At 41.2% G+C, this 64,683-nt stretch overlaps 1 protein-coding gene across 3 annotated transcripts; it reads left to right on the forward strand.

The window, feature by feature from the left end:
- The first annotated feature begins 39,633 nt into the window (after window positions 1–39,633).
- pwwp2a (PWWP domain containing 2A) lies at window positions 39,634–58,222 on the forward strand. 3 transcript variants are annotated; one of them, XM_048543486.1, is made up of 4 exons: window positions 39,927–40,042; window positions 40,921–41,031; window positions 46,571–48,247; window positions 55,844–56,564. In XM_048543486.1, exons 2-3 carry the CDS (start codon window positions 40,985–40,987, stop codon window positions 48,231–48,233), a joined length of 1,710 nt encoding a protein of 569 aa, XP_048399443.1. In that variant the 5' UTR covers window positions 39,927–40,042; window positions 40,921–40,984; the 3' UTR covers window positions 48,234–48,247; window positions 55,844–56,564. The 3 variants fall into 3 exon arrangements, with proteins under 3 accessions (XP_048399442.1, XP_048399441.1, XP_048399443.1); XM_048543485.1 differs by lacking the exons at window positions 40,921–41,031; window positions 55,844–56,564 and adding an exon at window positions 57,583–58,222 and having other exon boundaries at window positions 39,634–40,042; XM_048543484.1 differs by lacking the exon at window positions 40,921–41,031 and having other exon boundaries at window positions 39,635–40,042.
- Window positions 58,223–64,683: the final 6,461 nt, after the last annotated feature.

Here is a 64,683-nt window from a genome sequence, read left to right on the forward strand (position 1 = left end):
AGAGGCCTCATTCTCCACCCAAAAGGCAATCAACAAACATATAGAATTGGACCCCATATACAAACCCATACTGTTGAAAACCAGAAATGACACCATTCACCACTACTGACCAGACAGTATAAATTCCAAGTGAAGTGGAATAACACTGCTTCATTGGAGATTCCACTGAAGATGTCATATAGCATGGCCATGAAATGTCTGAACGAGAACAAGCCAGTTCAGTGAGCAAGTCAACTATCTCTTTTCCTTACCACCTTTCTTAAATAATGGCACCACATTAGCTGTTCTCCAGTCTTCCAGCACCTGGCGCAGCTATTGATGATACAGGTCTCATAACACGTCCAGCAATCTCTTCCCTGGATTCCCGCAAAGTTCTAGGGTACACCTGATCTGGTTCCAGGGATTTATCCACCTTTATACATTTTAAGATATTCAGGGCCTCCTTCTCCTGTAATATGGACACTTTTCAAGATATCACTGTTTATTTCTCCATGTTGTCTAGCTTCCATATCCTTCTCCACTGTAAATACTGATGCAGATACCCTTATAGTATTTCATCCATCTCCTGTGGTTCCACATATGGATGGCTTTGTTGATCTTTTCTCTTCCTGGTTATTCTTTTGTCCTGAATATATTTGCAGAATCTCTTTGGTTCTCCTTAACGGTATTTGTCAAAACTATCTTGTCCCTTTTTTTCCTGTCCTGATTTCCCTCCTGAGCGTACTCCTGCTGCCCTTGAGGGATTCACTTGATCTCAGCTGTCTATACCTGACATATACTTCCTTCTTTTTCCTGATCAGAGTCTCGATTTCTCTAGTATCCAGCATTCCCTCCACTTACCAGCCTTGCCCTTCTCACTAATAGGAACATACTGCCTTGGAACTCTTGTTATCTCAGTATTTCAGTGTCTCCCACTTCCCAACTGCCCCCTTACCTGCGAACAGCTTCTCCTGGTCAACTTTTGAAAGTTCTTGCTTAATATGTCAAAATTGAGCTTACTCCAAGTTAGAACTTAGGTCTGTCCGATTCCATAACTGTTTTAAAGATAATAGAAGTATGATTGGCCCTGAAGTGCACCCCCACTGACATCTCATTTACTTGACTTGTCTTATTTCCCATCAGATAGTCAAGGTTTGCTCCTTCTCTAAAAGGTTCATCCACATACTGAATTAAAAAAAACTTTTCTGTACACACTTAAATTCCTCTCCATCCAAGCCCTTAATGTTATGCCAGTCCCAGTCTATGCTTGGAATGGTAAAATCCCCAACTGACACAACCCTATCATTCCTACAGATTATCCAAGATCTCCATACAAATTTGCTTCTCCATTTCTCACAAACTTTACACATTTATTGTATCATTGTAATTTGTTTTTTTTTAGTAGGAAGAAAAATGTTGTCTGAATTTTTTTGACAAAGTTCACGTTTACACAGGATCATCCTAGGTTGTCTTGAAGCTCCACTTAATATGAATTTGCAGGTGGACTCCTTGCGATTCAACTTATTTTGATTTTATTTTTGTGCTTTTAACATTGAAAAACATTGCAAGGCACTTCAAAGAGGTGAAAAGGAAATGGGCCATGAGTCGAAGGATGATGTTAGAGTGGTGAGCAAAATCTTGAGTGAATAAGTGGTTTTAAAGAACTATTAACTATTTCAGATCTCATTGACGATGCAAGATGGATAATTTAGGCTTATTTTGCATAAATCAAATGGACTTGCTTATCTGTAGTTTTCTTGTGAACTAGAGGTTCATTTTTTTTCATAATTAAGAGCTACAGATCTATGTGGAAGTGTGAGACAGATTCATTTGTCAGGCCTACTGATGGTGAATTTGGCTGCAGTGGCTGTAATCTATCAAGGCAAATGATGCCCTGTTCAAATGTTAGTCTTCAGAAACTCGCATGGCAGAGCTACTGTATTAACAGGATTACAACTCCTAGTGTGTGAAATAGGGGAAGAAAATTTACATTAAAAGTGAAGGGTCTGGAAATTGCAAAGAACAAACAAATGGATTATATGTAATGTAAATCATATGTAAATTCACTGTTGCATGATAAAGAAAAGCAATGAATATCAGCCCTTACAACTATTTGAGAAAGGAAGAAAAATGTTGTCTGAATTATTGGCAAATTTTGTACAGTGATAGGCCAATTGTATCTGAAACATGTTATCTTCAATTATATCTTTCAGTAGCTGTAACAATTTTAATAAATTAATCATATGATAGTTTACATTTACAGCCAGTAAATGCGTACAGACAGACAGTACAGAAGCATTGTTCAATTTAGGTTGCATTAGAACAGCAGTAACCATCAGAATTGACATTCCGAGTCCTATGAGAAATATCATGGATAATTTCAAGATTAATTTTAATTATGAAGCAGGCAGCAGCAATAACAGTAAATGGGTGTGTAATGCACAGCTGTTTTAACAGGAATAGGTTTCCTCTATGACAGATGCAAACATAGGTTACTTGCGTAATATCGTTACACATGCCCCTGTTTGTGAGAAATGAGATTAAAAATCCCATTCGAATGGTTTCATCAACAATAAAATATGATAGCGAGAAAAGGCAATGCACATCCATCTATCCTATTCGATTTTGCCACTGTATAATAATAAATAAGCCTTGTTGCAATGTATGGGGCTTTGATAAGACCATGCCTTGACTTACTGTTGATCTCCCTTTAAAACAAGGATGGAATGCAGTGAAGGTTCACTAGATTGATTCCTGGAATAAGTGGAATGTTTTACAATATAAGTCTATGTAAATTGAGTTTTTTTTGGTTTACAAGAATGAAGGCAATTTCATCAGAGCCTTCAATATTATGAAGGGTCTTAACATAATAGATACTGAGAGGTTACTTCGTCAGGCTAGGAATCTTAAATACAGTGGTACTTAAGTACACCACACAACCAGCCCAACTCTTCCCCCCAACCCACTGCATCCCAAAACCAGTCCAACCTGTCTCTGCCTCCCTAACCGGTTCTTCCTCTCACCCATCCCTTCCTCCCACCCCAAGCCGCACCCCCAGCTACCTACTAACCTCATCCCACCTCCTTGACCTGTCCGTCTTCCCTGGACCGACCTATCCCCTCCCTATCTCCCCACCTACACTCTCTCCACCTATCTTCTTTACTCTCCATCTTCGGTCCGCCTCCCCCTCTCTCCCTATTTATTCCAGTTCCCTCTCCCCATCCCCCTCTCTGATGAAGGGTCTAGGCCCGAAACGTCAGCTTTTGTGCTCCTGAGATGCTGCTTGGCCTGCTGTGTTCATCCAGCCTCACATTTTATTATCTTGGAATTCTCCAGCATCTGCAGTTCCCATTATCTCTTAAATACAGTGGTACTGTTTTAAGATAATGAATTGGCCATTTTATTTTGAGATGATAAATTTCTTCACTTGATGTTGCCGATTATGGAACTCTTAATCCCAAAGAATTTTGGAATCATGACAGTTGAGCCTATTTAAGTCTAGATAAACAGCTATTTTCCTCTCAGTGAATTAAGGGATACAGGAGTTGGGCAGGCAAGTGAAGGGCAAGATCAAGTTCAGCCATGATCATACAACAGGCCAACTTCTTCTGCCCCTACTTCTTTTGCTCTTATTTTCTTGTGTATCATTGAAGTATTACAAGATTCCTCCACTTCCTCATGATAGATACTAAGTAAAAGCACCAGCATGCATCACAGTTCATATATTGATGACACTATGAAGACTCAGCTGTCTCATCCATTTCCAAAGTACTGCCAAGATTGAAGTGTCATTCTTCTACTATCAACACTGCCACCAATGACTTGTTTGTGAAGAATGGACTTGGTTATTCATTCTGTCATGAATATTTCCCCTTTTTTATAAAAGGTAGACCTAATTTGATATTTTCAGAATAATGTGTACTAAATATTCTTAGTTGCAAAAAAAGGGTTTAATAAAACATCACTCCATTGTTTTAACTTCCACCTCTGTTAATTTGCCTGCACCACCCCTCAACTGTCATCACTTGCTTCAAGGAATGTGGGGCAATCTGCAGCTCATCAAGAAAGATATCTAGGCTCAATTGGGTGGGAGTGTGCTATGTTTTTGTGGGTAGAAGGGTATTGCCATTAATTTTCTTTTCTTTGACTATGCCTGAAGGCCTAATTGGTTTAACTAGTAGAGGATCAACTACTACCGAGTCTTAACAAAAACAGACTCTTATCTTAATGAGATGTAGTTTATTACATGAAAGTAATCGGGTACAACTTACATTAATCTGTTGAATATTGTAACGAAGATTCATTGTTATGAAGATTCATGTAAATATGGGTCTCACTCCATAAAACCCCAATATGTTCTGCCTTATACTCATCCAAATCTTCTGTGACATAATTAGATTGGGTGCAGATTAATATAATCTCTGATATTAACCCTTTCAGGACTATTACATTATACAACTGGAAAGGCCTAAGATTCCTTTGTTGGATTCAAAGGTTTCTCTTGGTCTGATAACAGGGTTTTAAATGGCCTTACAGAAATCCCACTGTTATTGTTCAGCCTTTACTTCAAAACACTTTATATATCTGTATTAAAAGATTTCTATTGGGTGGGGTTGGTGAAATGTTATACCCTGAACTTTGCTAATCAGCTGCTCAATCTGTTAACAAAGTAACTCCTAGCCATGACTTAAAACTGCTGTCTGATGCCTTGTCCCACTGACATTTCACACATCTGAGGGCTATCAGTCATCCCAACATTAACAGTTTATTCAAGGCTTTTTTGTAGTACAGTAGTAATGTTTATGCCCCTGGACTGGGAGCCCTGGGTTCAAGTCCAGGTTGATTAGGAAATAAAAACAGCTGCTGGAAAAGCTCAACAGGTCTGGCAGCATCTGTGGAGGAGAAAACAGAGTTAAAGTTTCGGGTCCAGTGACCCTTCCTCACAACCTCAGACCTCAGGTCACCGGACCCAAACGTTAACTCTGTTTTCTCCTCTACAGATGCTGCCAGACTTGCTGACCTTCTCCAGCAACTCTGCTTTTGTCAGCAGTTCCTTTGGTTTTGATTATGAAATAGTTTAAAAAGAATTATTAGTCTTATCTTTGAACAATTTGAACAATAATTAAGGATCAGATCTGCAAGATATCTGAAATAATCATTGTTAGTCAAAAGTTTTAAAATTAAGATTATAAAAATACTTCTCATTCATCTTAAACTTTCCTCACCCATGGGTATTACTAATGATTTTAAGTCAATTGGCTTTATTCAGTTCTGAGGAAGGGTTACCAGACAGAAAACGTTAACTCTGCTTTTTCTTTCACAGATGCTGCCAGACCTGCTGAGCTTTTCCAGCAACTTTATTTTTGTTCCTGATTTATAGCATCCACAGTTCTTTCAGTTTTTAATTTGGCTTTATTCATTACTCTTGTTAAAGATTAATCAATTTGCATTTCCAAATCTGCTGGTTTAGACCTGCTGTTGAGTTTCTCAAGGACTCAGTTTGATCAGTTACGTTTCATGCAGCTGATTCATCACTGGTGCTAGTGTTGGCAATTTATTTCTCTGCCTAAGTGGCTCTAAGCTAATGATTCATTTTGCTGCAGAATACTGTATATGGGACTACATGATATGTTTGTACTCGTTGTACTTACCTTTATCCTCAGCTATCATAATAACCGATGATCTGGGAAATGTATAACTCTAGCTCTAGCTCCAATTCTGGAGTTAAGGCACAGAAAAATAAATGCAGCGGAGTTGTTAAATCCGTCTCATTGTGTACAAGTTGGGAAAAACAACAACAAAAAAAATCACACTGGAAACAGTTTACCACATGTGAAAAAAGAAGTTCAACAGGATGAATAGTAGTGAAAGGCCTCAGGTGTTTCCACTGTAATAGAGGCTGACACATAAAATCACTATGCTGGTGGTTTAAAAAAGTTACTGGGGAAAACAAGGTGGTAAAAGAGGCTAAACCAGTGGGATTAGTTGTGCTAATGAAGGGATTCCCAAGACAAGTTAAGAGTTACAGGAGCGTGCACAACTTATTCAATGGCTGGATAGTAAGATAGTGCCCGAATTCTTCAAAGACTTCACCTCTGTGGGTTAAGATTTACTCGGGTAGAATGGGAGAGAAGGTAAAGAAGTTACGATATTGAGAGATACAGGAGCTGGTCAGTCCCGAATAGTAAGAGGTGAAGTATTTGCATGCCTTCTGAAATGTTACCCGAAAGAGTTATAATCTGTGGAATAAATGGAGAGAGATTTAGTGTTTCCCTGTATAAGGTAAGGTTGGAAAATCCAATCTAGACTGGGGAAATGATGGTGGCAGTGACTGAAAGTGTGTCTATCTCAGGAATATAGTTTGTTCTTGGGAATGACCTAGCCAGATCAAAGGTGGGAGTGATGCCATTGTAATGGAGAAGCCAAAAGAAAACCAGGGAACTGAAGAGTCAAAAATAAAGCACCTTGGAATTTTTCCAGACTGTGTGATGACAAGATCCCACAGTCATAAGTTAAAGCAAGAAGGGTAAAAAAAATGAAGAAGTTGTAGTCCAGTTAGCTAACACTCTGCCTGATGAAATGGTAAAGGAAAAGCCTAAGCAGGTAGAGGATCAGGCAGAAGTGTTTAGTTCTGAAAGAATGGAGTTATGACAAAAAGGATGAGACAATTAAAGATTTATATCATAAAACTGACTCAGAGGAATCAATGTATTTCAGTGTTATTGCCTTAAGGATAAAATCTTAATGTGGAAATGGAGACCTTAGCTGGTTAGTGTAGAGGAGCAATGGGCAGAAGCTCACCTGATCCTGTTACCGGTAGTACACAGACAGGAAGTATGGCGGCACCTGAATTACCTGTAGGAGGTCGTCGAGGAGTGAGGGAGACTCGGGCTAATATACAAAAGCATTTTTATTAGCTTGGATTACATAACGATGGGGTTGAATTTTGCCATACCTGTTGTATGTGTCAATGGTAGGAAAGCCACAGGCAGTAATACATCACCAGCACCTTTGATGCCAATTCCAGCATTTGAAGAGCTTTTCATGAGTGAGTGATTGTGTAAGTCCCCTCCCTAAAACCAAAAGTGGAAACCAGTTTTTGCTAATCATAATGGATGTGTCTATCAGATTTCAGGAGGCAATTCCATTATACAATGTCAAGGGAAAAAATGTTATGGAAGAGTTATTTGCTTTCTTTACACGTTATGGACTACCCAGAAAGATTCAATCAGACCAAGGATCCAACTTTACTGCAAAACTATTTAAGGAGGTCATGGATAGTTTAGGCATCCAACACTTTAAATTAAGTGTGGATCATCCTGAATCCCAGGGAGCATTGGAAAGGTGGCATCAGAAACTAAAGATAACAAAATGTGAGGCTGGATGAACACAGCAGGCCAAGCAGCATCTCAGGAGCACAAAAGCTGACGTTTCGGGCCTAGACCCTTCATCTGATGAAGGGTCTAGGCCCGAAACGTCAGCTTTTGTGCTCCTGAGATGCTGCTTGGCCTGCTGTGTTCATCCAGCCTCACATTTTGTTATCTTGGAGTCTCCAGCGTCTGCAGTTCCCATTATATCAGAAACTAAAGACCATGTTGAAGGCTTATTGCCAGGATTACCCAAATGATTGTGATAAAAGGTATCCCATTTATATTATTTGCTATTAGATAGGCTCCAAATGAATCAACTCAGTTTACTCCCTTTGATTTGATACTTGCGCATGAAGTAAGAGGGTGATTAAAATAAATTAAGGAAAAGTTGATAGGTCTGAAGACGAGATCTCACAGTTGGATTATGTATCTGAAGTGAGAGAAAGATTAAATAGAGTAGGTGAATTAGCTAGATAATATTTGAAGGTGGTACAACATCTAATGAAGCAAAAGGCAGATAAGAAATCTAAAATTTGTACATTTGCCCATAGGGATAAAATATTGGTGCTGTTTCCAGTGGTGGAAGACCCCTTCAAAGCAAAGTGTAAGCGGTCCCCATCAAATTGAAAAGAAGTTAAGTCAAGTGAATGAACTGGAAAAAATGTCAGAAAGGAAAAAATATTCTCAGTAATGTCATGTGAACATGCTGAAATCTTACTATGACAGGAAAAGGGAACCAGACATACAGGTATTATAGTTACTGCCACTCAGATCGAGGAATGAAATCAAAGATTTGGATTTTAATGCCTCAGAATAAATTGAATAATGTGGAAGTCCTCAAAGAATGGGATATGATAGTAAGCTAGTATAAGAGATAATGGGAACTGCAGATGCTGGAGAATTCCAAGATAATAAAATGTAAGGCTGGATGAACACAGCAGGCCAAGCAGCATCTCAGGAGCACAAAAGCTGACGTTTCAGGCCTAGACCCTTCATCAGAGAGCCCGAAACGTCAGCTTTTGTGCTCCTGAGATGCTGCTTGGCCTGCTGTGTTCATCCAGCCTCACATTTTATTATCTATGATAGTAAGCTATCTGCCTCAGAAACAGAGATCTGAATTGAAAGACATGTTACAGTGCTATAAGGACATATCTGGTAATAATGGCGTTAAGATTTAGAGGGGAAAAAAGAAATAATATTTTCATAATGATGGTTTGATATTTTCTTAAGTGGAGAGATATTGCAAAGTTGGCATAGGACTTGTGGATTGGAAGGCAGGACAGTAGGATTTGATGTTTTTAAAATGATCGGGGGGATGAGTGTGTGGACCCTTTAAAAGATGATGTGTTTTTTTTCAAAGCTTGGTGATTTACAAAAAAGTCTACAAATGCAGACAGAAATGTATTGAAATTGAAACATTTGTATCAAAAACTATACAGTTAGAGGGGAAAAAAGCTGCAGTTTGTTTTGTTAGCAAGGCAACCAGTTTGCATGTCCAACAATTAATTGAAACCAGGCACTTAGAAGCTAAAAAACAATTAAATTTGAATCTGATAGTTTTGAAAACCAAGGACCAATCCAGTTGGAAGAAATCGATAGGTCATCAAGGGTATAAAGGAAGAGGTTATTTGAAAATCAGGGTGAGGGAGAACTGCCATCTGAAGAGAAACTCACTGACTCTCTCAGAAATCTCCAAGCTCTGAGTAAGCACCATCTAAATAAAACTACTGTGATACTCTTAGCTAATATTTCTGACATGAGAATTCGATGGAGGAAGGTGTTCGTGACTAGAAGACAGTGTAGAAGGCAAAGCATATTTCAGGACATTTATCCTAACTGTAATTTTGAGAGATTAAGTTTTAAATTGTTTTTATTAGTTAGGTGATACAAGTGGGACTGTAAATCTATTGGAACAGCATCTCAGTAGAATTTTGCTTTATTCAGGAATAGTAGTTAATGAAGGAGGAATTGTCTGGCTTGTTAGCTGTTCTGTTAGTTTGTTAACCGTTAAAGTTAGACAAATAAATTGGCACTTGTGGATTGTAGGGTGATTGTCAGGAGTTCATTTTATTTCACCTCTCTTTTACAACAGATTGGAAGGTGAGGAGCAGGTTACATGACTTTTTACATTTTGTTTAACAGATTATGAGGTGAGGTGAGCTTCTGGTGTTTCGGTTTTAAATATCAGAGGTATTTACCTTCCCTCTGTAACAGCAATATAAAAGAAGATGGCAAAAATATTTTCAGATATCCACCAGGTAAGAGAGAGGCAAGATTGGACATTGGATTGCTGAAACGTGAGACTGGGTAAGCAGTAATAAGAACAGAGAAATAGTGGATGAACGGAATAGATACTTTGCATCAGTTTTCACAATGGAAGACACCAGCAGCAGATCAGGACTTCAAGAGAATCAGGGGCAGAGTTAATGGTAGTGGCCACCACAAGGGAGAAATTGCTGAGGTTGTTGAAAGGTCTGAAGGCAGATAAACCGACTGGACCAAACTGACTCACCCACAGCTTTAAAGGAAATAGCTGAAATGATTGCAGAGGAAATCTTTCAAGAATTACTAAAGTGTCCCAGAGGACAGGAAAATGGCTGACATAATGCCCCTGTTAAGAAGGAATGGAGGCAGAGGACAGGAAACTATCCTGGCTAGCATGACCTCAGTCATTGGTCATATTTTATTAAGGATGAGATTACCAAACACTGGAAGTGCATGATAAAATAGGGCAGAGTCAGCACAGCTTCATCAAGGGGAGTGACACCTGATAAATCTGTTCGAATTCTTTGAGGAGGTAATGAGTAAGTTAGACAAAGGATAGCTGGTGGATAGAATCTATTTGGATTTCCAAAAAGTCTTTGACAATGTTTTTTAAAGGAGGCTACTAAATAAGATAAGAGCCCGTACTGTTAGGTGCAAGGGACTGGCATGGATCGAGGATAGGCCTTCTGGCAGAAGGCAGAGAGTAGGGATAAAAGGATTTTTTTCAGGATGGCAGCCAGTGTCTACTGGTGTTCTGCAGGGGTCAGTGTTGAAACCACAACTATTTACATTATATATTAATGATCTGGACAAAAGAACTCAGGACAGCATTGCTAAGTTTGTAGACAACTTGAAGATAGGTTGAGCGATAAGTAATGTTGAAGAATCAGGGAGGCTGCAGAGGAACTTGGCATACTAGGTGAGAGAGTAAAGAAGTAGCAGATAGAATACAATGTATGGAAGTATGAGGTTATGCACTTTTGCAGGAAGAAAGGAGGTATAGACTATTTTCTAGAAGTGGAAAGGCTTTGGAACTTTGAAGCCTAAATGGACTTGTAGGTTCTAGTTCAGGACTCTCTTAAGGTTCAGTTGGCTCTTGGGAAGTCAAATTCAATATTCATATTCATTTCAAGAAATCTAGAATACAACAGCAGTGATGTACAGCTGAGTCTCCATAAGGTCCTGTCAGACGGCATTTGGAATATTGTGAGCAGTTTTTAGGCCCTGTATTGAGGAAAGGATGTGTTGGCATTGAAGGAGGCCCAAAGCAGGTTTATAAGAATGATGTTGGGGTGAAGGGCTTGTCAAATAAGGAGCAGTTGAAGAGTGAGTCTGTACTGAATGGAGTTTAGAAGGGGGGTGTCTGATTGAAGCTTACACAATACTGAGAGGCCTGGATAGAGTGGAATGGAGAAGATGTTTCCACCAGTAGGAGAGATTAGGACCCAAGGCCACAGCTTCGGAGTAAAGGCACAACCCTATAGAACTGAGATGAGCAGCAATTTCTTCAGCCAGAGGGTAATTAATTTGTGGAACACATTGTCGTGAGGACTGTAGTGGCCAAGTTATTAAGCCTATTTAGGACAGAGATAGATAGGTTCTTGGTGAGCGAATCAATGGTTACAGGTCAAGGCAGGAGAACTGAGCTGAGAAATATATCAGACATGATCGAATGGTAGAGCAGACTCAATGGACTGAATAGCCTAATTCTATTCTTATATCTTATGGTCATATGGTCTTATTCCACATAATTATGTTCAACAATATCAGTGAAACGTGGCATGTAACTAAAATACCCTCCAGACATTGCAGACAAATTCAGAAAAAATAGTAAAACTAACCTCTCACCCATTGTTATTTACTTTGATTTTGGCTCAGAGAACACGTAAGGAAATCATTTTTAATATCCTGAAGAAAAGAATGACAATATTTTGTTCATCTCCTAACATTCAGACAGTCTGATAACACCATTTCTATTGGGTTCCTTATGGATTTGGTAGTCACTGGCAATGCATTAACAGAAAAATAGACAAGCATGTCATTTCATTGGTTAGCGTCACTAAAATCAGTCTAATCAGTAGCATTTTAGTGATGCATTGGCCACCTATCGTCCCTTTAAAATGACAAGTCATTGGAGTAGAGCTTGACATTGTGTGAAATTGTAAAATAGGCCATAATGAAGAGGCAGATGGCAGGCTGTTTACATCTCTTAATGATCAGTTACTTCAATGAAACCTCAGCTGCAGTGAAACAATTTTAAGATTAAATTATTTAGGCCACTCGCTATTCTTTTCCCACAGACATTAGTTTACATATGTGATAGGATATTTCAGACAGATTCTGTTAACAGTACAATTGACAAAAAAAGAAAAAGGGAGAAACAGTTATACAACATTAATTACCATGAGGATACTGACAAAATCTTTTTAATTACAGGAATGCTTGTAAAGTGTTTAAAGTGTCCTTGCTTTATGTGATACCTTAGAATAATGTTGTGTTTGGAAATTCCCAATAATGCATTATTATGATGTGCCTTACTTCTTAGTTACCAGTTATTCTTCCAAGACCAATACAATATTACTTAGTTTCAGTACTGAATGTTGTATTCCAGTGGGTACACTAATTTGGCAGTTTTGCAGCTAAAAATTTGTACTCCATTTACTAGTGATCCTTTGACGTAGCCACAAATTCACTCAAACATAAAATGAAGACTGGGCTCTGTGTGAGAAATACCATCAATACCATGAGTCACATTTCTTTATTCATGTAACAACTGTCAATTATCACTAAAAACCCTTCTGGTTCACTGATGTCCTTTAAGGAAGGAAATCTGTCATTCTTATCTGGTCCAGCTTACATCTGACTCCAGACACAAGACAATGCAGTTGACTCTTATCTGCCCTCTGAAGTGGCCCTACAAACCATTCAGATTAAGCTGCCATTAGGAATGGACAATAATTGCTCGCCCAGCCGGTAATGCCCATATCCCTTGAATGAATAAAAACAGACAAAAACTAAGCCATTATACAATCAAGTTTATGACTATCTTATATTTACAATGATCAATTCTCCCCACAAGTATATTACTTCACAAATTCTCGATTTCATAGATCATAGATTCTCTACAGTATGGAAGCAGGCCCTTTGGCCCAACAAGTCCACACTAACCATCAGATCACCCCACCCAGGCCCATCCCACTTAATCTACACATCTCTGAACACAAAGGGGAATTTAGCATGGCCAATCCACCTAGCCTGCACACCTTTGGACTGAGGAAACTGGAGCACCCAGAGAAAATGCATGCAGACACGGGGAGAATGTGCAAACTCCACACAGTCAGTTGCCTGAGGGTGGAATCAAACTCAAGTCCCTGTGCTGTGAGGTAGCAGCACTCACCACTGAGCCACCACTCTCTTCACTTCCACACTGATCCATAAGTAAGTATGAATGCAGGATTTTGGGACTACTAGATGTACATTTAAGGTGGAATTCATGTATGTGTGCCAGTCCCATGCTTGCAACTGAACTCGGTCTCAAATTATCTTAGCTATCCCCGCCATTGGCAAAGCTGTAGCTCCACCAGGACTGTGTGTTAGCTGGCTCATAACAGCTATCCCACATTAAAAGAACACGTACAGGAATCTTCTACCTTTCCAAAAAGAAATGTTTAGGATCCGCAAATACTGGACTCATAGTTAATACTAGAAACAATGGATCTGACATTGCCTGGCTGCCATAACTGAGGTTCACCGGTGCTATGGCACTGAATCACTTGTCTGAGTGATGTACAGTAAGCAGGTGAAGACCTTCTTGAAGAATAAGGTGTTGGGTACACCTTTTTCCAGAGAGATAACAGGATTGACTCCACCATTGAAAGAAACAGCTGACTATCTTAGTGAGCCCCCTTGTAGGCTGAATAAACCCCTCAAGACCAGTTGGCTTACCCTAACCCAGAAGCAATAGTATGAAGACTTTATCATTTGTTTTTAGTATTTTAATCAATTCTATAACTTTAAAGACATCCAATATACAGACTGCAGCTGAAAAATATGGCAAATATCATCTGTGCAACACAAATGTCAGGCACTGACCATCTCCAAAAAACAGTTCATCCAACCATTATCTACTGATATTCAGTAGTGTTACCATCATGGAATCCCTCACTATTAACATCTTGGGGGTTACCAATGGCGAGAAACTGAACTGAGCTAGCCGTATAAATATGGTGGCCACAAAAGCAGGCCTGAGGTCAGGAATCCTACAATAAGTAAATCACATCCTGACTGCCAAAAGCCTGTCCACCATCTACAAGGAACAAGTCAGATGTATATTGGAATACCCTTCACTTGCCTGGATGGGTCCATCTTCAACAACAAAAGGAAACTTGACACTAACCAGGCCAAAGCAGCTCAATTGATTAGCATCACACCCATGAACATTCACTCCCTCCACCACCAACACTCAGAAACAGCAATGTGTACCATTACAAGATGCACTCCACAAATTCACCAAGGCTATTTCGACAGCTCATTCTAAACTCATTTCCAATTGAAAGGCCAAGGGCAGCTGTTACATGGGAACACCACTACCTGCAGGTTCTCCACCAAGTCACTCACCATCCTGACTTGGAAATATATCACTTTTTCTTCAGCGCTGTTGTGTCAAAATCCTGGAATTCTCTCCCTAACACCATTGTGGGTGTGCCTACAGCAAATCGACTGCAATATTTCAAGAAGTCAGCTCAGCATTTCCTTCTCAAAGGCAATTAGGAACAGCCAGCGATACCCATGTTACACGTGTGAATAATACAGCTTCAGAATTTTTTTCAGCATAATCTTCCTAGTTTTAGGAATCAAAATGGAGAATTTCCATTGTGTTTACTTCTTAGGAAGTTTCCAACTTTTTGAAAAAATATGTTTGCAATCTTCTTTTGGAATGATTAATATTTTGTTTTTCCCCAGTAAAATTAGGTTTTACATGCTTTCCTTCAAAATATATTTGTATTTATTAAAATAACATTTTCTTCTTGCTTCCAAAATTTTTTCAAAAGCAAGGTAATGAGAGTTCAGAACCAGCATGTTCCTGTTAGTGTGGAGGGCAAAGCTGCAGGATTAGGGAACATGGATGACTAGAGATATTGAGGCTCTGATCAAGAAAAAGAAACTATAGCCAGCTGGGATCAAGTGAAGGAGTACAGGAGTACACTTAAGAGGAAAATCAGGAAGGTAAAGAGGAGACAAGAGATAGCTTTGGCAGATAAGGTAAAAGAGAATCCAAAGAGATTTTACAAGTATATTAAAGACAGAAGAGTAACTAGGGAAAGAATGGTGCCACTTAAAGATCTCTATTTGTTCAGTCACAGGAGATGGGTGAGATCCTAAATGAATATTTCTTGTCAGTATTTACCATGCAGAAAGATATGCAAGTTAAGGTACTCAGGGAAATAAATAGAGATGCCTTGAAAAGAGTCGACATTACAGGAGAGGAGATGCTGGAGATCTTAAAACGCATAAAGGTAGATAAATAGGCAGAGGAGGTGACGGCTTTGTGGTATAATCACTAGGCAGACCCAGCAGAGGTATAGGCACAGTGGTATACAGTCAGGAGGGAGGTGCCTGGGAATCCTCCACATTGACTTCAGGCCTCATGAGGACTCGTGGCTTCAAGTTAAACATGGACAAGGAAACCTCCTGCTGATTATTACATACAGTCCCCACTCTGCTGATGAATTGGTACAAGTTGAACAACACCTAGAGGGCACAAAATGGGCTCTGGGTTGACGGATTTCAATATCCACCACCAAGAATGTCTCAGCAGCCATACTAATGATTGAGCTGGTCAGGTCATAAAGGAAATAGCTGCTCGGCTGAGTCTGTGGTAGTTGATGAGGGAACCAACAAGAGGGAAAAACATACTTGACCTTAGCCTTACCAATCTGCCAGTTGCAGATGCATCTGCGCGTGATAGTATTGGTAAGAGTGACCACCGCACAGTCCTTGTATCTCCATTGGGTTCTGTGGCACTGTCAACATGGAAATGGGAAAGACTTCAAACAGATCTAGTAACTCATGACTGGGCATCAATGAAGCATTGTGGGCCATCGACAATCGGAGAACTGTACTCCAGCTCAATCTGTAAACTCATGGCTTGGCATATCTCCAACTCAACCATTACCATTAAGCCAGGGAATCAACCCCGGTTCAATGGTAAGTGCAGGAGGGTGTGCATGGAGCAGCAGTTGTCATACCTAAAGATGAGGTGTCAACCTGGTGAAGCCACCAAACAGGACTATTTGCATGTCAGAGAGCAAAGCAGCAAATGATGGACAGAGCTACGCAATCCATAACTGACAGATCAGATCTAAGCTCTGCAGTCCTGTCACATCCATGAATGGTGGACCATTAAACAACTCACTGGAGTGGGAGTCTTTACAAATATCCCCATCCTCAATGATGGAAGAGCCAAGGACATTAGTACAAAAGGCTGATGCTTTTGCAGCAACCTTCAGCCAGAAATGGAAAAGGATTTGGAAGGTAGAGAATTGGGTCTTGAAAAATGTCCATATTACAGAGGAGGAGGGGCTGCACATCCTAACATGCATAAAGGTGGATAAATCCCCTTGAAGTGATCAGGGCTACCCTAGAGCTTTGTGGGAAGCTAGGGAAGTGATTGCTGGGCCCCTCGCTGGGATATTTGTATCATCAATAGCAACTACTGAGGTGCTAGAAGACTGGAGGTTGGCTAACACAGTGCCACTATTTAGGAAAGGTGGTAAGGAAAAGCTAAGGAACTGTATTACCGGTGAAACTGACAGCAGTGGCGACCAAGTTGTTGGAGGGGTTCCTGAAGGACAGGAGTTATATGTATTTAGAAAGGCAAGGACCGATTAAGGATAGTCAACGTAGCTTTGTGCGCGGGACATCGTGCCTCACTAACTTAACTGAGTTTAATGAAGAAGTAATGAAGAGGACTAATAAGGGCCGAGTGTTGCACATGATCTATATGGGCTTCAATAAGGCGTTCGGCAAGATTCCTCGTGGTAGACTGGTTAACAAGGTTATCTCACATAGAATACAGAGAGAACTGGCTGTTTAGATATGGAACTGGCTGAAAGGTAGAAGACAGAGGGTGATTGTGGAAGGCTGCTTTTCAGACTGAAGGCCTGTGACCAGCAACTTGCCACAAGGATCAGTGTTGGGTCTATTGCTGTTTGTCACTTATATAAATGATTTGGATGTGAATATAAGTGGTATGGTTTGTACATTTACAGCTGACACCAAAATTGGTGGTGTAGTGGACAGTGAAGAATGTTGTCTGAGTACAATGGTGTTTTGATCAGATGGTCTGATGGGCCAAAGAGTGGCAGTTGGGCTTTAATTTAGATAAATGTGAGGTGCTGCACTTTGGAAAGGGAAATCATGGCAGGGCTTATAAACTTAAAAGTAAGATCCTGGGGAGTGTTGCTGAACAAAGACACCTTGGAGTTTAGGCTCATTGCTTCTTGAAAGTACAATCGCAGTTAGACATGTTAGTGAAGAAGGCCTTTATTGATCAGTGCTTTGAATATATGAGTTGCAAGGTAATGTTGCAGCTGTACAGGACATTGGTTAGGCCACTTTTGGAATATTGTGTTCAATTCTGGTCTCCCTGCTGTAGGAAGGATGTTGTGAAACTTGTAAGAGTTCAGAAGAAATTTACAAGGATGTTGCCAGGGTTGGAGGGCTCGAGCTATAGGGAGATGCTGAATAGGCTGGGGCTACTTTCCCTGTAGTGGAGCTGAAAGATGGCCTTATAGAAGTTAACAAAATCAGGACGGGCATTGATAGGGTGAATAGTTAAGGTACTTTTCCAGGGTAGGGGAGCCTAAATTCAAGGGGGGATATGTTTAAGGTGAGGGAAAAGATATAAAAGGGACCCAAGAGCAAATTTTTCATAGAGTGTGCTGTGTGTATGGAATGAGCTGCCAGAGAAAATGGTGGAAGCTGATACAATTACCATATTTAAAAGGCATCTTAATGGAAATATCATTTGGAAGGGTTTGGAGGGATATGGACCAAATACTAGCAAAAGGGACCAGTTTAATTTGGGAAGATGGTCTGCATAGACTAGTTGGACTGAAGTCTGTTTCCATGCTGTACATCTCTCACTCGATGACTGGATGACAGGATGATCCATCTCAGCCGCCTCCAATGGTCCCCAGCATTATAGATAGCAGTCTTCAGCCAATTTGATTCACTCCACATGATCTCAAGAAACAATTGGAGACTCTGGATACTGGAATGTAAACAGGCCCTGACAACATTCCTGCAATAGCACTTAAGACTGTGTTCTAGAACTTGCCACTCCGCTAGCCAACCTGTTCCAGTACATTTACAACACTGGCATCTACCTGACAATGTGGAAAATTGCCCAGATATGTCCTGTAATTAAAAAACAGGACAAATCCAGCCTGGCCAATTACAGCCCCATAATTCTACTCTCTATCATCAGTGAAATGATGTAAGGTGTCATCAATAGTGCTATTAAACAGTACCTGCTCAGTGGCATCCAATTTGAGTTCTGACAGGGCCAGACAGATCCTGACCTCATTACAGTCTCAGTTCAAACATGGATAAAAGAACTGAATTCCAGAAGTGAGGTGAAAGTGGCATTAGGCTGCATTCGACCAAGTATGACATCAAGGACCACTATCAAGACTAGACTAAATGGGTATCAGATGCAAACTGTCTGGTGGTTGGAGTCATACCTGACATATACAAAAATGGTCGTTGACGGTCAGTCACTTCAGCTTCAGGATAACTCTGCAGGAGTACCTCAGGGTAGTGTCCCAGGCCCAAACATCTTCAACTGCTTCATCAATGACCTTGCCTCCATCATAAGGTCAGAAGTGGGGATGTTCGTCAATGATTGCATAATGTTCAATACCATTTCTCAAATACTGAAGCAGTCCATGTTCAAATGCAACAAGATGTGGACAATATCCAGGCTTGGTAGAAATCACACTTTGTCCACCCCAGTCAAACACTGGCACTTCCCCATCAGGCTTGGTTGACTCATGGCAAGTAACATTCCCATCACACAAATGCCAAGGTATGACGATCAGCAATAAGAGACAATCTAACCACTGCACCTTGCCTTGACATTCAATGGTGTTACCATCACTGAATCCTGGGGTTATCATTGACAGAAACTCAACTGGACTCACCAGATGAACACAGTGGTTCCAACAGCAGAGCAAAGTCTAGGAATACTGTAGGAATACTCATCTCCACACTTCCTAAATCCTGTCCACCATCTCCAAGGCACAAGTCAAGAGTGTAATGGAATATTCCCCACTTGCCTGGTGAGTGCAGGTCCAACAACCTCGAAGCTTGACAGCATCCAGGAAAAAGCACCCCAATTGACCAGTACTGATCCATAAGAATCCACTCCCTCCATCACCGATATTCAGTATATACTATCTGCAAGATGCACTGCAGAAATTCACCAAAGATTCTCAAACAGCACCTTCTAAACCCATGAGTACTCATATCTTGAAAGGCAAGGGCAGCAGATATATGGGAACACCACCACCTCACGTTCCCTTCCAAGCCACTAACCACCCTAACTTTGAAATATATAAATGTTCCTTAACTGTCACCAGGTCAAAATCCTGGAATTCTAATAACAGTATTGTGGGTTGACCCACAGCAGATGGATTGTAACGGTTCAAGAAGGCACCTCTTCAATGCTTTCACAAGGGCAACTAGGGATAGGCAATAAATGCAGGCCACCCAGCAATGCCAACATCCCACAAATGGATAAATAAAAAAGAAATCCCCGAGGCATGATGTATATTCAGAACATTGCGGCAAGCTAGTAAAGAAATTGTAGGGCCTTTAGCAGAGATATTTGCATCATCAACAGCCATGTGTAAGGTGCCGGAAGATTGGAGGGTGGCTAATGTTGTGCCATTGTTTAAGAAAGACTGTTGGAAAAGCCAGGGAACTACAGACCAGTAAGCCTAATATCAGTAGTGACTAAATTGTTGTAGGGAATTCTGAGAGACAGAATCTACTCGCATTTAGAAAGGCAAGGACTGATTAGGGATAGTCACAATAATTTTGTGTGTGCAAATTGTGTCTCACAAATTTAAATGAGTTTTTTAATGAGATGACCAGAGATGAAGGCATAGCAATACACGTTGTTTACATGACCTTTAGGAGGGCTTTGATGATTTTCTGCATGGTAGACGGATTAATAATGTTAGATCATTTGGGGTCCAGAGAGACCTAGCTAGTTGGCGACAAAATTAGTTTGAAAGTAGGAGACAGAGGGTGATGGTAGAATGTGTTGTTCAGACTGGAAGACTGTGACCAGCGGTGTGCCACAAGGATTAGTGCTGGGCCCACCGTCATTCATAATTGACATAATTGATTTGGATGAGAATATAGGAGGTATGGATAGTAAGTTTTAAGATGACACCAAAATTGATGGTGAAGCTGACAGTGAAGAAGGTTATCTAAGAGTAAAAATGGGATATTGATCAACTGGAGCAGTGGAATGAGGAATGGCAGATGGAATTTAATTCAGATAAATGTGAGGTGTTGCATTTTGGTAAGGCACAACAGGGCAGGGCTTGCACAGTTAATGGTAGAGGCCTGGAGAGTATTGTTGAACAGAGGGACCTAGGGTTGTAGGTACATAGTTCCTTGAAAGCAGTGTCACAGGTAGACAGGGGTGTGAAGAAGGCATTTGGCACATTTGACTTCATTGGTCAGAGCACTGCGTACAGGAGTTGGGATGTCATGTTACAGGTTGTATGGTAAGGCCACATGTGGAGTACTGCATACAGTTCTGGTCGCATTGCTGGAGGAAAGGTGTTATTAAACTGGAAAGGGTGCAAAGATGTTACCAGGATTGGAAGGTTTTAGTTATAGAGAGAGGCTGGACAGGCTGGATTTTTTTTTCTGGAGGATAGAAGGCTGAGGGGTGACCTTATAGAGGTTTATAAAATCATAAAGAGAACAGATAACATGATTAGGCAAGACCAGGGGTAAGAGTCCAAGACTAGAGGGCATCGCTTAAAGTGAGGCGGAAAAGATTTAAAAGCAACATTAGAGATAATTTTTTCAGAGTGTAGGTTGTATATGAAAGGAACTGCCAGAGGAATTGGTAGAGACAGGTATGATTACAACATTTAGAAGACATTTGCACAGGTTCATGGATAGGAAAGGTTTAGAGGGATATGGGCCAAATGCAGGCAAATCAGACTAGTTCAGTTTAGGAAACCTGGTCAGCATGGATGAATTGGGCCGAAGGGCTTGTTTCTGTACTGTATGACTCTATAGCTGCAACAATGATCATTTTATCACTGAGCACATCCATTTCATTTCTCCAGCCTCTCAGCCTGGGTTTTCTACCCTTTCCCTTAGGGATCTGATTTACTAATAGACGTCTTAATATGTATTCACACTGTAGCCAAATCCCACCTCAGGCCTGTTCCGAGATAGTAGGAACTGCAGAAAAGTCTAGGCCCGAAGCTTCAGTTTTCCTGCTTCTCTGCTTGGACTGCTGTGTTCATCCAGCTCTACATCTTGTTATCTCAGGTCTGCTCAGTTCTGCACAGGTGTGACTTTCTGTACCTAGCACTGACTTCTCTGTATTTAGCCTCAGGTCTGGCTGTCTTTTTTGCTTTGGAGTGCAACTATGAAGTGGTTACTGCTCCCACAAGCTTGCAGTGTTCAACATCTGTTTCAACGCTTTCAACTGCTGACTAACTAGCCTTTCTTATAACAACAATGCTCATAACATATTGTCTGCAAATGATTTTTTTCCCCTCTTTTTTCCTTTTTACAACACTATCTTCCACTATCAGCATTTGGTATTGGACAATGATGCATACTACTCATAGAATGAGGCATTCTGGTATAGCACCTGTATGCATTGGTACTTCTGTTTGGGGTAGAATGCTTCCACCAACTCTCCTATGCTGGCCTAAGGGCTGATCCCATCATCTGTTATGAATCATCATCATCAGAACAGGCTCTGGCCTTAGATAACAAGATTTAATTTGTTACATCTCAGTAACTGCATACAGATTCCATTAACCCTTGGGCATATTAACTACTATTACAAGAGGCAGAGTAGACATATGCATCTCCATTGGAACACTGTGCCAGTTTTCCACTGAATTTCCACCCAGATGGTGTGTGACATCACCAGACTGGGTGAACCTCAGCATTGCTGAAATATTAAAACTATCACAACTACAACATTATACAACAGATTGTATTTTATGTTTACTGCATCCATTTCTGTGGAAGTTAGTGTTTGAACCAAGCCTACAGCAGAAGGTAGAGTTGAAAAGAAGCAAGGTTAATGCCAGTTGACTAGCCAGCTGCAGGGGATCAGAGTGCATCTTTTTCAAGTCTAGAGCTTTCAAATAATTTCCTATTCCATATTGTAAATAAAAAACTGGAAAAAAGTCAACTGATTCTAAATAGTTCAGAATGTGGCATCAGTCTCTGCCTTCCCCTTCACCTAACTCTCTAATATGCAGAGAGTGTTGACAGTGTCAAATAACCCATGGCAATATGGCAAATTGTTGCCATTGCACTTTGAAGAAGGCACTGATGAAAATGGGTTGATTCAATTTCTAAAATGGTCAATTGCTTTTCTTTTATTCTGTTATCCTGAATAAAAGAAATGTCCAAAAGGCTTCTTTAATAAACTCAAACCTTTTCAACACTACATGTAACTCCAGACCCACTGCAATGTGGTTGACTCGTAACCGCCCTCTCGGCAAAAAGGGATGGGTAATGAATGCTGCTTGGCTGGCGAGACCCTCATCCCATGGATGAATATAAAAGAACATATTCTTAAAGAAGTGATAAGTATTACTTAACTTTTAAGCCATCAAACTATATTGTTTTAGTTCCATGCACAGACATGTACACAAAAAGACAAAAACAAGCCTCTATAAAGTCTGAGATAATGGGAACTGCAGATGCTGGAGAATCCAAGATAATAAAATGTGAGGCTGGATATGTGAAGCTCTATAAAGTCTTTTTTTTGAAAAGGCAAAATGGAAAAAGAGCAAACCTGTGAATCAAGGGTCTATAAACAAATGATTAAATGTAACATAAACAGAAATTGCTGGAAAAGCTCCACAAGTCAGGCAGCAACTGTCAAGAGAAGTCAGAGTTAACATTTCAGGTCCAGTGGCCCTTCCTTAGAACTGGTAAAATGTACTATCTGTTCAGGTGAAATGTAATGTCTGCTTATGTGTCCCCTGGATTTCCTGTTAATGAAACTGAATTGTTGACAGTTTTAGATGGACAAGAAATGTCCAGCTCTGATTCCAACCAACTTGGATTCCAGTTGGTGTAAATTCATCACAGTCCACATCTTCAGGTTTTACCAGGATAACTGAAATGGTGGCACTTTTAAAATCCATCAAGTTCCTAAGAAATTCTATGGTGACAGGAGTGGGAGATAGTGAGTCATGCTGCACCTGGGGTATCTTTATTCTAACTCCTGGCTCTGCTAAATTATTACCTAGTAGATGCCAAACCCATCTATAGGTAATGTCTGAATATTCCTTATTTTCTCTGTTCTGGAGATTGTCACATTGTAAATTTACTTTATGCAAAGGAGCAGGTATATCCTCTTCATAAATTCCATTGACTAAAACTTTGGCTGTCAGTGGACTCTTGCAGGACAAATTGTGTCTTACTCCAGTAATGAAGTTTGAGGAACTCCTGTATCCTTTAATAATAATTATGGGTTTTATTGTATCTAATGAGGGGTTACTTTTCATCAAATATCCTTTATATCTTTCATCCTCCTTTTATAACAGTAATAAGGGCTTCATACATTGCAGTTACTCTTAATGCCTGTACCCAACAGTCAAAATCACTTGCCTCTCAAATTAAACATAGGTCTGTCTAGGCTGTCTTCATATGTTTCAAAGCTTTTGCCTGTATGCCTCAAGAACTAACTCAAATGCATCTAGGATAGTTTTTTCTATTGCATCATAATCCATTGAGAGCTTCACAGACAATGTTGCTTCGAAAAGTAAGCACTATTGAAAAGTAGAAAAAAAATTGCAATCTATTTTTACATAACAGGGTCCCATGAACAGGAAAAAGGCAAGTGACCAGGTCTGTTTATTGATTCTGATTGTGAGATAAGTATTGGTCAGGAGACGAAGAAAACTCCCCTACCCTTTACTAATAGTATCTTGAGGTCTCTTATGTTTATCTGAACTCATCTAACCGACAGCACTACCAACATCACAGCACTACCTCAATGCTGCATGGAATGTCATCTTGAATTATCTACTCAAGCCTTTGAGGATACTTGAGTTTACGATATCCTGACACAGAGGAACTGACATGAGATCAAAGATGCAGGCAGCAAAAAAAAATCAAATATATCAGATTTTTTTTGAGCTGATTGTCTCATTACAGTGCTGTAAAATTCTATGTAAATTTTCATATTCAGTATATATTGAAACAATAAACAGCACAGTTATATAGCACCCACAGTATAACAGAATGTTCATGGTGTTTGCAGAGGTATTGTCAAGCAAAATTTGACACCCAAAGTGCATAGAGAGATTTTACGGGAAATGATCAAATGCTTGGTAGGGTATGTAAGTTTTAAGGAGGATCATAAAAGGCAAAATTAAATAGAGAGGTGATGAGGATCAGAGAGGGAATTCCAGAACTTAGAGTCTAGACAGCCAAAGACACGGCCATCAAAAGTGGAGCAACTAAAATCGGGAACAAAAGAGAATCCAAAATTAGAGGGATACAATTAATTCAGAGTACACAGCTCAGACCATCATGGAAGCTAACCTTCCATTCATAGATTCCATTTACATGGCTTGTTGCTGCAAAAGGCTGCCAGCATCATCAAAGACTCATCACACCTGGCAATGCTCTCGTACAAACTCTTCCGTCGGGCAGAAGTTACTGAAGCTTGAACATACACATCAGCTGGTTCATGACCAGCTTCTTCCTGTTCAATATTAGGCTGATGAATGGACTCTCTAACTCCAAATAATGTTGATCTTACTATTATTGATCTTGCCTAGAGTACTGCCTGTACTTCATAAACTGTATGCTTCTGTTTAATTTTTTTTATCCTATGATCCGTATGTCCTTGCTTATTATGACCTATCTCTATTGCTCGTAAACAAAGCTTTTCACTGTTCTTAGCTACTAGTGACAATAAATAAATCAAAGCAAAGCAAATCATATCAAAGTTTTTTTATATTAATTGAGGGATCTGAGTAATGTTTGCCATCAAATATCCAGGGGAAATAGTTAGATTCTGTCATGTGAGAAATGGTCATTGCCTGCCACTTGTGTCTGATGAATATTATCTGTCCCTTATTGATGCTTGGAGAAGGTTACAGAGATATGGAGGAAAGCCTTGAGGAAATTCAAAACTCAGATGAGAATTATGACGTTAATGGACAGGGAGCCAATACAGGCCAGCAAGCATAGAGGTGAACAAGCTTGGTGGTGTTTTTCCTACTTTAATGTTTATGAAGATTGCGATCTACCAGAGAAATTTTGAAATAATCAAGGCTGCAAGTATCAAAGGCATATTTAGCACTAACTATGGTGATAGATCATAACCATGTATTAATTACTGACATATTGAACTATAATTAAAACATGCGTTGATGAGAAAAATGACTGAGAATGGAAATTTTGTGCAATGTAATCCAGACGCTGTCTGAAAGGTCTGTGTGGATTTTCCTAATTTCCCAGGATACCACGAAAGGTCACAACTAACAAGAGCCAAGGAGGCTTCAAAGACAAGGATTTCAAAAGGATGAAATGCACTTCAAACTTAACTGTAATCTATGAGTTATCTCTGATTGTGAAAATGAAGAGAGCAAAGAGAGTATGTGAGTGAGAGATATCTTTGTGTACTTCCCTTTCAAGAATGCGTGAGCGTGGGTTAAAAGCCAGTTTGAACCCTGGTTTGTGTATGTTAGTGGGTGAAAGTTTGTGCTGTTAGGATCTAACTAAGAAAACATTTTGGGGATCTTTACATTGATGATGGAAAGAGAAGTCTCTCTCTTTTGCTGGGAACCTAAAGGCAAGGGAAACCACCATCAAAAGATATATACAAAAGTGTGCAAAGCTTAACATCTTGAAATCAGCTGCTCATCTACCAACATTAGTGCTACTGGGATCATACAACATAATGGCTGCAAAGTCCCAATGTCTACTTTACTTTTCATGGAAACGTATATAGTTTTTAATTTTTAACTGGTGTAATGATCAAATCCAAAGCAAGGTTTCCCAAGTTATTATGGTTCCGTATGGATGACTGGCTCCCTTTCTTTAATCACCTGCCTTCATGGTCATTCAGAACAAGATTCAATTAAAAAGCACAACTTTCTCCCAGATGAAAGGAGTCAATTTAACCCTTTTGAGTTAATGAAAATGTCAATTTATTCATTACTGAACATGAAAAGAATAATAAGGCAACACAGATACACGGAGATTAAGAACAGTAAGTGAGTCCAAAAGGTTAAAGGATATATGGATCAGTCTCTCTGGGTGTCTTGTGAAGAATAGATAGTGGAAAATAGATATCTGAAATGTCAATTTAGCAATTTTTGGCTTTTATAGTTAGTTGAGATCCTTTTGATCTGTTTTCTCTCACCATGGGTTTACTGGCAGTACAAAGGACTGGAGAGTCCTTTTATCTGCAATACAAACATGACTAAATGCGGTCCAATCACTATTAACTTCACGCACACATGCACTTGAACCCAGGTTAGTATACATGGATGCCTCAGTTCATTAGCATTCATTCTTTCAGCAGCACATGCAGACCAGGGTTACAGTCAATTTTTAAATATTTTCTGTATCTTCATAAAAGTCAAAATTCAAAAAAAATCTGCAAGTTGTGGCTTTCTGCTGAATGAGGAAGATTATCTGATCCTTAATTATGGCATCCTGTTGCATCTCTCTCTCACTGTTTGAGATTTCCCTTACATTCTACAGTCGCAACACTCTATGGGTCCCACTCAGGACTTTGCGGACAGGACTGAGTTTACATATGTAGTCTTTTGTTGTCTGTAGCAGTCCTCTTCTGAAAAACATGGTTTGGAATTAAAAGGTTAAAATGTCCAAAGTATTTTGGGGTTCTAATCCATCACCATGGCACTATATTGACACATATCCTACTTCTAATCAGCATATACCCATATTTAGTAACTAAAGAAAAAGCCATTATGTTAACTTAAGAAAGCCTGATTAAATTGGTTTGGTTGCAAACACGAATTCACTTGGTCTAAGAAAAAGATATCCACAAAGGAAAGGACCCTTTCTAAAATAAATTAATTGCGACCAACTAAGGGATCAAGTAAAAAAAGAAAGGGACCCAGTTCACCTTTTCTTGACAACTTGGTGTGTCCCATAATAAATTGGGAAACTATCCCTGGGGTCTGGTCAAAACAGTATTATTAGAGGTGAAAATCAGTGGTCAAGGTGATGGGTTAAGAAACTTCTCAGGGTCAAACTGGAATTCAATGTTGTTTTTGGTTAGACATGACCAAGGAGCAAAACTGAGTTGTGGCAAGAGAACTAAGTTCATGTTAGAGACAAAAGACATTTCAAATCTAGATGACTCTTTATCAGAGCTGATGTGATGTGGAGAGGACAGCATTTATGCTATACTTTGGGGAACATGGGTTGTGGGCATAGTGGTTGCCGGGTGCTGGCGGAGAAAAGATGTTCAGATTACGTGATTGGAATGTGAAAATGAACAATGGTATGACTCTGGCCAGACTTGAAAAGACAGTAACTGAGACTGTGGGAGAGGAGGACATGATAACAAGCTAGACTAGAGTGAAGAAATGGTTCACAATTTAAAGGTGTTCAACTCAAGAGTAAGTCCAGAAGGCTGTAAAGCCTTGTCTGAACATGAGATGTTGTTCCTCCAATTCCTTCAGTGATTTACTGCAGCATACTGACGACAGACATGTGGGCATGCAAACAGGATGCCTTTAAAATGATTGACTACAGGAAGGTCAGGGTCTTGCTTGCACACAGACCAGAAGTGTTCCTCAAAGCGGTCACCCAGCCTGTGTTTGGTTTCTCCAATATAGGGTAGGCCACAATACACAAGATTTGAGGAGGTACATGGAAAATGCTGCTTCACCTGGAAAGATTGTTTAGTTCTTTGGATGATGAGCACTTTCACCCTGCCTTCTCTCCCATCCTCTCATCCCCGCCTCCTTGACCGGACACAACTTGTCCATCTTCTTCCCCATCCATCCACACTACCCTTCCCACCAACTAAGCCCCACTACCCCCTACCTGCATCTAAACTATCATCACCCACACCTATCTTTCTCCAGCTCCACCATCCTTCCTCCCAACCCTTGGCCCAATACAACCTATCCATCTTCTCTCCCACCTTTCTGGCCCACCTATCGCACTGACCAATCCCAAGCACTTCCTTCTTGCATTCACCTCTCTCCATCCCACCTATCTTCCCCAGCCCCACCCCTCCTCTCTCTATTTATTTCCCAGCTCCCTTTCTCCTTCTTATTCCTGAAGAGGGGTCCTGACCTGAAATTTCAACTTACCTGCTCCTCTGATGCTGCTTGCCCTGCTGTTCCTCCAAATCCATGTTGTATTGTCTTTCACATCCCAAGTGACCTGGAAAAAGTGCATAAATATATACGCAAATGTTGATAAATACTTCCAGCAAAACGAAGTTCATAAAGGAAGCTAAATTTTAGACTGTTATGAGGTTATAAGAGAACAACAAATACATTTCTTGGAAATTTAAAAAAAAATTGACATTAAAATTCCTCCAACTTGAAACACATAATTTGCTTGCTCTGGAATTCTGGCTTTAGTGAAGCAAATGTTTTAGATTGCCTCAAGAGACTGAAAACTAATAAAGAACACCTAATGGATGAACTAAAGCTGAGAGAGTCAAGAGAGAAAATCTGTAAAGGACTGTTGATCATTTTGAGTGAATCAATGAGACCTGGATTAATACACACAAACAGGTTCCATATTCAGGAAGCATGTTAAAAGCCATATTTGACAGCATGATAGCCCTTAGTCTGATCTTTATAATTGTAAAGCTTATGAGACCAGTATTCAAAAGTAAATTGGAAGAGTATGCAAGTGAAAGTAGCAAAATAAATGACATTCAGTATGGTTTCATTAAGTGTAGATCACACCTCAACAGCCTAATGTCTCTTAGTCATATCCAAAATAGCTAAATGATAAATACTTCAGTTTTGGCAATTTGTTCCTTGTAGTGAATATGGTTCAGTTATATACTTTATATATATATATAAATTACATAATTATTTATCTTATAATAATTAACTGTAATAGCCTGTTCTCAGTTGGTTGGGGAAAGCATGTGGAGCGAAGAGAGGGGGAGGGAAATGTCGTGAGATGGTTTCCAAAGGCTTAAACAAAATGCTGTTTGAGACTCCATTACAAACCAAAGTCAACGTGTAAAACCTGGACATTTGTTATAAATGGCTAGAGAGACAGAGAGATAGAATAAGATATGTGGAGCAGAAACTAGGTTGAAATTGTGTTAAGCTTTTGGTTCCTATAACTTAGAAATACTACCCTTTAGATTCAAAATGTTAACATTGCACAAGTGTATTTCTTTGTGGTCTCCATGTGGTACATGCCGTGTAATAGTCAATGTGGCATCCAAGGATATATAGCCATATAATAATTGGACCCTAGCTTCGTTGAATAATATGACAAATAGGATGTGTTCAAAGAGGGCAAACATCTCAGAGGTGATGGGACATAAGAGTGAATATAAAAACTATGTTGATACAATAGAACCAAAGACAATCTTTATTAATATATTTATTTAAAAATTTTATTTCAAAAGTCATCTCATGATTATTCAAAATTGACACAGGACACAAATTGAATCTAATCTGCATGTTACCATATTTACAGTCAATGTTTGATATTTATTACATTTCAACTATACTGCCCCATTTTACCCAGTTTTCAGCCCCTCAGTGTACTATGGCTTTTGCCCATGATTCTATTATGACGGCTACTCTGTGATTTAGTCTATGCCTTGGCATGTTCTTTTGGGCCTTGGAATATGCCAGTCTGCATCATTCAGTTGCAAACAACACTTTTCAGTGGAGGTTTCAGGCAGATCAAATGGTATCTTTCATTGTTAATAAAATGTGAGGCTGGATGAACACAGCAGGCCAAGCAGCATCTCAGGAGCACAAAAGCTGACGTTTCGGGCCTAGACCCTTCATCAGAGAGGGGGATGGGGGGAGGGAACTGGAATAAATAGGGAGAGAGGGGGAGGCGGACCGAAGATGGAGAGTAAAGAAGATAGGTGGAGAGGGTGTAGGTGGGGAGGTAGGGAGGGGATAGGTCAGTCCAGGGAAGACGGACAGGTCAAGGAGGTGGGATGAGGTTAGTAGGTAGCTGGGGGTGCGGCTTGGGGTGGGAGGAAGGGATGGGTGGGAGGAAGAACCGGTTAGGGAGGCAGAGACAGGTTGGACTGGTTTTGGGATGCAGTGGGTGGGGGGGGAAGAGCTGGGCTGGTTGTGTGGTGCAGTGGGGGGAGGGGATGAACTGGGCTGGTTTAGGGATGCAGTGGGGGAAGGGGAGATTTTGAAACTGGTGAAGTCCACATTGATACCATGTGGCTGCAGGGTTCCCAGGCGGAATATGAGTTGCTGTTCCTGCAACCTTCGGGTGGCATCATTGTGGCAGTGCAGGAGGCCCATGATGGACATGTCATCAAGAGAATGGGAGGGGGAGTGGAAATGGTTTGCGACTGGGAGGTGCAGTTGTTTGTTGCGAACTGAGCGGAGGTGTTCTGCAAAGCGGTCCCCAAGCCTCCGCTTGGTTTCCCCAATGTAGAGGAAGCCGCACCGGGTACAGTGGATGCAGTATACCACATTGGCAGATGTGCAGGTGAACCTCTGCTTAATGTGGAATGTCATCTTGGGGCCTGGGATGGGGTGAGGGAGGAGGTGTGGGGACAAGTGTAGCATTTCCTGCGGTTGCAGGGGAAGGTGCCGGGTGTGGTGGGGTTGGAGGGCAGTGTGGAGCGAACAAGGGAGTCACGGAGAGAGTGGTCTCTCCGGAAAGCAGACAGGGGAGGGGATGGAAAAATGTCTTGGGTGGTGGGGTCGGATTGTAAATGGCGAAAGTGTCGGAGGATAATGCGTTGTATCCGGAGGTTGGTAGGGTGGTGTGTGAGAACGAGGGGGATCCTCTTGGGGCGGTTGTGGCGGGGGCGGGGTGTGAGGGATGTGTCGCGGGAGATGCGGGAGACGCGGTCAAGGGCGTTCTCAATCACCGTGGGGGGAAAGTTGCGGTCCTTAAAGAACTTGGACATCTGGGATGTGCGGGAGTGGAATGTCTTATCGTGGGAGCAGATGCGGCGGAGGCGGAGGAATTGGGAATAGGGGATGGAATTTTTGCAGGCGGGTGGGTGGGAGGAGGTGTATTCTAGGTAGCTGTGGGAGTCGGTGGGCTTGAAATGGACATCAGTTACAAGCTGGTTGCCTGAGATGGAGACTGAGAGGTCCAGGAAGGTGAGGGATGTGCTGGAGATGGCCCAGGTGAACTGAAGGTTGGGGTGGAAGGTGTTGGTGAAGTGGATGAACTGTTCGAGCTCCTCTGGGGAGCAAGAGGCGGCGCCGATACAGTCATCAATGTACCGGAGGAAGAGGTGGGGTTTGGGGCCTGTGTAGGTGCGGAAGATGGACTGTTCCACGTAACCTACAAAGAGGCAGGCATAGCTGGGGCCCATGCGGGTGCCCATGGCCACCCCCTTAGTCTGTAGGAAGTGGGAGGAGTCAAAAGAGAAGTTGTTGAGTGTGAGGACGAGCCAGACGCCAACTCTCCGACACCACCTCCTACCGCCTCCTCGATTTTGACCCCACACCCGAGCACCAAACCATCATCTCCAACACCATTCATGACCTCATCACCTCAGGGGACCTCCCACCCACAGCCTCCAACCTCATTGTTCCCCAACCCCGCACGGCCCGTTTCTATCTCCTTCCCAAAATCCACAAACCTGCCTGCCCCGGTCGACCCATCGTCTCAGCCTGCTCCTGCCCCACCGAACTCATCTCCACCTATCTGGACTCCATTTTCTCCCCTTTGGTCCAGGAACTCCCCACCTATGTCCGTGACACCACCCACGCCCTCCACCTCCTCCAGGACTTCCAATTCCCTGGCCCCCAACACCTCATATTCACCATGGACGTCCAGTCCCTGTACACCTGCATTCCGCATGGAGATGGCCTCAAGGCCCTCCGCTTCTTCCTGTCCCGCAGGCCCGACCAGGCCCCCTCCACCGACACTCTCATCCGCCTAGCGGAACTCGTCCTCACACTCAACAACTTCTCTTTTGACTCCTCCCACTTCCTACAGACTAAGGGAGTGGCCATGGGCACCCGCATGGGCCCCAGCTATGCCTGCCTCTTTGTAGGTTACGTGGAACAGTCCATCTTCCGCACCTACACAGGCCCCAAACCCCACCTCTTCCTCCGGTACATTGATGACTGTATCGGCGCCGCCTCTTGCTCCCCAGAGGAGCTCGAACAGTTCATCCACTTCACCAACACCTTCCACCCCAACCTTCAGTTCACCTGGGCCATCTCCAGCACATCCCTCACCTTCCTGGGCCTCTCAGTCTCCATCTCAGGCAACCAGCTTGTAACTGATGTCCATTTCAAGCCCACCAACTCCCACAGCTACCTAGAATACACCTCCTCCCACCCACCCGCCTGCAAAAATTCCATCCCCTATTCCCAATTCCTCCGCCTCCGCCGCATCTGCTCCCACGATAAGACATTCCACTCCCGCACATCCCAGATGTCCAAGTTCTTTAAGGACCGCAACTTTCCCCCCACGGTGATTGAGAACGCCCTTGACCGCGTCTCCCGCATCTCCCGCGACACATCCCTCACACCCCGCCCCCGCCACAACCGCCCCAAGAGGATCCCCCTCGTTCTCACACACCACCCTACCAACCTCCGGATACAACGCATTATCCTCCGACACTTCCGCCATCTACAATCCGACCCCACCACCCAAGACATTTTTCCATCCCCTCCCCTGTCTGCTTTCCGGAGAGACCACTCTCTCCGTGACTCCCTTGTTCGCTCCACACTGCCCTCCAACCCCACCACACCCGGCACCTTCCCCTGCAACCGCAGGAAATGCTACACTTGTCCCCACACCTCCTCCCTCACCCCCATCCCAGGCCCCAAGATGACATTCCACATTAAGCAGAGGTTCACCTGCACATCTGCCAATGTGGTATACTGCATCCACTGTACCCGGTGCGGCTTCCTCTACATTGGGGAAACCAAGCGGAGGCTTGGGGACCGCTTTGCAGAACACCTCCGCTCAGTTCGCAACAAACAACTGCACCTCCCAGTCGCAAACCATTTCCACTCCCCCTCCCATTCTCTTGATGACATGTCCATCATGGGCCTCCTGCACTGCCACAATGATGCCACCCGAAGGTTGCAGGAACAGCAACTCATATTCCGCCTGGGAACCCTGCAGCCACATGGTATCAATGTGGACTTCACCAGTTTCAAAATCTCCCCTTCCCCCACTGCATCCCTAAACCAGCCCAGTTCATCCCCTCCCCCCACTGCACCACACAACCAGCCCAGCTCTTCCCCCCCACCCACTGCATCCCAAAACCAGTCCAACCTGTCTCTGCCTCCCTAACCGGTTCTTCCTCCCACCCATCCCTTCCTCCCACCCCAAGCCGCACCCCCAGCTACCTACTAACCTCATCCCACCTCCTTGACCTGTCCGTCTTCCCTGGATTGACCTATCCCCTCCCTACCTCCCCACCTACACCCTCTCCACCTATCTTCTTTACTCTCCATCTTCGGTCCGCCTCCCCCTCTCTCCCTATTTATTCCAGTTCCCTCCCCCCATCCCCCTCTCTGATGAAGGGTCTAGGCCCGAAACGTCAGCTTTTGTGCTCCTGAGATGCTGCTTGGCCTGCTGTGTTCATCCAGCCTCACATTTTATTATCTTGGAATCTCCAGCATCTGCAGTTCCCATTATCTCTCATCCCCAGTATCTTTCATTGCATTGATTGTCTTCTAATTGATATTTATCACAGTGTGCATCCTAAGAACAACCTGTAGAGCACAAACTCCTGTATTGCAAAGCCACTTGTCAACTTCAACAGCACTGCATTTTTCTTCTTTGTAAAGCCACATTCCAGAAAGAGATGGGCTATTCTCTTCCCCATCACAGCTTCTTAAGGGCATCATGTGGACAGATGAGGTTTTGAACACGCAGGAAAGATCTGACATGGAGGACCCTTCTCACCAATACCAACCAAGCTATATCTTGATAGTTGTTTGAAAGCACTCTGCCAAATGGCTTTGACTATTCACTCATGGAACCATCCGACAAGAAGCACTGTCTCATTTTTCTGCTTCAAGGAAATTACTGAGTGCCTGACGATATGAGTGGAGGTGTTCTTCTGCTTGAACTTTTCCACAAGGGATATAGCAGTGGAATAGAGTTGCAATTTCATGGTTGTCTTGATGCTGCTCGATGATCAGTTCATGTGGATGGCGGGAAATGCAATGCTGCTTTGCCTATTCTTGTATGGACACCAATCAAAACCTCACTTCTACTGGAGATGCTTTCCCCTAGGTTGGAAAGTAATTAACATCCTCAATGTTCTGTTTCTGAACAGTGTGGTGGGTGTGCCTTGTATTCATCAAGTCATCACTGTCATGAACCTTGGCAAGACTGGTACATAGGTCTTTGATTGTTATGCATGATTCTTCAGTCAACGAGATAATCACGTCTCTGAAGTTCAGGTTTTTCAAATCATGGTGTGGCCACAGGATATCAAACTCTGTGCATATCATCACCTTCCTGACAATGAAATCAATACGTAAGAGGTGAAGGTGTACTTTTTTGCACCTCTGTGACTATATTGAAGGAATGAATAGCATGCCTGCACTTTAAATCTGTTTTCACCTACAAGATCTATGGTCTTTGACATTGCAGTGCCAGAGTCTGATTTTGTGTAAGTGCAATCTTCACAAACAAACAGTCTAACTATTGTTGGGCTTGGAAAGCCTCTCTTGCTAGTATTGTCCAGCACAGTAATATGGAGAGGATGAGAGGGGAGGTGTTAGTGGAGGGGCAGCATGTATTCAGTAAGGTTTGAGTTGACTTTGTTGAATCATTCCATCTGTTCATCCTGAGGACATTGCTAGTTTTGGTTTCACAGAGCTGGTCTACGCAAGGTAGTTCACTTTAAGTTTTGTCCCTCTGACCTCTTCACTGTTTTCACTGTTTCAGTGTTAAGATTTCATTTCTTCCGGTTCCTCATCATTTTGCTGCTTCTGCTGCACTTGACCTCCTGGTCCTTCCTTATCGCAAGGGTCATAGCCCCTGTTTTCCATGTCAGAAAAGCGATATCTCCAGTCAATGGTCCTCTTGTCTCTTTCTTTTTTCCGATCTGCTTGATCAGCTGCCACCAACCCAGCTCTCCCTCTGCTAGCTTCTCCTCCATTGATTTGATTGGAGGCTCAGAGGACTGTATTATCATTTGCCAGTTTACTGCCACATCCTTTTTCTCCATCTTGTCAAACCTGACAAGGGCTTGACATGTCAACAATTGCAAATTTCCTTTATGATAACAGTTACTGTCTTTGTCCACATGCTCTTAGTTATGAAGCAGTTGGATAGGTCTGTGGAGGTGGTCTCCCAACCACAAGACTGCAGCCCTTAGCCTGCTTGCAACCTTTTGTCTGATAGCCTTCCTGCTTGTAGTTCGTACAGATGACTGTGTAGCAATTGTCCATCATGGGGCCAAATTTGTCACAAATTTGTTATATGACAAACTCTGGGACTGCGCAGTGTAAACAAAGCAGCCTCAGATTTTTGTGATAGCAAAGCTGGAAGGAGGATTGCTCTCCTGGTGTCCACCTTCAAAGTCCCCTTGACCTGCTGTATCCTACTCCAAATCCCAAACGGGGTTTTGGCCTTGCTGCTGTATCTAAATATGTTGGTGATGAAGGTATGCACATTCAAGGTAGGAATGTGGAGGATGCAAATGATTCCAGTGCAACAGCAGCAGAAACAGTGACACTCCCTCAGCAGTGAAAGCAAGAGCTGCAGATGGAGTCAGAGACAGCATAGTGTGGTGCTGGAGGAACACAGCAGGCCAGGCAGCATCAGAGGAGCAGGAAAGTTGATGTTTCGGGGAAGGATCCTGACTCAAAATGTCAACTTTCCTGCTCCTCCGAGGTTTTTCAGCAGTGCTAGGTTTCATCTCTTTTCAAACACACTGAGAAATTTCATATGTGCTGTGGGTCCTTGAAGCCACATAGAGTATACAACACGAGAGAAGTCCTGGACAGTAAATATCCACAACTGAAAATCTACAGCTCTTCTACAAATTCACTTAATGAAGAAATCACAACTGGTGAGTGTACCTCCTTCACTATCTTTCACTGCCAAGGTAATGGCATTTCTGGTTTGGGTCTCAGCTGCTGGTTGCAATCATCAACTCTTGAATTTTTTTTTTGGATAGGCACCAAGCTCCCAACCAGAAGGGAAACTGCACTTCCAACTGCAAAGGGTAGATACCGCATTGAACTCTCCACAAAATAAACCAACACCTCCAAAAAGCTCAAAACTTACACTCATAAATGAAGAAAAGCTTAATAGCTTCATGGTTTTGATCTCTGTCCTGCCACAGAGAAGAACAGTCAGTCTGGCAAGATTTTATTAATGAACTACTTGCAGGGCACATTTCAGATAGATATCAGAATATTGATGCAATCATCTGCATTTTGAATACGTCATATCAGGCTTGAAACATTAACTCCGTTTCCTGTTCCATAGGCGCTGCCAGACTTGATGTATTTCTTCAGCACTTTTTGTGTTTGCTTCATCTACATTCTGAACAGGCGAACTAAGAAATTTGATTGTAACTACATTCCATGCATTCTGAACCAAGTGGATTAATGACAGCTTGATTGGCCAGTACATTCCAAAGAGATATGAAACAGCAAGAAAATTAGTGAGATTAGCCCCCTTTGGGCAGACTTATTTCAGGTGGTTGTAGGTTAAGGCTAGGAAAATGTAAAGCCAGAGAGATTTTCCGAATTTAAGGTGAAACGAAGGAATCTGCGTGTATGTCTGAACATGTGCGTGGGGATGTTGTGAGAGCTTGGAAACAAAGAAGAGGATTTTCATTAGGATATGGGAAGAAGTCAATGGGGACAGGTGCAATAAGTAAGTAGTTCAGTGTCGAATAGGGTTTGGAAGGCAGAGTTCCATATAAATTGAGATGTTGGGTACAGCTCATGCTGTGTAAGTGAGCACTGCAGTCAATTCTCAGGAAGAGACATCTTTTTCAAATCAAAAAATTCCCTTTGAGTCACAGCACCAGCCAAGAATGAAAGCAGGAGGAATTTATTCTCCGAGCTTGGGATAGAACAAGTCAAGGCAGAATTTAATAGATGAAGAGAGATAACAAGTATAGAGCGGATGAACACAGCAGGCCAAGCAGCATCAGAGGAGCAGGAAGGCTGATGTTTCGGGCCTAGACCCCCCTTCAGAAAATCTCTAGGCCCAAAACGTCAGCTCTCCTGCTCCTCTGATTCTGCTTGGCCTGCTGTGTTCATCCAGCTCTACACCTTGTTCTCTTTAATAGATGACCATGCTGGTTAACTAATTTATGTGTCAATACACTAATGATTAGACTTCCAGGTTACATTACCAAATGATTTGAGCCGCAAACCTCAGCAACCAAGCTGACGGTATCCAGTAGTTAAGGCTGTAGGCTGCAGAGTTTTGGACAATGTAACATAACAGGCCATGCAGAGGCTAAGTATATTATTGAACTATAAAGATCAGCATGAGAGCTCCTTGCCACAACGTTGTGCATCATGGGGGATGTTTTTATTAAAATGCATAACAAAGCAACTTGTGTTTGTACAATGCCTTTAATACCATAAAAAATATTACAGGAGCCACAGAAAACTGTTAAGTCAGCTGACTAAAAGTGGCAAGTTTTAGCTTCAGGGTGATTTATGGAAATTGGAGTGATGGAGAAGAATAGAGAGAGTTCCAAAACGTAGGCCTGAGGCAGGTGAAGTTGCACCACCAAAGTGCAGACATGTTGGAGTGTTGTTAGGTTAGGGAAGGTTACAGAGTCGGAGAAGACCATGGCCAGGAAGGGAATACAGCACAAGAAAAAATTAAAACCGGGAACAAGAAGGGCAATTTTATCAGATATGTCAGGAAGTATTTATTTGAAGAGTGATCAATAACAAAAATAAGTGGTCGGGTGTGGGAAAATTGAGTCCGAAACACTGGCTTCATTTAAGAGTGATTACGTGGTAAATAGGGATGAATTTGATCAAAAATGCTGAGTATGATTCTTCAACTGGACTTATCTCTCAAAAATATCTCTATTCACTATATTATCCAATAAAGACACAAACAGTAAATTTTAGCAACTAACAACTTTAAAATGGTTGAGGAGGAAAAAGTATTTCAGATTATTTTCCCCTGGTGTCAAATGACCTCGCCAAATTTAATTACTATAATTTAACAGCTCTGATATAGTGAAACACTTTCCAGGGTTTTTGTTGGGTCAAATGTATGTAGAATGTTGTTCAGCATGTGGATATCAATGGTTCCCAACCTACAGCAATCTGCTGAAAAGGCATCGTTTTGGATATTTGCATTCCTACATATTTTCAGGCACCAGGTTGAGGTCTTGCTTCCACATTTTAAATGTCCACTTTAAAGCAGCTGGGTACACTTCCCCATTCCCATCCTGTCATTCCCCTCCACTGTGAACTGGAAACATAGCACGTGATTTACAGAACAGCAATGTTTCTAATTGCAGACGAGGCTTAATTAAATATTTCATACCTCTTTCATTTATAGAAATAGAAATAGAAATAGAAATAGAAATAGAACATTACAGCACATTACAGGCCCTTTGGCCCTCGATGTTGTGCCGACCTGTCATACCGATCTCAAGCCCATCTAACCTACACTATTCCATGTACTTCCATATGCTTATCCAATGACGACTTAAATGTACCTAAAGTTGGCGAATCTACTACCGTTGGAGGCAAAGCGTTTGATTCCCTTACAACTCTCTGAGTAAAGAAACTACCTCTGACATCTGTCCTGTATCTTTCACCCCTCAATTTAAAGCTATGCTTCCCCCCCAACCCGTGCTCGCCATCACTATCCTAGGAAAAAGGCTCTCCCTATTCACCCTATCTAACCCTCTGATTATTTATATGTTTCAATTAAATAAGGGAAACAGGTTTTAAACAAGTTACTGAAAAGTGAGAGTAAATACACACCCTTCTACTTCGCCCTACCTTTAAAGCGCACCATTAATGCATTGAAACAAGAGGGGATGAAAGGCATTTCAACCCATTTGGGCATTTTAGAGTTTTCAGCATTATATAATGTGAATTTCAGTTTCTCAGCGTGCTTAAAATTCAATAAACGTGCGAAACTTTTCTCACAACGCTTACGGAATTCATCAACAATTGCATTTAACTTCCCAAGACGTTTTGAAATGTCCTTAAAATAGATCACATGTAAAGGGGTCAAAGATTTGCTCTCACAGATGGGGTAAAGCAAAGTAACTTTTCAAAAGTACAGTATTACGTTGCTAATAGTTATCACTTAAATCTTGATTTCGGTGATACGAATAATATACATAATTGCCAAAAATCGATATTAATTCCAGTCCATTGCAAAGCAGTCATAACCTTACTTATACCTGGGTGCCCGATAATTGACAAGTAGTCCAACGAGTCAGAAACTGCTGTAAGCCTCGGAGGCGAAGATGATTGATTGACAGCTTGTCTCACCATTCACAAATCTCAGAACGGATTTGAGCGACGCATGTTCTCATGACAACGCAGCAGCTATTTCAGGACCAATCGTGCAGCATCTCGTGCCCGAGCCTCAATAGATTGACAGCAAATCCGACAATTCGTCGCAAGTACAGGACAATAGGCCGCACTAACGACAGTTGATGGATAGTTCGACGACACGAATCAAAAGAAGATGACTGTTGATTTGGACCAATAGGAGTGTGGCATTGAGGCGGGCGGTACTGCAAGGCCTGCCCCGGAGCCAGGCCGGGGAGCGGTGGAGTGGGTGCAGAGGAGAAACGGCGCTCAAGAACGGGCAGGAAGCAAAATGGCGGCTGCGGGTGTTGGTGTTGGTGCTGGTGCTGCCGCCGCCGCCGCCTTGAAACTCCTGGCAGGTTCCGAAGTTAGGGTAACGGTGGATCACGTCGTGGACGATGCTTTGGTAGTGTCCCTGCGTTTCGAAGAGAAGCTTTTCTCAGGGGTTTTAATGGATATTTCTAGAAGGTACGGGAAAATAAAACACAAAATAACGGGTAGAAAGAGAGAGAGAGAGAGAGAAGAAACCTCCCTCCCCAGAGGCAGGAGCGGCCAGGAGTTTCACCTGGAAAGTGGGTGATGGGGCAGGTGAAATGTTAGTAGAAGTGCCCACCCATGGGCCTAGGGCACCTTATCTCCGCGCTCTGCTGCATCTGGAGCTCCTGTGGTCGTTGCGTTGCCAGAAGACGTGCAGAGGGAGAGAGGGGTGTTTGTGGGGGCACTGTCCTGCCCTGCCCAGGCTCCAGCAGCAGTCACCCACCCCGCCCAAATTCAATGCATCATGTTTCTTCTCTCTCCTCTTTCCCCCCCCCCCCCCAACTTTTTTCATAAAAAGGTAGAAATGCAGAGAAAGAGAGTATGAATCTCCTCCCCAGATGCTTTTTAAAAAAAAATTGTTTGGATTTGCTACTTCAATTTAGGGGTTATCGCCATCTCTCGAAAGGTTAATAACGTGGTTTTATAAAATGAGACAAGTTCTATCTGCAGATTTTAAGGAATAACTTGAAGTATCTGTAACTCTCTTCTGCAATGATTTTTTAAATTCCCATTAAATCGCTCTAAAATGAATTTTGAGTAACTGGTAACATTTGAGTGGCAGGAAGAAAGTGCTGTACCTCGACATTAGACAGGGTTTGTATGTATACGTTTGAAACAGTGTGATGCAGTCTCGTTCACGTTAGAAGTTAGCCAGGCTAATAAATACATCTTTTTGGTTATACTTGACAATGTATGTCTCTGAGCACAAACTTTGGCTCTACTCTTCTGTTACAAAAATACAGGTTGAGCACCTTATTACTCATTTAGGTCAAGTTCTCATCTGACTCAAGGTTTTTTCTGGCCTCCAGACTTGCTTTCAAAGTCAACCTTGCTGTGCGTCATCTCCCCGTCTCAATCCGGTGACAGCCCAAAATGCCCCCCAACAAGGGGGATGGATCAAGAGTTAGGAAAATCTTCTGGTAGGTGGGGCATCTTAAACCTCCCATGCACTGTTGAAACCAGCCTATTCCCAGAGAAGAGAACAATTTAGGGTCCCTGCTACATTTCTTAGTGTAACTTGTTTGTATTTTTTATGTGGGATGGTAAATTTTTGGGTGTAATATCACTACTTCGGGATATTTTCTGGGTATTACAATAAAAGGTTGAATGATGGGAGGTGGTAGCAGCATAATGGTAACAGCACTAGTAATCCAGTAATCCAGAACTCCAGGTTATAATGTTCTGAAGGCATGAGTTTGAATTCCATCATGGCAAGTGGCAAAATTTGAATTCAGTTTAAAAAGTAAATCTGGAATTGTAAAAAAATGCTAGTCTATTAATCACTTAAAAGTGCAGATGCTGGAAATCTGAAGCAAAAACAAACCACCGGAGAAACTCAGCATGTATGGTAGCATCTGTGGAGAGAAATAGCTAACATCTTTAGTCTCAGTTCTGAAAAGACTTGCTGGACGCAAAATGTTAACTCTGCACATGCTGCCAGATCTGCTGAGTTTCTTCAACAATTTATGTTTATAATTTCTGTCATTAAAAAGTCCATTATTGATGACCTTCAGGGAAGGAAATCTACTTTCCTTGCTTGATTTGGCCTACATATGACTTCAGACACAGAGCAATATAGTCGCTCAACTGTCTTTTGAGCAATTAAGGATGGGCAATAAATGCTGGCCTAAGCAGCCACGTGCACATCTTGTGAATGAATTTTTGAAAATGTGCCGGGGAATTAAATGTTTTATTTCAAACAGCTATCGTCAATCTTTACTACTGTTATATCAGTTATTCTTTAGCCAGAAACTAAGGCACCAACATCAAGAGCAGCCACCCACTTCTATCAGTGTGTCATATGCCATTTCTCATTACAGCCACCCTGTGTCCTTTGGAGTGATTTGTTTAAAATTAAGCTCTAAGAAATCTGGATTCAGACTAGGAATTATACACTGAGTAATTTTCCCTGACTCCTCAACACCTGTCAACTATCTTGCAAGGCACAAATAGGAATGTGATGGAATACTCTTCATTTGTCTGGATTAATGCAGCTCCATTAAGACCCTAAGCTCGACACCATCAAGACAAAAAGTGCATGACTGGCATTGCATCCACCACTGATGCATAGTAGCAGCAGTACGTAACACTTACAAAATGCGCTGCAGAAATTGTAAAAGAGATAATGGAAACTGCAGATGCTGGAGAATTCCAGGATAATAAAATGTGACGCTGGACAAACACAGCAGGCCAAGCAGCATCTCAGGAGCACAAAAGCTGACGTTTCGGGCCTAGACCGTTCATCAGAAAGGGGGATGGGGTGAGGGTTCTGGAATAAATAGGGAGAGAGGGGGAGGCGGACCGAAGATGGACCAACCTCCGGATACAACGCATCATCCACCGACACTTCCGCCATCTACAATCCGACCCCACCACCCAAGACATTTTTCCATCCCCACCCCTGTCTGCTTTCCGGAGAGACCACTCTCTCCGTGACTCCCTTGTTCGCTCCACACTGCCCTCCAACCCCACCACACCCGGCACCTTCCCCTGCAACCGCAGGAAATGCTACATTTGCCCACCACACCTCCTCCCTCACCCCTATCCCAGGCCCCAAGATGACATTCCACATTAAGCAGAGGTTCACCTGCACATCTGCCAATGTGGTATACTGCATCCACTGTACCCGGTGTGGCTTCCTCTACATTGGGGAAACCAAGCGGAGGCTTGGAGACCGCTTTGCAGAACACCTCCGCTCAGTTTGCAACAAACAACTGCACCTCCCAGTTGCAAACCATTTCCACTCCCCCTCCCATTCTTTAGATGACATGTCCATGCCTCCTGCAGTGCCACAATGATGCCACCCGAAGGTTGAAGGAACAACAACTCATATTCCGCCTGGGAACCCTGCAGCCTAATGGTATCAATGTGGACTTCACCAGTTTTAAAATCTCCCCTTCCCCAACTGTATCCCTAAACCAGCGCAGTTTTTCCCCTCCCCCCACTGCACCACACAACCAGCCCAGCTCTTCCCCTCCACCCACTGCATCCCAAAACCAGTCCAACCTGTCTCTGCCTCCCTAACCTGTTCTTCCTCCCACCCATCCCTTCCTCCCACCCCAAGCCGCACCCCCATCTACCTACTAACCTCATCCCACCTCCTTGACCTGTCCCCTCCCTACCTCCCCACCTATACTCTCTCCACCTATCTTCTTTTCTCTCCATCTTCGGTCCACCTCCCCCTCTCTCCCTATTTATTCCAGAACCCTCACCCCATCCCCCTCTCTGATGAAGGGTCTAGGCCCGAAACGTCAGCTTTTGTGCTCCTGAGATGCTGCTTGGCCTGCTGTGTTCATCCAGCCTCACATTTTATTATGCAGAAATTGTAAAGTCTGCTTTACAATGTGCCTTCCAAATTCACTACCTCTAACGTCCATGAGGACGAGGCAACAGACACATGTTTCACCATTAACTACATGTTCTCAAAAAAGCCTCTCACCGTCCTAATTTAAAATTTTGTGATTCCTTCACTGTCACAAGGGAGGGGATTCCAAGATTTCAACAGTGGTGGTGTACCTACCCAAATGGACTGCAGTGGTTCGAAAAGGAAGGCTGCTAGCACTTTCACATGGATAATTACGGTTTAGCAATAATGCTGGCTTGGCCCTTGAAGTCTTCATCCTCAAATGAATTTAAGAAAAACTGCTCATTTATTTAGCATAATCCATTGTCTTCGGCTTTTCTGATCAGTCTCAGCTGCCATAAAATAAAAGAACCAACTTCCCTCTCAAGTACATTTTTAATTTATAACAATTCAAAACGAATGTTGAAAGGAGGATTCTTTAAAGTAACTATTTACTCCAGTTACTGAAACTTTATATGAATTCTATTTAAAACTTATTTTTGTCACAGTTTAGAATTGGTTTTACTGGCCGTTTCACCCCTATCATTGCCAGGAATGGTATTTTGGGAGCAGAACCAACAAGCAATTCTGTGAGCCAGACTGCAGTGACTAGTGCTACAGTAACCTATATATAAATATAATATTGAGAAATGCAAATGGTCACAGGTAAGCTTTTTAAGCATTTGTCCATACAAGCCAAATTTGCATTTGTGTACTATACAAAATTTCATTACGTAGAAACATCCTGTTTGTTAACAAATCTGGGCCAGTCCATCCTAAAGTACTACTGTCTATTGTCACATTATTGACGTTCATAATAGTGATGAAGGAAGCAAACAATTGGAATAAAATCCTTCAGGGAAGTTGAACCAAATTATAGGCCTTTTTCCAAATAGGTTGTTTTTCCTGAAATGTTTGGGTATCATTTGAACAGGTATAGATACATCACCGTTTCATCACTAATGTTTTATTTCATTACTGCATCTTCTGTAATGAAGACTTGATCTTTCCAACATTAGGCAATGTTTCATACCCCATGTTCTAGTAATCAGCTGTTTTTTGAATGGTTCGTTTTGGAGACTTCTACCACTTTGCTGATATTAACTTGCCCATTTATAGCTGGTGTTTCACCAGCATTTGGATGAAAACCATGGTCTAAAGCTGGCTTCCATTTTGCTGTGGTCAATGCCATTTATTTTGCTAGAAAAGTGAAAGGTTGAAACGTGATTTTTGGAAGAACATCAAAGGTGAAATTTTTATCTATTCTAGAAATGGATGTAATGAGAATTGATGCAGTTTTTTGGCTTATTAGCTTCGGGAAAAAGTGAGTGAAATACTAAGATTATAGGGCAAGTACATATTTGATGTTATTAATCCAAAAATATGCTACATGTTATTTATTATTGTCATTTGCAGAATCATCTACAAACTGCTTTGATTCAGTGGACTAGCAAACATTCACTTTTTCCCCCATCCCTATTTGTAGAATCATCCCCTATTTGCTAGTCGGCAGTCAAAGTAGTTTTCAGTTCCATTAATCTGATTTGAGACTTAGGAAACCTGTTTAATTGCAATTGTATACAGTTTTTTCACTTGAAATTGCAACTTTAAAATAGATGGAAGTATGAAAGAAAGTTGAAGTGAAAGTACTGTTTGTAATTAGTACAGAAAAATCATAAGTGAATTAAAAGGTTAGAGTAGGAATGAGTTGTCCCTGATTTCTTCTGTTCGTCAGCATACAGAATAATTCATAAAATGTATAGTATGAAAAGAATCATTGTTACCTGACTTTGAAGTATTAATACAAAAAGTTAGCATTTATTTCAGAACTGCTGAAGAACTATCAGAAATATTTTAAGAAATTTGGGTTTGATCACACTGACCAGTGATGAGCTATCCAGCATTAAAATTCTGTTACTATAGCCTGAAGTTGGAACAATCTAATGTAGTTTAAATTAATCCCATCCTCTGATCATAGGCTGGTATATACCTTTTAACTAATCATTGCCAAGATATGAAAATCAGGAGTTGGATTTTTTTTAAGTTTTCACCTGGGAGAGGTGGTGTGAGGCTAAGTATGACATTTTGATGGGCAAGAAGGGGCAGGGATTCAAGAAAAGAAAAAAGTCTGTTCTCAACTCTGCCACCACAGTGGACACTTTCATCTTTTATTGTTTGATTTTTATGATGGAGAGTCCAGAATTCCTTATGCTAGACATCAGAGCGCGAATAAACAATTTAGCAGGTAGTTATTTTTGAACAAAGCACCATTTATAAGAATGTGTATTGAGGCCAATACTGAATTAACCTCCAATTGCAAGTTATAATTAATGTATAAATAAAATGGAATTAGGGAGGTCATATTTAAAAATCACTGGAGGAGATAATTATTGATCAACATTCTCGCAGCACTTAACGGTTCAATGCAGTATCTCCATTTTGGACTTTAATTGCTAGTTCAGAAGTGAAAGCTTATTTAATCAGAAATGTTGTAAAGCATTGTAAATTGTGGAAAACTTGACACTGCAATTGTCATATCCCACTTTGTTAAATTAAAAAAAAAACTTACCAGGTAAGCAAAAAAAAAGTCATTTACTGTAATGTTCAACAAATTTGCACAAATCTCTTTTCTGGATATCACTGTCAATGGAATTGAACTTCAATCTGCGAGGCATCTTTTAGGTTTTGATTGGTGTAAGACCTTGAACGAGAATAAAGTTTTCCTTTTTGAAAGCTATATTCTTGAACTGTTTTGGTTTATAAAGAGGTGTAATTGGATATTGTTGAATGTTTATAATCCTGTATTTGCATGGCAGAAGAGGAGCAAGTCCATTTCAGTTGCGTATCAAAGCTAGTCCCTTCTGACTTTCCTTAAAAATTGTAGCTCTAGACTCTTTTGTGTGGTATGTTAAAAGTTCAATGTCACTTGTGTTGCACTAAAATCTGCAAAATGGTATTTTTGGCTTTCTCATTTGAGCTGAAAGATATCTGAATCACTGAAGAATACAAAAAGTGTGTTGCTTGGAGATGAATGCCTTTAATTGTGGTAGTAAAGTTGGAGCAAAATGTGAAAACCTGATTATAGGACTGAATCCATTTGTACTATGCCTTCTCAGGTTTGGGCCCTATGGAATTCCTGTGACTGTGCTTCCAAAAAGGGACTACAAGGATAAAACTGACTTAGTGCAACTTCAGTGTGAACCATTCCAGCAACAGATCCAACAAAGTTCAAAATCTGCAGGTACTTGTGAAGCAGCATCTTTGGTACCCTCTGCACATCCTAGTGTGGTTGAAAGCCTGTGGACTGCCAAACCTGCACCGTTATTTTATGAAGGAGCACCTTACCCTCCTCCACTGTTTATTAGACACACATATAACCAGTCCATACCTCAACCTCCTCCGAGAAGGATTAAACGACCTAAAAAGAAAATGTTCAGAGAGGAGTCGACTTCCATAATGAATTCTATTAAACTCCGACCAAGACAAGTTCTATGTGATAGATGCAAAAACAGTATTTCTGCAGATAAAAGAGAGTTGAGGAGGGGTGGCAGCACAAATGACACATCTCGAAATGAGGACAAGAAACGAAAAAATGACAGTGCGCCTGCTATGTCTAAAAGACTAAAAACAGATCACAAACTGGAAGCAAAAATGCCATATGATGGTCAGAAAAGAAATACAGTCATTAAAATTTCAAATCTAACTACAGGCAAAGGCAAAGTAGTCAAGATTTCTTCTCAAGTACATAGTTCTAAAGTGCAGTTAAATCCCAAAAAAGTGCTACAGAACAAGAATGTAGATCACTCAAAAGCCAGGGAAGTACTAAAAATGGCCAAAGAGAAAGTTCAAAAGAAACAGCAGGAAGTTTCATCTTCTGGTAGTACCATTCCAAAAGTTCATTTTACACGGCGCTTTCAAACGACCAACTCCGGCTCTCTCCCTCCACGGATTCGCTTAAAGCCACAAAGATACAGAAATGAAGAAAATGACTCTGTTTACAAGGCTAAACTTGATAGACTACGCAGCTGTAAGACAGCATCCAAAGCGCCGCCTCGCTGTACCTCTTCCCGCTCAGCAGGTGAGCAGCCTTCTGAAAAAGATAGTCCCACAAAAGGGTTGGAACAGTCCACTGATGAGAATAAAGACACCAGGGAAATAAAATGGCCTTGTGAGCAAGATGAAAAGCAATTGGGGAAAAGGGGCAGAGGAGGCAATATAACTGTTTATATGACCTACAGTCAAAATAAATCCGACTCTTCTGCCTTTTCAGTTTGTAGTAGTGATAGCGCAGATGATATAAAATCCTCCAACTCAGAATGTAGTTCTACTGAAACATTTGACTTTCCTCCAGGCAGCATGCATGTACCTTGCTCCTCCTCCGCAAAAGAAGACAAGCTCACTAATTCCTTGAAAGTGAAAGTCTTTACCAAAAATGTCTCTAAATGTGTGACTCCAGATGGCAAGACCATATGTGTAGGGGACATTGTTTGGGCCAAGATTTATGGCTTCCCCTGGTGGCCTGCCCGCATACTTACTATAACTGTGAGCCGGAAAGATAATGGCTTTTTAGTAAGACAGGAGGCCAGAATTTCATGGTTTGGGTCCCCGACAACATCTTTCCTGGCTCTTTCACAAGTCTCCCCGTTTTTAGAAAACTTCCAGTCACGGTTTAACAAGAAGAGAAAGGGCCTTTACCGCAAGGCCATCACAGAGGCAGCCAAGGCTGCAAAGCAGCTGACACCTGAGGTGCGGGCCCTGCTGACACAGTTTGAAACATGAAAACATCAAAGAAGGTAGGCAAGTAAAGTGGCTGGGGTTCCACTAAAGTGATGCCCAAATTTTAAATATGTATAACTAACTGTAAAAGATCAAGTTAGGCTCAGTGGTATAATGAATGCAATTCAAAGTTAATTTTAAAATGAGGATGGCTACTGGCTATTATAACACTAAGGGGGTATAAATCTACTCACTTTATCAATTTTCAGCATTAAAGGCAGGAATTTGGTGGACAAATAAACCAATCTTAAATCCAAGACCCTAATTTCTTTATGCCCAGTTGCCTTAAACATTTCACAAGTTGGACATGTAGGAGCTGAAACCTGGAAGGACTGTGTGCTGGCTGTTTTATTATGGAGTTCCTGTCCTTTTGAAGAGAATGCTTAAGATGAAATTTTTGTACTCTAGACCCGACAGGGAAATGCATTTAAAAATTGGCTCCAAAACAGTCAACACATCGAGACAGCCCTTGTAGTTGTTACTTTACCACTTCTAAAAAGCTTCTTTTTCAAATTCTTTCTAGTGCTAAGGATCAAAATGAGCATGGAATTGATTGGTGCAGATGTACTTTGGGCAACTTTCAAGTGCTGTTATTTGGAATATAGTCATGTTAAAACTGGAGGAAGTTTATTTGTTCATTGATAATTGTCTCAAATATATACTGTATGGATGCTTTACCGTGATTTTCCTGGTTATGCTTTTAAAAAAATACTTTAAAACCAATGTCTAAATCAGTGATTCAAGCTGGGTAGTTTGAAATGAACTATTGTCAAAATGTGGGTTAGCTGACACCAACTGTAGACCATCTATTTTGGATGTGCTGTTGAAAATGTTATTGCAATGAAGGTTTGAATTCATTTATCCAAGAGATGGATTTAAAGGATTAGAACTTTAAAAAAAACTGCAATGATTGTTACAAAATTAAGCCATCAAATCAGGACACAAACCTCCCGTAAAACCAAATTATCACTGATACTTATAATGCTTAGCACATCAGGTAGCATCTGTGGGTTGGGTTAGGATGGATGAAAAGGGCCCTTGTGGCATTGTGGGTGTGTCCCTACTCTGGGCCAGAAGACCTGCCTTCAAGTCCTACCTGCACCAGAGTTGTCATAATATCTCTGAACAAGTTGATTAAAAAATGTGGTTGAAAGGTTATTAACCTGAAACATTACATATGATGTACCTGACGTGCTAAGTGTTTTTTTTTGTCCATCTTCCTATTTAAGTGATAAGATGGGGAAATGTACAAGCTATCATTACATGAGCAACAATGAAAACAGTTTATCTTTTGCTGGAAAGGAAAGGAAAAATGTTGCCCATGCTTTTTGTCTTGCACTCAACAGGAAAAATGCATGATTTGAAATTACCAATATTCACAACGATTTACACAACAGGAGAAAAGGTTGCTGATTGGCTGAGTTACTACCATTGAGAAAGCAACATGGATTTGCATAAGCTTTCCAAGCTCCTGGGTAGTTGCTAAAAGATGTAAGGTTTGAACATAGCAATTTTATTTGTAGAAAGCTGGTCTACCTTGCTTCTTGGTAGTGCTACAATCTCTGATTGATAATGTAGCTGTTAGCACACTGTGTTCAGCAAGTGCTACCCAGTTGCAGAATCAATAACCTATTGTTTTGGATTTTGTAAGCTTGGGCATGCTAATTTTTTGAAGGAAAATCTGTTAGATTCTAACATTATTGGGATGAATTGCCTTATGCACCAAACATGTCACTGACATTGAAATTAATACATTGCTGAATTGTGTAACTGGCATCCAGTTAGTGGAAAATACGACCTGCTTTACAGCTTGATAATAGCAGGTACACCATTTAACCTGAAGTTCAAATTTTTGCAATACCTTTGCACAGTAATAACAGAAACCTGGCTTCTTTCAGGTCCATTTACAAGTTTCTGACAATAGTGACCTGTTCATTATAGTTGCTACCCCCATAGAATGCTGTGCAACAGTTTACAAATTGAGCAAATGGCTACGGTCTCATTTACAAAATTTCATCTGAAGCTGCTGACTGGTAAAGGTAGGTTACTGTCTAGTAGACAGTAGTGGAAAACATCGTATCAGAAAACAAATTGTGAAGCTGGATGAACACTGCAGGCCAAGCAGCATCTCAGGAGCTCAAAAGCTGACATTTCGGGCCTAGACCCTTCTTCAGAGGGGGTTCTGGAATAAATAGGGAGAGAGGGGGAGGCGGACCAGAGATGGAGAGGAAAGAAGATAGGTGGGGGTAGGTCAGTCCAGGGAACACGGACAGGTCAAGGTGGTGGGATGAGGTTAGTAGGTAGGAAATGGAGGTGCGGCTTGAGGTGGGAGGAAGGGATGGGTGAGAGGAAAAACAGGTTAGGGAGGCGGAGACAGGCTGGGCTGGTTTTGGGATGCACTGCGGTGGGGGGAAGGAAGGCGGAGGGGACGAGCTGGGCTGGCTTTGTGCGTGACTTGAGGTGGGAGGAAGTCCCAGGCCCCAAGATGACTTTGCAAATTAAGCAGATGTTCACCTGCACATTTGCCAATGTGGTATACTGTATCCATTGTGCCCGGTGTGGTTTCCTCTACATTGGGGAAACCAAGCGGAGGCTTGGGGACCGCTTTGCAGAACACCTCTGCTCGGTTCGCAATAAACAACTGCACCTCCCAGTTGTGAACCATTTTAACTCCCCCTCCCATTCTTTAGACGACATATCCATCGTGGGCCTCCTGCAGTGCCACTATGATGCCACCCGCAGGAACAGCAACTCGTATTCCGCTTGGGAACCCTGCAGCCCAATGGTATCAATGTGGACTTCACAAGCTTCAAAATCTTCCCCCACCACATCCCTAAACCAGCCCAGTTCGACCCCTCGCCCCCCCCACTGCAAGGTCTAGGCCCAAGACGTCAGCTTTTGTACTCCTGAGATGCTGCTTGGCCTGCTGTGTTCATCCAGCTTCACACTTTGTTGTCAGTGATAGAAAAGTAGTAGGTTTAGCAACAAGCATGTTGAGGAAAGGGATTAGCTCAGCTTATCTTTGTGGTAGCTAATAACTCAGTTACACTTGCTAGAAACAATATACAGGCAGTTTTCTGCAAAACAATGCAGTATGTACAAGTCTTAAACCTTCTACTGTATTACCGAGAGCATGGGAGCTAATAATTCCTGGCACCCTTTTACTCCTGCTCATAAGTAAATAATTTGAAATTTGTCCTAATGAGTGCAAAATTCAAATTCTGTAATGACTGAAACATTGCAACTCAATCAATTGCCATGTTTGCCTTTATCACTGACTGCACTTTGAAAATACCTGGATTATTGGTTGTAAAAGGGCATTGTGATATTCTGTAGTCTTTTAAGACACTACATAAATTAGAGCTATCTTCATTTCCAAATAATGTTGGTTCAAGTAGCGAAACCTCTGAACACTAACGAAGAGTGATGAATGGAAAGAATGCAGAATCTTTGTTTAATACAGTGGTAACTTTACAGCACAGATAACAACAATGAAAATATTATTGCAACAGTTACCGAAATCCATTTTTGTGAAAAGAATAGTGAATTCCTGCTGCTATCTGAACATAAGACACAAGCAGTCGATGTTAATACTAGCAAATTAAGCTCTTCAATATGCAGAAGCCCACTGATCAGGTCACAGCCAACTTTAAAAAGGCCCTATATTTGCAACTTTTTAGCTGTTTTGCAGCATCATTCATGTGTTGACCTACATATGATAGTAGGTTCCCTTCCTGCACAGAAAACTGGAATTAGCTAAGTTCCTTTTTTAAAACAATGTAAATAAATCTTTCCTCTTTCCTCCCTCGCCCCCCCCCCCCCCCCACTGGAGCGTATCACAGTATTATGTCACTGGGGACTTTTTTAAAAACTGGGAGTGAGATGACAATTTTGCATGCCATTCAGGGCTTCTGACAGAAATTCAGCTAAGTTCATAATTGCTGGATTGAGTCAAGCAAAATCCTTTCAGGCAGGACACTTGGTCAGCAGATCAAGATTGTTGAGCAGAGTTGAAGACTAGAATTGTGCCACCCAGTCCCCTTGCTGCTTGATTTTATATTGCATTCTATTTTATTATGCTTTAAACATGCAAACTCAGCTTGCAAGTGTGTATAGTACTGGACCAACCTCTGTTACAATGTAGAGTAACATTTTTCTCAATGTTTCCTCTGTAAAATATTGCCAGTTCAATGATTAAACTTTATAAATGTCAAATGTGCAGAGCAATAACCATCTTTGAATATTTCTGTTCAAATTATTACTTTCAAGGTATCAACATTACCACATAAACAGTTATACTTTTGAATTCCAAACTAAATTTCAATTAGTTAGGGGTTAAGTTCTTTAATCTGCCTACTTTAAACCCCCACCCCCTGCAGTTAGATGGTGGTTGAGCTGATAGAAGGTGCATTATATGCCACAGTTCCACATGCAGCCTGGAAATTGGGCCAGGTTACAGAAAGGAGAGAACATGTAGACTAATGCCAACATTGAGGTGAAGTACTACTTAATTATCTTAAAGTTTGTGTTGTAGGTTGTAATGCTAACAAACGAAAAATGTGCTGCACTAAGTGAGCATTTTTAAATGTAATGACTGACAATGAAAAGTGAAAGAATTTGGCTTTAACTCTTTGATATGCCCCTTTTAATAGTCTGGAAAAGAAAATGGCTGCAGTAAGATAATCCTTAGTGCTGTTTGTTTTGCTAACTTTTCACAAATATACTGTGCTGAATTAAAATGGAAATGATCAGAGTGCATCACCATCATTCAAAGTTTTTTTAAAAAATCAGTTTGCTTTGGCAAGACAGTGCATTGCTGCTGAAGGGAATGTTATGAGTTACATTATCGATGAATCAGTAAAAGTATCTGCCCTACTGCTTTGAATATATTGCATTTGTAGTGTATGAAGAAAAGTAATTCTATTACTGTTGAAGTTCTAGTCTAGGTGAGAGAAATAAACCTGCATATTTTAGCACTATCATACTTTTTTCAAATGAAAACTACAGGTGCTATCAAATCAGTGCTACAAAGCAATATTTGTTGGCCTAAAAAATTCCACATTATAAAGGCCTGCTCAATAATAATGAAATAGCCTACAAGTCAGGAATAGTTTGTCTGAAAACCTCAGTACCACTGGTTTTTGCATATAATTGCCCCTTCTATACATCAGCATGGGCCCTTTGGGATGTTGGGGGATGACTTCACTTGGTCTGAACAATCGTGAAAGCGAAGGTATTTTCAGCCCTGAAGAGTCCAATATGTTGATTTCAGGCCTTATAGGCCAAAAAAAACCTTTGCTTGGCCTGAATGAACCTAGAAATGAAGCTTTTTCCAGAACTCTGAACTCAGCATGTCTACAAACATGTTCAGGCCTGCTTTCAAAAAGACCGACAGTTTTTGTCTTTTTGGTTTTCAGACAAGGTTAGAAATCACACAACACCATGTTGTAGTCCAACAAATTTACTTGAAAACCTGTTGGACTATATCCTGGTATTATGTGATTTCTCCCCTTCCCATGCCAGTTGAATACTGGCATCTCTGTATTATGGTTTTCAGACATGCTGATAAAGGATACCAACCTGTAAATGTGTAAATAAAGCAAACTTTTTGAAATGGAGGGAATGTTCAAATAATGCTGGTGGAAGTAAACCAATGCACACAGTCTGGACACTGAACTGTTTAAAAACCAAAAAGAACTGCGGATGCTGATAATCTTTTCTTGGGTCTTCATGTAACACAATGGTATTGCAGGAATGAGCATGACGTTTCCAGGCAGTTCCTGCCTTCTGAACGGTGACCATCAGGTTAATTTCACAACTAGTCGCGCTTCTCTAATGGAGCGGTCCTATGATACTGTAGTAACTTTAAAATGAATTTTTATTTGAATATAAAATAAAATCAGTTGGCAAAAAATAAAATATTCAACACCCACACCACCACCTAAACTCAATCTGAAATACTGTATTTAGTCTCCCTCTGGTTTCTTGTTTCTGTTGTGGGTGGCATTGCTGCCTCACAGCACCAGGGACCCAGGTTCAATTCCAATGTTGGGCAACTGTCTGTGTGGGTTTCCTCCGGGTGCTCAGGTTTTCTTCCGTAGTCCAAAAGATGTGTAGACTAGGTGGACTGGCCTTGCTAAATTACCCATAGTGTGCAGGATTGTGTAGATAAGGCAGATGGGTCTGGGTGGGATGCTCAAGGGTTGGTGTGGACTTGGGCCGAAGGGCCAGTTTCCACACTAGGGATTTTGATCATATTTATTTAGCAAATTGCTTTGTCTCAGGTTCTGTACTATATGTGTAATGCATGATTTAACAATAAATAAGTTTTAAAAACAAAGTAAATTTTGAATGTCATACGTTTTAACATTCTACTGTAGTTTCTATGGTACTTCAGAATTTCAAGATGTAATGATGCACCTTTTGACCATAAGAATATACATTTGTATGCATTCAGGCCTTGGGAGGTAAGTATATCAGGAAGGGCAGAAAGGCTGTTAGATGAGAAATCATTCACCTAGCCCTATACAACCATGAAAGATCAAGTTTGACCTATACCGTCCATGGATAAGTATGCACATTGGAGTTGAGAGATTGAGATGAATGGAAGGCAGTCAAACAAATAGCACACCCCTGATTAACAATATATTGGAATAAGTCACTACCTTCAGTTGCTTGTAGTAATACTGTTGCATGTCTGGAAAATCACTGATTTTTTTTTCCCTGAAACTTGTAACGGAATTACACGAAAACAGAGGATTGTCATTTGTATACATGCTGAACTGAAAACTGGACAGTTGTTCTTGCTGAGGTAGTATTCTCTATACAAGGGAACTGATGGTCAGGTTTTTATTAAAACAATTTTTTTTGTCAACATTATACCCTCCATTTGTAGAGAATGTTTTAATTAATATTTGTAATGTGGTGTAATTTAGAATACGTACTAGGCATGGCACTTGATTTCTATTTCTGAAATACCACCTAGTACTTAGCACTTTTATTGTGCAGTGGTTGTTTTCTTTTGTCCATTAGATCCTTTTCTCCCCCCCCCCCCCTCAAAAAAAGAGAAAAAATTACTGAGGGCAACTTCTCACTTGGTTAGCAGTTTATGATATTTACACTTCATTTTCAACTTGCAGCTGTGATTCGTAACCCAATAAAGCTATACACAATTTCTTAAAGTGCCGTCAACCTTCTGGTTATGGTTGAATAACTTGGGAAGATACATTTGTCCATGTTTTCCCACTCAAGTCTGAAGAATTGTAATTCTGAGTTTTAGTGCATGTTTTTTTCTGTGCTCGGTGTAGACGTTATTGAATTTTTTGCCAACTATTCCTCTATTTAAGGCTGATGTCTACCTCTTCCCCATTAAAGTCATATCAACAATAGGTTATGATCTAGAAAAGAAGGTCTCAAAACCCATTTCACTAGTATGCACACATTATCAAGAGGTGACATCCATTTCAAACAAAATCACAATAACTGATCTGTACTTAAATGTGGTGTCTTGAATAGATTTGACCAGCAGCTATCATTTTGACATGTAGTATTCCTGTTGTGATTTGATGGAATTATATATGTATTGTTTGACTCTGTTTGTTTTCCCTTTTTAGCCTGTCGACACTAAAGGTTCTGGCTGCTATTTCTTAAGATGTCCACTACACTGCCATTTGTTGGGCTGCAACATTCAGACACCCAATATGCCATCTTGTCCAGAGTTTGTGGGGAGGGTTGCTGGAGGAAAAAAATTGACTGAATAGTCATAACTGAAATAAACGTGACACTTGTACCTATTGTACATTGCTTTCTCACATGGAAAATGGAAGATATTTTTTAAAAAAGATTTTGCAATTCTTAATGCATGTTGAGATTTTTCTGACATAAGTATATATGATCCACTTGAAATGGCGAATTCTTTCTTAGAAATTCTTTTCATGTGATGTGCCCTGTTTAAAATGTGGTCACTGGATGAGTCCACAGTTAAATGAACCCAGACATTTCTTACAAGTACTGTAGTCCTTTTTTATTTTTATATAAATCCTGAGAGTTGGATTTTAATTATGAATTCAGTTTTAGAAATTGAACCATTTGTCAGGGATTTTTTTTACATGTAGTACTGTATTTGCTCTCCACTGGTTTTGCTTAGTTGCTTAATATTTAAGCTATGGTCCACATTTTAGTTTTGTCTTCATATCAAAAGGAGCCCAATGTCAATTATTTTGTGGACTTGAAGACCTTTTTAATTATGTGATTCAGCTTTAAGGTTTGCATAAAATTGAATGTTTTAAGAATGTGGTGTAAAACAATATTCAAGAGATTAAAATTTAGATTATATTATGGTTGATGTTGGGTCTTTTATGGGGAACTGTTAAGAAAACAACAGATGAATGAGATTCACGTGGCCCAGAGTATGCTCCAAGAGATATTTCTTGATCTTGCCTGCAGTCAGTAGTTCTGAGATTTTATTTTAAATTGAGCAGAGACTCATCTAGGTATGAGAACACAATGTTACTCTAAAATCTGTTTGGGTTTCTAATGATTTAGGTTACAGTGCTGATGACCAGAACCAGTAGAAAGTTTCATTCATATTTCATTAATTATAATTCTCCTCAAGGTTTTCATGGTTCAGTAACTAAGCACTACTATCCACTATCACTATATGCCCTCACCTCTTCTTTTGCTCCAAAACAAATCTTTTGGGAACCTGTTGGAAAAGATTCAGACGAGTGCCTTAGTTTCACGACAACCTAGACCATAAAGTCATGTAGGTATTTCAGAAAGTGCCAAAGTAGGGCAGGCCTCATCACTGAACAGCATGAGCATATATTCAAAGTACCAACTTCACTGGATGTCTAAGAGATAACAGCTACAGCTTTCTTTGAAGGTAGTTACAAACTTGTACACACATCTGCAGCCCCATTATTTGAAGGAACCCACATCAGATGCCCTCAAAATAACTACAGCCCAAATTTCTCCAGGGACACATTTCAAATTCCTAAGCTATGTCTATGTATGTATAGTTGATAAAATGGCCTCTTCAGAAGGGCCTTTAATCAGATTCTCAGCAGATATTGATGGCCAAGCAAGTAGGGCACTTTGTCTTTGGGGCTACAGGTACAGGTTGCAATCAACTGAATCACAGTTTCCACTCCCTTAACATGCATATTATTGTTATCTATGACCACCAGAAAATAATTATGTAAAACATGCTTATTTCCCATAGACCTTTCCCAAGATATTTTAAGGAACTCTGAGTTACCACAACTAATTTGGGGATATACAGAGCTTGGTGCGATGATAACAACCTCTCTCTGAATGTCAGCAAAACTAAAGAACTGATCTCTGATTTCAGAAAGAGAAACAGAACAATGTCCCTATTAACGTTAATGGAACTGAGGGTGGAGAGTCAAGTTCCTCAGAGTGAAGATAACCAACATGTCCTGGACTTCACACGGACATTCAATAAGGCACAACAATGCCTCCTCTTCCTCAAGTGGCTCAGGAAATTTGGCATGTCTATAAGGACCATCACCAGCTTCTACAGATACGCCACTGAAAGCATATTATTTGTGTGCATAACAGCCTGATATGGCAACTGCTCTGCTCAGGACTGTAAGAATCTACAAAAGATGGTGTACACAGCCCTGACCATCATGGAAGCTAACCTTCCATCCATGGACTCAATTTACATGGCTCGTTGCCGCAAAAAGGTTGCCAACATCAAAAGACCCATTGCACACCAGAAATGATGTGCAACCTCTTCTATCAGAGAGACGATACAGAAGCCTGAACACTTGCATGAGCAGGTTCAGGAACAGCTTCTTCCCAACTGTTATTAGACTGACAAATGGACTCTCTAGCCTTAAATAATGCTCATCTTGGTAACATTGATCTCGCCTAGTGCACACCCTGTGAAATGTAGCCTGTATGTCTCTAAGTCTTTTTGATTTTTACATCCTTGCTTAGAATGATCTGACTGTGCTGCTCGTAAACAAAGCTTTTCACTGTACTTTGGTACACGTGACAATAAATCAATCAATAATTTGAGTCCCACACCCAAGTTCATGTTTGCATTCTGTGTGATGAGGGCAGTCCCCTCAGGTTGTGGCTCATGACAGCAATCGCCACAGTCTTGAAGAAACATTAAAATTTTTTTAAATCAAATTGTTCAGACACGCTATGACAGACTTGAACCTTGGCATCAAGAGCCCCCTTAGGAAGTCGTATACTGATGAACAAGGTCAATTATAAGACAGTACACCATCAGATTGTTGAAAATATATTTCTGATGACTTCAGAGATATAAGGAACTGCAGATGCTGGAGAATCATTGATAACAAGGTGTAGAGCTGGATGAACACAGTAGATCAAGCAGCATCAAAGGAGCAGGAAAGCTGACATTTTGGGCCTAGTCTTGGCCCGTAACGTCAGTTTTCCTGCTCCTCGGATGCTGCTTGGCCTGCTGTGTTCATCCAGCTCTACACCTTGTTATCTCTTATTTCTGATGCCATGACTGATTCAGGGGAGTTTACAATATGGATCACAGAGCACACCTAGCATAACAAGGAGAAAGAGAAGGAGAACTGAGATCTTGCAAATTCTCCCTGATGGCACAGCAATGCAGAGATGGGATAGGCAATCAGCGACACGTTCAAGTGTTCTGACTGCAAGAGATGTATATACCTGGCCATCATTTCTTTATCTGCAAGCTTTTGCCAACTTTGATGTTGCACACACTTCTGGTACCACCCTCTACCCCCTTGAGGACAAAGGGGAATGGATTTTCTCTCTCAGGCTAAAAAGAGATGACTACAGCTGAGGCTAATGGCTCTGGATAGATGCTGAAGTAAATGAAGCTATCATAAGTCATTTCTCTGCTCTTTGTCCACATTGTTAAAGCCATTGAATGTATGAGCATGTTAACATCTCACTCCTTGGCCATTCTGCTTGACAGTTCACATTTGGAGAGAGCACTGGATGCTAAATGTGCATTTATGAAATTGTCATAATACAAAATCATGCCATCCAATAAAGATCGACTTATAACACTACCATATTATTGCCCTAATAGTTAAAATGTTCCTCAGTTCCCTTCATTCAACTACTGCCAAACATGAAGTCCGAGAAAACAATATAACTACTGTAAGACGATATCTCAGCTAAGGTACATAATGCACAGGAAACAAGTTCTTCAGTCCAACCTGTCCATGTTGACAAGGTTTGCGAAGCTGAATTAGTCTAGTCTAATTTCACTGTGTTTGACCCATCTCCTTCTAAACCTTTCCTACCGATGTACCTGTCCAAATGTCTTTTAAATGTATGTACCTCTACCAGCTCATTCCATATATGCACTTTTCCCTCCTCAGTGTGGCGGCGGTGGCCACCCAGACCATGTGTGAGATTGTTGCCCCTCAGGTCCCTTTTAAATCTTCCCTTGTTCACCATAAACTTATGCTCTCTAGTTTTGGACTTTCCCACCCTTGGGAAAAGACCTTGGCAGTTCAACTTATCTATTCCCCTCATGATTTTATAAACTGCTATAAGGTCATACTTCAGCTTCCTACACTCCAAGGAAAACGTCCCAGAGTCCCAGCCTATCTAACCTCCTTATAACTCAAACATTCCAGTCTGACTACCAAGCCTGATGAAAGGAATGAAACTGAATGTTACAATACAAGTATCTCACTGGGCCATTTCAGAGGACATTCATAAAAGTCAATCATATTACTGTGGGTCTGGAATCACATATAGGCCAGACTGGGTAAGAAAAGCAGATTTCCTTCCCTGAAGGGCATTAGTGAACAAGGTGGATTTTTATAATTAACAGTGGTTCCATGGCCACCAGTACAAAAACATTCCAGATTTTTAAAAAAATTCAATTCAAGTTTCATTGGGATTTGCACCCATGTCTCCATCGCATTATCCTGGGCCTCTGGAACACTTATCCAGTGACACTACCATTCTGACATGACTTCTCCTGGTTAATTACAAAAATTTTCAAAGGTTTTCCATGTCTTCACTGCCTCCTACTCTTTGCACCCAAGCCTGAATGCAACTTGTCCACCTCCAGCACTATTTTCAAATCACCACAATCAAACATTTTAATACTGCCCCTGTCAGTTCCTTACTACGCCCCCATCGCTCTCCCTCATTCACAACCCCTGCCCCAACAATCCTGTCTCCAACACACCCTTCCCCATCACCCTTCTTGAATCCACAGCCTTTCCCATTCCACAACTTTTCCCTCACAGCCCTTCCCTATCACCCTCTTCTCATCCACAACTTTCTCAACCACACTACCTTCTCAACCACACCCTGCTTCTCTTCCCCTCCCACCAACCACCGCACCCCTCCTCCCTCCCCCTACCCTGGCCTACTCACATCCACACTGCACCTTCCATCCATATCCCTCTCTCCCCACAGCCCTTCCCCATCCACTCCCATTAACTTCCTATCAATCAAGTGAACAAAACGTATTGTGATATCTATCTCCTCTACATCCCGAGAATAACATTGGAACATACAATAAGGTCAGCCATGCCACCTTTGCACCCTCAATGCTTGATTTTTTTTTTAAAGACATTTATGTTGAACTTGCAACAAATCATCAGCTGTTGTAGGAGGCTAGTGAGAGCAATTCCATATCATCACACAATTACAGGTGTGACATGTGCCTGCTCTACACACACACAATTTGCATTGAGCATAGAATAGAATAGAATCCCTACAGTGTGGAAACAGGCCCTTTGGCCCAGCAAGTCCACATTGACCCTTGGAGCATCCCACTCAGACCCATCCCCCTATAACCCACCTAAGCTACGTATCACTGAACACTACAGGTAATTCAGCATGGCCAATCCACCTCCCCTGCACATGGTTGGACCGTGGGAGGAAACCGGAGCACCTGGAGGAAACCTAAGCAGACATGGGGACAATGTGCAAACTCCACACAGACGGTCAGTCACCCAAGGGCAGAATTGAACCTGGTTCCCTGGCGCTGTGAGGCAACAGTGCTAACCACTGAGCCACCGTGCTGCCACCTATCACCATGTATGCTCTGCAGGTCATGACATTAGAGTTAAAGTAGCATCCTCTTGTCCTGCCATTGGCAGTCATATTTGTCATTACGTTTCAAATAAGGTGTGTAAGCATTGCCCAATTTAACTATATTTGGCTCAAATTTTCATTTATGCTGCCTGCTCCTAGACTCCCAAAGGAGAGGAAAGTTTCCCTGACTATACATGTTCCCCTGACAAAAAACTTCGATGAAATCATCCTTTAACCTCCCAAATTTGATGGAATTCCATCTTAGTGTGAAATGATTCTTTTCTCCCCCTTTATAAAGGTAACCAACCTGTTGAATTCTTTACCACGGAGGGCTGTTGAGGCTGAATTGTCTGAGGCTGAGATAGATTTTTAATCAGTAAAATAAGTAGTGTTATGGGGGTAAAACAGGAAAGTGGAATTGAGAATTATCAGGGACAAAAACAAAGTGGCTGGAAAAGCTCAGCAGGTCTGGCAGCACCTGTAAAGGAAAAAATGGAGTTAATGTTTCAGGTCCAGTGACCGTTCCTGAGAATTATCAGGTTAGCCCAATCGCATTGAATGGCAAAGCAGACTCGATGGGCCAAATAACCAACTTTTACATCTTATAACTTTATTCTGGTGTTTCACGCTGATAACTTATTCTCTCTCAGGCTGTTATATCCTTTCTTATGTGCACTTACAGAACTGCATGCAATACTCCATGTATGGTTTAACCAGTGTTTTATACACTTAAAACATAACATCCAGAACCTTGTATTTTAGTTCTATAAAGGCCAATATTCTATTCAATTTTAAAAATTATTTTCTGTACCTTTTGATTAGCTACACAGCTGGATTTTGGACCTTCACTGGTTTTAGCTTTTCAAGCAGCATAACATACTCTAAATGCCGTTTTAGGTTCGAAGTGCCTGCACTGAAATCTATTTGCCATGATTTTACCCATTCATTTAATCTATCAAATGTTTGTAACTTTCAGCTTCCATTGACACTGACGATGCCATCTATCCTAGTGACATCAGCAAATTCACATGTGGATTTCTATCCCATTGTCTATATCACTAGTGATTACTGTAAATAACAGATGCCTCAAACAGATCCTTCGGGAAACTCTAGGCACATCATGATCACATCATCTAGATCATCAGCCTGTTAGCTCTGCTGTCTCCTGTGCAAACAGCTTCATAAATGTTAGTAATTTACCTTCAATTCAACTTCAACTTTACTTTAAAGTCTCTTGTGAACAACTTTATCAAATGCGTGTTGCGAGTCCACATAAACTAGATCTCTAGATAATGACCTGCACACAACTTTATCCACCTCTTGGAAACTGTCTATCTGATTCAGGGGATTTACCACTCTTTCAAAGCATTATTTTGTCTACATTAACAGTATGAGACCTTGTCCACAGTCCAACATTAGATTCCTGGGGAGGTCTGGCATGCCGACCTCTTTCTGTATTGCAAATACAGACATAGGAGAAAGCAATTCAAGCAAGCCTGTCTTATCCTTGCCTTCTATAATAAGGTCACCATGTCAGTTTAAGAAGCCCACCCTCTTCTTATCAATGTCATGTGAAAATACATTTTGCTGATTTTGATATTGTTTAACCCACACTTGCAAAGAAAGTAGTAGAGCTCTGGGACGAGTGGGTATTGGGCGTTTGGAATTAAAGGTAAGAGGAAGGATATAACTTACATTTATATATGCAATTTACATTTACCGGTCACAGAGTTACAGGTCTTCAGCTCAATACATCAGCTTGATTCATGCTGCAGCCTGGACAGCATATCCCTGCTACAGTCTACAAAATAAAAATGTGATGTTAAATATAAATCAGCAAATATGCGTTTTCACTTCATTGACTGCAAAATCTGAGTCAGTGTCTTACTGTTTGATTAGTAAGCAGCTGATGAATTATTTAGATAATCCAGACCTTTTCTCCCCTCCCAGAATCTACATGTCATCTGTTCTTATGACCTTTCACTGGTTTATCCAAATAAGACTATCATGGCTGAACCTGACGTGTTGGCCCATGTCAGGAAGAAAATCCTCCATACACTAGACGAATAGACAACTCAGCCAGAAAAGCTGAAGTTTCCCTTCAGTATTGCTTCTGAAGCAAAATGGATCAAAACAGATCTATATTATAGAAAGCAAATGCAATGACTAGATCCCATGCAATTGCCTACATTAAAGAATACACAATCCAGATGGGCCCACTGGCAAGTTCCCTTTAACCCAGAGGGAGAGAACTCAACTTTGTCATTCAAGATGGCTATACCAGCAATATCTGGAGTTATCACTTTGACCACCTGGAGGCACCGATCCAGTGGTAAACCTTGCAGTTGCTAAGGACATGGTGTTTACCTTGGATATGTAGCGTGAGAGGGAGATGTATTACCCTGCAAAGTCAAAATAAGTGCCTAAATCGATTTCCCATGCTGAAGGGATGATTTGAAGTTAAGAAAACTTGCATGTAATTGTAAGAATAATTTAAAAAAAGCTATGAAATTTTAAAGACTGGAAATTGAAAGAAACAGTTCACAAACTTATAAATGCACTAGAAAAGGGAACATTCTCTAGCATTTGAGTGTAAATTAATGGTGTTGAGATTGATGGTATTTTATTTTGTCAAGCGTTTTGAAATCTTTCAAACCACATTTAAATGTAGAAAACATTGTAAATAACTTTTTTTGTGTAATAAACTTTGGCTTTATTGATTCACCCAGTGAAACATAGTCACAGACAGGATTCTAGATCGCATATTCAGTGGATCATAGCCGCACAGACTGGATCCCAGATTACAAATGAAAGGGCATAGGTTTAAAATAAGAGGGGAAAGATTTAAAAGGGACCTAAGGGGTAACGTTTTCATGAAGAGGGTGGTGCAAGTATGGAATGAGCTGCCGGAGGAAGTGGTGGAGGCTGCTACAATTTCAACATGCACCTGGATGGGTATGCAAAAAGGGCTTAGAGGGACTTGGGCCAAATGCGACTAAATAAATATAGAATATCTGGTCAGCATAAACAAGTTGGACGAAAGGGTCTGTGTCCGTGCTGCACATTTCTATGACTCGAAGAAGCCATGTTTCAGTCTGGGATCTAACTTATCCAGTAACAACACCAGCTGCGATCGTAACATTTAGTACAGGAAGTTTAACGACAATAATGAATGTTAAAATCTAAATTCTTTATAGTGCGAAAACCATCTTGGATTGAAAGTCAATTATTATTTATTCAAACTGTTCACACAGAGGTAATTTTTAAAATGACTTCACAAGTATAAAAACATACACTTTACAGACAGAGATAATGGGAACTGCAGATGCTGGAGAATCCAAGACAACAAAGTGTGGGGCTGGGTGAACACAGCAGGCCAAGCAGCAGGCCTTCATCAGATGAAGGG

The sequence above is a fragment of the Stegostoma tigrinum genome, chromosome 13 (assembly GCF_030684315.1).
Source record: "Stegostoma tigrinum isolate sSteTig4 chromosome 13, sSteTig4.hap1, whole genome shotgun sequence".
NCBI classification, from domain to species: Eukaryota; Metazoa; Chordata; class Chondrichthyes; order Orectolobiformes; family Stegostomatidae; genus Stegostoma; species Stegostoma tigrinum.

What these genes read in the sequence shown, in the direction of transcription:
- pwwp2a (XM_048543485.1), top strand. Translation starts at nt 39,867, where the DNA reads ATGGCGGCTGCGGGTGTTGGTGTTGGTGCTGGTGCTGCCGCCGCCGCC. An exon ending in TTAATGGATATTTCTAGAAG is followed by an intron (nt 40,043 to 46,570) that starts GTACGGGAAAAT and finishes ATGCCTTCTCAG; the next exon opens with GTTTGGGCCCTATGGAATTC.